The 72,089-nt window shown below is 48.7% G+C and overlaps 1 pseudogene; it reads left to right on the top strand.

Annotated features, from left to right (window-relative positions):
* The first annotated feature begins 26,082 nt into the window (after positions 1-26,082).
* On the top strand, positions 26,083-59,701 carry LOC147747992 (uncharacterized; annotated as a pseudogene).
* The last annotated feature ends 12,388 nt before the right edge of the window (positions 59,702-72,089 follow it).

Raw genomic sequence — 72,089 nt, 5'->3', positions numbered from 1 at the left:
ATCGCCCTCCCCCGCATCGGCCAGAGTTGCGGATGACATCTACTCTCTCGGTTTTCACTGCGTGTCTGCGTTAGGATTAACGGCAGCTTCCATCGCCCTGGATCTGACATCCGATAACTCATGCGACCGCGCAAGAAGTAGTATTTCTTCTAGCGTGATGCAAGGCTGACGCAATATTAGCGTCCTTAGTGGTTTGTTGCGGCACCCCTGGATCAACTGCGCAGTGACTTCCTTCGTCTGGTCGTCCTCCGGGCAAGTGCTGATCAATTCTCTTAGGCGTGCGTGGAACGCGTCCATTGTCTCTCCTTCCCTCTGCCTTGACTGCCTGAACTTAAAACGTTCGTAGTGCGGGTAGAGCTGCGGATCAAAGAGCGCATTTCGTGCTCGCACTGCGGCGTCGTAATCGTTGGTCTCTCCTGTGTTTGGGAGATGTGCAAAGAGCTTATAGATTTCATTGCCACCAAAGTGTAGCAGTAGCGACCTTTTGACTTCGTTATCCTTCTCTCTCGTGGCTACGAAGTAGTTATTTAGTCGTCCAATCCATACTGCCCATCTTGGAGCTGCTGTTGCTGGATCAATAAGCTCACTGAAAGGCGGCAGTGCTTGGATCTGTGAGTGGGCTGACTGCTGTGTTAGGGGTCCTGCTTGTTGTGCTGGGGTGGCCCTTGCTGCAGTCCTCCTGCTGCAACGGCTGGTGGGTTTCCTTGCTGTTGTCCCCCAGCGGCGGCGCCTAGTTGGTTTGACATGGTGGGGTATTAGTTGTGTCCCTTTTGCTCTCGCAGATGCTGGCGTTTTCCTGGGTTGGATGGTTGCCACTACTAGTGTTTGCCTGGCCTCAGTTCTTGGAGGTGTCTGTGCTTGTTGGGTGCACTCCCTTGTCGGTGCCAGTGCTTGTTGGGTTGTTGTGTCTTTTGGTCTTGGAGGTGTCTGTGCTTGTTGGGTGCATTCACTTGTTGGTGCCAATGCTTGTTTGGTTTGTGGTACCCTTCAGGGTGCTTCTCCCTGCCTCAGGTCCCTGTGCACATGATTTTTGGCCCTTTTCTCCACTTCGTCGGTGATTATTACCGCTCCGGCTTACAGGTGCGATTTCTCCGCTTTGGGGTTTCTTCTCTGCATCCCACCCTCGTCGCCAGTGTGGGGGCTGCACGCACTGTGGGGATGCCCTGGGGGACAGGGCCTAAGTCGTTAGTCATGACAGGGGAGCAATGGAATAATTCACACCGACACATGTATTACCTAGTCGGACCGGAAGTCACGAGCGACCCCGGCCCATTTATTTATAGCCTTCTGGCCACACCTGGCCAGAAGTTGATACATAGTATGCAAGTGTTTCTGGTGCTCAGCCAAGACCCTCGGAACACTAGAGCGCTACATGGGAGACGCTAATTTCTGTGGAAGGGGTTTCAACATCCCTGGGAACAGCCAAGCCAAAGAACCAAAGCACTAGCCGAGCCTTTGAAAGATGTAAACTGGGCATCAAATGTCTTGGAAAACATATGATAAAGACTTTAAAATCAACCAACAAAAATGTATTTTTCAACGCTTTTCACTGGCTCAATTAACTTCATATTATGTCACTGAATGAATGAACATTTCTTGAAAGTAATATTTTTTTTCTACACGAAGCTTTTAAGAACACAACATGCCCTAACGACGTTGCAGTAAGTTACCGAAGAGAGACATGTCAGCCTATATTGTTATTAAACATGAAGTAAGATTATTTTGTATTAATAATATAATAGGTTTTTGTAGATTGCAGACCCTAAATTGAATTACTATGATTTTGTCTCAAATTGAAATGTTAAGGAAGTTGATCCATAATGAAATAAAGCGATAGACTGTGAATCACACAATTTAGACAAATGGGGAAACTGAGTTTTGAGTCAAAACTGCATATCATGCAGGTCAGAGATGGTAGGGTTAGATCCTCTCTTCTGGTTAATACCAAAGGTCAGTGCTTTGTGTTCAGCAATTTAATTATTGTTATTCAGCTGGTGGTACAATATTGAGGCATTTTAATTCTTCAGTACTTAAAAGATAATTTCTATATATGTGGTATCCAAGTTAGTTTTCTACATTGGGCTCAGGTTGATCTTTAAAAAAATTGTTATTTTGGATTGAATTATATGTTGTTATTTTAACAATCCCTACTTGAGCTTTGCTGATGATTCTGATTTGAAAGCTTGCAGGCACGTTTATAAGAGTCAAACCATTGAATTCGGCTGTTGTATAACTCCTTGTTAAGAAAGCCTATAGAACTCTGTCAGAATCAATAGCTGATCTCATTAGTATTCCAACAATGTTGTTATTTAAATATAATCAGTGATGTCATTTAACATGTCCTGAGTGGGTGACCAGAATTAACATTTCCAGTCTGTATCCTTGCACCTAAATCTGGCTATTACAAGTTATTCAGTCTGCAATGTGATATAACATGCCAACCCACAGAACACATGCAAATCCCTTTTCTTGATTGGATAACAGGTGCTGTCCTGATCCCATTTCTCAACTCTTGTGACCAGGTGGGAAATAGGAATGGGGAGGTAGCTGCCAGTCAGTGAGTGCCGGGGACATCCAGAGAAAGGAGAGTCTGTTACTTCCAGAGGGGGGCATTCCAGTGTTACCACCATGGAGCAGTCGAAGTCGGGTGGAGAAGGGCTGTGCACTGCCCTTATCCAGACTTACACACCATTTTACCCTGTGCATTTCCACTCCCAACAAAATCAGGCCTGTTATTTTCTCAGCAAACACAAAGAGATGATTGATGGAGAGCTGAAACTTTACAGGCACTCATCCCTAGTCAGAGATCTGGGTTGAATCCATCATCATGCATTAGCTCACTTCACTACCCCAGTTCAGAACCAGCCATATCCAAATCAGTCTTGACCCTGCTCCTCACAGGAACAGTCCAGCACGAACTGCCAAGCCAGGTCTTCCCTGGACCAGAAGCAAACATCCTGGGACTGGTTTCGGGGTAACACCCTGTTAGAAATGGGATTTTGGCAGGCTAGGGCATGTGCCGAAACTAGGCAAAAACCACCACTCTAGTCAAGGTAAGGGAGTTACACTCCTAAAATAACCCCTGCTCACCCCCTTGGTAGCTTGGCACGAGCAGTCAGGCTTATCTTAGAGGCAGTGTGTAAAGTATTTGCACATAACCCTCAGTGATACAGTGTAAGCACTACAAAAGGACACCACACCCATTTAGAAAAATAGCCACTATTTCTATATAAAAGACCAAAACAATAAGAATCCATAATACAGTACTTAAAAATCTACAGTTTTGAAAATACGCTTTAAAAACAGTTCCTTGATGTCGATAGCTCTGTCCGGGGCTATCCCAGCATCATGAGCAAACAAATCCAAACAGTTCAGGCTGGTCTAGGCGTCGCGGACCAGCTACAGTGTTGGGAAGAACTGCAAACAGTACCTGTTAGAGATGCAGGGCGCCAAGGCCCTTGAATTCACTTGCGTTGCAGGTCGAGCTCCTTTCTTTTAAGATCAGTAGCGCTGGCTTCGGCAGGCGTCGGGTGCTGCAGTGCGAGATGCAGCAATGCGGCGTGCGGTGCCTACGGGTTGCGGTGTGAGCAACGGCTCGATGGCAGCATCAGCAGGCGTCGTCGGTGAGACCAGGGTCGCGGTGCGGCATTACAACACTGCCCTCTGCAGTGCCCAGGCTTTGGCATGAAGCGAGGCGGTGCGGAGTGCAGTGCCCACATGTTGCAGTGCGAGCAGCAGCTCAGTGGTGGCATCAGCAGCTGTCGTCAGTGAGACCAGGGTCGTGGTGCGGCGTTGCGGCGGTGCCTTCTGCGGTGCCTTCAGGACACGGAGTCGGCAGCGGGGTTGTGGACGTTGTCGAGTTGCTTTTCTTCTGTCGCTGCACAAAACACACAGTCCCCAGTGCTGAGACAGAAGAGCTTGAAGTCTTTGCTGTTCCTGAGACTTCTTGAGCAGAGGGCAAGCTCTACCTCAAGCCCTTGGAGAAACTCACAAAAGTAGATTGCAGAAAGTTCAGTCCAGTCATTTCACTGCCCGAAACAGAAGCAGCCACTGTAGGCAAACACAGCAAAGCACACAGCAAAGTGGTAGTCCCTCCTCACAGCTTCTCCAGTTCTTCTTCTTGGCAGTCTTCTTGATCCATAAGAGTTCTAAAGTTCAGGGGTCTGGGCCCCAGTATTTGTATCCAAAAATCCTTTGATCCTCTAGGCAGAGGGTTTCTGTGTCCAGCCAGAACCAGTTCTGCTTTCTCTGGTGTGAGTTCCAGGCAGGGGGTGAAGACGGCATTGTTAGAGGCAGACCAGGCCCTTTGAGGTACAAGGAAATCTCCTCCCTCTTCCCCATCACAGCCCAGGTCTATTCAGCCCTTTCCTGACCTACCTAGACTATCAGGAGCTACCCTTGCTTGCCATCTGTTGTCCAAAACCCAGACAGGCAATCCACATTCCAGCAGAGGCACACAGGATGACCGAGCAAGAAAATACCTACTTCCTAAAAGTGGTATTTTCAAATACAGAATGTAAAAATCACCTTTACTAAAAGATGCATCGTTAGATTCTGAGTTCAGGCATACGAAATGTTCTTTTCCCACCTTGTTCCCAGGGGCAGTTGTGTTTATAAGATGTTATAAACAAACTTCTTATACTGTCCTATGGGGAACAGCTGGCCTTGCAATGGTGAAAAACTAAATGGGCTGTAATTCCCTATCAGGACATGCCACACCCACCAGGGCATGTGCTCCCTTTCACAAACACTACACCCTGCCCATAGGGGTACTTTAGCCTACCTTAGGGATGCCTAACATGTAAGAAAAGGGAAGGTTAGAGACTGGCCAGTGTGTGCAGTGGCCAAGTCGACATGGCAGTTAAAAACTGTGCGCAGACTCTGCAATGGCATGTCTGAGTCACCTTTTTAGGGCTACTCATGTGGGGGGCACAATCAGTGCTGCAGGCCCACTAGTAGCATTCGATTTACTAGGGACTAACAAGTAAATCAAACATCCAATCATGGAAACACTAATCCATAACACAATTTACACAGAGAGCATATGCACTCTAGCACTGATTAGCCGTGGTAAAGTGCCCAGAGTCCTAAAACCAACACAAACAGGTCAGGAAAAAATAGGAAGAAGCAAAAAGTTTGGGGATAACCCTGCAAAACGGGCCATTTCCAACACACCCCTTATCAGCCAGGCTAGCTGATATTCAGTGGCAAAGTGAGCAAGGGACCCAAGTCTGGGTATTCCCTGCCAACTTAGGGCAAACAAAGCAAACACAACTAGATGATGGACAGAGTGCTGAAACTTTTCTGACACTCACCCCCAGTCACAATCTGGGTTGACTCCATCATCGTTCTTTAGCTCATTTCATCACCTGAGTTCAGACCCAGCCTTATGCAAATCAGTCTTGACCCTGTTCCTCATGGGTACAGTCCAGCTAGAACTGCCAATCCAGGTCTTCCCTGGACCAGTAACAAGCATCTGGGACCGATTTTGGGGTAACACCCCTCATCAGCCAGACATAGGTCCCTTATTCACTTTGCCACTGGCTTCAAGCTAGCCTGGCTGATGAGCGGTGTTATCCTGAAACTGGTCCCAGGATACTTGTTTCAAGTGAGGGAACAACAGGCCAGCTATGATTGACTCTCTGTGTATACTGGTGTCACACATGTGTCCAAGATTGCCGGATATGCAGCACATTTAACGGGATAAACACTAATGTGAATATCATGTGAGGTCATAAGCAGTGCATGGTGGGGGCACAAGTTAAATAGTTGGTTCACTAAACTATAAGTGGTATATTTCAGTGTTTTTCTAACACTATCTTGTATCTCATTCCAGCAGCCAAATAGAACAGCCGATTGATTTTTTTTAATGAATATATATTTGTGTGTGTTTGTAATGTCACTTGGATTTAAGGTGTGATAATTGTATTTATTGAACTCCTCACAATAAAATGAACTTATTACCTGAACACAAAGCACTAACCTTTGGTGTTAAACCAAAGAAAGTATGATGTAACCTACAATCTTGGAACTACACAATATGCAATGCTGGGCTCAAATCCCACTTCCCCATTTGAGCAAACTGTGCGATCCCTCCCTGTTCTCCTGGCCACCCTACCCCCCTCCTACGTGGCCCTGAGGGCCGACCGGCCAACAGGCAAGGCTGGTGGTGGGGTCGCCCTAATCGCTCGGTCGGAGCTGAACTTTCAACCACTCCCTTTTCCCCCTATTCCCCCTACTGACTTCCTGGTAGTTCGCTCTCTTTCATTTCCCCCCCCCATCACTTGCCTCCTAATGTCCCGCCCCCCTCAGCCCTCGCCCTTATTCTTGCCGGCATTTCAAGACCTGTTGGCTAACCTGGTGGTCAACTACGCCTCGGTCTTGGTGCTGGGGGACTTCAATTACTGGCCCTCAGACCCACATGAGTGCTCAGCCTCAAAAGAATTTACAGATTATCTTTCATCCCTCAACTTCGTGTCACACGTATCCGTCCCCACTCATTCCCATGGGCACACACTGGACCAGGTCTGGTCCCTTAACCTCCCTGTGGCCTCGGCTGCTGTCTCGCCGTGCCCATGGTCCGACCATACCCTCATCTCCTTCTCCATTCTCCGAAACCTGATGTCCAAAACTCCGCACACCAAAAACACCTGGGCGCGGAATTGGAATAGACTGGATTATCCCTCCTTGACCTCCTCACTCCGCAACTCCACTCCCACTCTCGCTGGCTTACCATCTGCCTCTCAAGCCAAGGCCATTAACACCTGGCTGGCTGGAGGCTGCGACTCAGTGGCGCCCTTACGTCGCATTTCCATCCGCCGACCAAAGGACTCCAATAGATGGTTTAATGACCACCTAAAAGATCTCAAACTGAGCGCCCGACGGGCGGAGAGGCAATGGAGGAAAAATTATAGTCCCTCATCAAAAACCCACTTCTTATCAGAACTGGCTAAATATAAAACAGCAATCCTGGCTGCAAAAACCTCCTACTTTTCTTTAAAAATAACTTCCGCAGAAAACAAACCTAGGGAGATCTTTGGCATAGTGAATGACCTGGCACTCTCAGACCCAACCTCGTCCCAAATTCCTCCTTCCCAGCCTCTCTGCGACCAACTTAATATCTACTTCTTAGAGAAAATTGCTACCATCAAGTCCAACATCCCACCACCCTCGTCTGCCTTCGTCGATCCCTCCCCCCCTTCCGTCCACTGCCCTTTTACCTTCATTCCCCCCTTCACTCAAGACTCTTTTCTGGAGATACTTCCTAAAGTGAAGTCAGGGTCTCCCGCGGACGTCTGCCCGGCACGAGTTCTGCAGCATATTTACTCCGGCTGCCCTGACCCCCCCATCGCCTTCCTCAACAGTTCTCTGGCACAGGGCGTAGTGCCCTCTGTGCTAAAGGCAGCTACAATAGTGCCCATCCTGAAAAAACCTGGCGCGGACCCTTCCATCTCGGCCAACTACCGCCCCATTTCCCTGTTGCCCTTTTTGGGCAAGGTGATGGAACGCCACGTCACCTCGGCACTTAGCGCCCATGTTGAGGCAAATGGAGGACTGGCATCCCGTCAAGCCGGGTTCCGTCCCAGGCATTCGACCAAATCAGTCGTGGTCGCAGTCTTAGACAAACTCAGAAAGGGCATGGATGAGAACAAACACCAGGCACTGGTCCTCCTTGATCTCTCCGCCGCCTTTGACACGGTGGACCATACCATCTTACTTACCCGTGTCAAGGCGGCTGGTATCGGGGGATCAGCTCTGGTCTGGCTCTCCTCCTTTCTGAGGGACCGCACTCAGGCGGTTCGGCTAGGCGACATCACGGCCACTCCTCTCCCTGTCACTTGCGGTGTTCCCCAGGGATCCTCTCTCTCCCCTTTGCTTTTCAATCTCTATATCTTTCCTCTCATTTTCGCACTCCAGCAGCTGGAGGTCACCGTTTATAATTACGCGGACGACCTCCAGCTCATCTTTGATCTGTCCCCCTCTCCTCTCTCTGTCTCTAACTTCCAGTCAACTATGACATTCATCAGGGACTGGATGAACCACAACCACCTTAAGCTGAACCCGGACAAAACCGAGCTGGTTCTCACTAGTGGTTCATCCAGCCCCTGGAACTCCTTCTTTTGGCCCCCTCTCTCTTGGTCCCGCACCTACCCCTTCCACCACGGTCAAAACACTTGGTGTTAAAATAAACAACCAGCTCACTCTCCATTCACAAATCGGTTCCGTGGTATCCTCCTGTTTCCTCACTCTCCGCACTATCCGCACTGTTTCCCGTTTCTTTTCCCCCCAGGCACTTAAGATCATCATGGCCGCACTAGTGATATCGCGACTGGACTACGCAAACGCTCTCTACCATGGTATCCCCGCGGATAGCCTGCGTAGACTCCAGATCATCCAGAACCAGGCAGCCCGGCTGGTGTACGGCCTTCCTCGCTATCACCATTCCACCCCCCTTCTCAAGGAGCTTCACTGGCTCCCTGTAAAAGAACGTTCCCTTTTTAAGATCGGCTGCATGGCCTTCCAGGCCCGCCAGGGCACTGCCCCCGCTTTCATCTCTTCATTAATTAACCCTTATGTACCTGCAAGAGAACTTCGGTCTTCCTCCAAGTCCCTTCTTCAGATCCCTCGCTTCACACGCAAAAAGTGGGGCGGGGCCAACTTTTCTACCCTGGCTCCAACATTCTGGAACTCTCTTCCCGACCATCTCCGCTCTGCCACCCAGTACCTCCCCTTTCGTAGAGATCTGAAAACGTTCCTCTTCAGCCAGGCCTTCCCCTCTTAAAACTCTCTTAATGTCTCCTCTTATCTTTTCTTCCGGTCTCCCTCCCTCAGTTGCTGATCCCCCTAGCGCCAAGAAACCGCAAGGTGTACGCTGCGCTTTAGAAATATTTTAAATTAGAAATTAGAATTAGATCCATGGTCCATCGTTTTACTTCACTATGTATCTTGTTCCTAACCATCAGGTTTGAGAGCACATTGAAATAATTCAATACAGTATCTGTACTCTACAAACACCTCACTTACATTGCAAAATATTATTGTTCCACATCAACAGTAATATAAGCTATATAAATAGAGAACCTGACAAACAGACACATTTTCAGTAACTGGTCGCAAAGTCATCAGGGCATGGGGTATTCTTGAATGTTTCAAGGTTGAAAAAAAATACTGTCAATGAATATGACTCAATTCAGTAATATAATCACATGTACTTCAAACACTGAGAAATGTTGAAAAATATATATTCTATGTTAATATGGAAGCCTTTATGATATGTTTAATGGAGTGGGGAAATGATGTCCATTGCCCCTCTTCCAATCGAAAATTTGGTACTTACACCCATGTTTGCATCCCTTTTAATAACTTGCTCCCTCTCCTTAACTCTCTCCAGCCCTATTTCCATACTTTCCACTTTTTCCCATTGTTTCGAGTTACTCTCACTGTACTGCTCTTGCTTGAAAATTATTTTGTATGTCATTGGTGTAAGCCGACTTCCTCATCTCCACACTTGTCCTTTCCTGCCCAGATTAATGACCTTTCCTCTTTCTTGACATTCGAGCCTACTCCATGCACCCTACCTTTAATTATTCATTAGTCTTTTCCTAACAAACGCTCACATTTCTCCTTCCTATTTGTTTCTCCGTATGGCTTCAACACTCATTGGTCCCTTTTTGCTGTATATGTATTATTTTGCAACACTTTTCGGAGGCCCAGGCAAAATCACACTTTACCACTTGGACGCTCCCACTCTTCCTCTCTTCGCTTAAATTTGTTTCCCGTTTATCTCATTCCTTGCACGTAAGCGACCCCTTCATCTGTCTGCTCTGTTTCTTCTTTATGCTCCTTTACCTCCTCGTAACAACCCAGGACGTTGCTATCACGGTGCCTAAAGCGTCAAGATTTTTAGAAAAACATGGCACCCAGCGTCTTTATATATTCTGTGTTAGCAATTACACTGTTTAAAGTAGGTCCAGGAAGGCCAGACTTAACTCAGATTTGATTATCAACAAAACAAATATCCATACAATGAATCTAAATGGAATTTACGTACATAATGAGGGCCTCATTTACTATATTTTGACGCACGGCACCGCAGCAAGCCTTCCTGTTGTGCGTCACTATAAAAGGACAAGAATGCACTGTATCTACAAAATATAGTGCGTTCCTGTTCTTTTCCCCTGCGCACAAACAGCAGCCATGCTTCAACGCAGACACCCTTGTGTCATGGTGCAAAGTCGCCTGTGTTGCAGGGATAATTGTTGTTGTGCAGAAAGGGACACCTTCCTGAACAAAAACAATCATTATAGGCGTTTTTCCTCGTTGTGCCACTCCTACGCCTCGCCTAGGGAGGCTTTGGACTCTCACACATTCCCAGGTTTATGAAACTTTGTAAACCTCTGAATGTGTCAGTTTCCATGGATGTTGCATTGAAAATACCCCTTTCATGCAGAGTAATGCGTAAAAGGGGCCCATATTTACAAGGCCATGAAAAGTCATGCAGGGTGACTTTACGTGGCCTTGTAAATATGGGCCAGTGCATTGCATCACTGGAGCGTAAAAAAAAGCGATGCACCAGCGGCGCAAGGGGCCTCGTAAATGAGGCACAAAGTGTTTATCTCGTTGAATGTGCTGTGCATCTGGCAATCTTGGATACATGTACAACACCAGTATGCACAGAGAGTCGGTCACAGCTGGCCTGGTGTTCCCGCACCTAAACTAACTGGGTGAAAAAACAAAAGGCCTGATTTTACCTGGAGTGGAAATGCACAGGGTACAATGGTGTGTAAGTCTGGATAGGGGCAGTGCACAGCCCTGCTCCACCCGACATCTGCTGCTCCATGGTGGTATCACTGGATGCCCCCCTCTGGAGGTAACAGCCTCTCCTTTCTCTGGATGTCCCAGCACTCACTGATCATTTCTGAGCCTGGTCACGACAGTTGAGAAATAGGAGCAGCAAAGGACCCGTTATCCATTCCAGAAGAGGGATTTGCATGTGGTCTGTGGGTTGGCATGTTATCTCCCATTGAGGACTTAATACCTTGTAATAGCCAGATTTATGTGCAAGGATACTGATTGGAAATGTTAATTCTGACAATCCACTATCCTAAAAACTACACCTGGTCGATTTATAAGTGTGCAACAATTACTGGGGCAGATTTGCTAAAATCTTGAGCAGTGCAGCAAGCAGAAAAGCTGTGCTGTGTTGCGCGAGAAAAGAGCAGGAGAGCACCATATTTACAGTAAGATAGCACTCTCCTCCCCTCGCCCTAGCGCCAGCACCGAAATTAGCTGCTGTGCACCCTGCACACACCTTTCCACCATAGTGCAAGGGTGTCTGCCTGATCCAGTATAGGTTTTGTACTAGAAGGATAGCCTTCCAATACAAAATACTATACTCAGACTAACTTTAAAACGTTCCCACTTTGTATGTGTGCTGTACAGTGCAGCACACATTTGTCGAAAAGGAAGGAGAAATTAAAGCATTTTTTCTTCATAGCGCCTACTTGAAATGGGCGCTATTTTCTGATGCCAAACCCTGTCTACTTTTTTAAGTAAATAGGGCTTAGTGTCAGAAAGCTTTAGTGGTTACATGGGAACACCCATGCCCCACCCATGGTATGCCCACTTGGCGCTAAGTAACGCGAAGCATCAGTAACGCAAAGCAGCGCACAATGCTTTGCGTTACGTTCAAGCGATTTTCCAGTGCTAAACAAGTTTACCTCTGGAAGGTAAATAGGTAAAAAAAGATTTTGCTTCGGCACGGTGTAAAATATTAGTAAATAGCCCCCACTGGGTTAAGTTATGACTATACAGCCTACTGAGTCCAGTCACCCATTCTGATATTACTTAGGTGAGAAAAAAGTCATGAGCAGTAGATAACAGAGACAGGTAAGTCACATGATCAGCCAAAATGTGTATAAGCAAAGGCACTAGAACACAGTCCTGCTTATCTCCAGTAGCCATCTTTAATTTAAATGCCAGTTCAGTCTGTGTGTTATACTTACCAGAACCCTGGATTGGATGTATAACATATAATTAAAGACTAGATGACATTTAGGAGTTCGTGGGGACTTTTTCCCATGATTATTTGTTTTTTTCTGGGTTTTTTCACTGCAGTGTCCGGCTACTTGAAGTCCAATGAAATAAGGTAACATTTAATCCTAGGCCCTTATGAGTTTCCCAGAGAACGTGTTGTGCTATTTATCGCCCCTGAAAAAAAACTGGTATCCTGTGAATTGGAATTGATCATGTATGATAAATAGAATTAATCACACTTTTTCAACAACAATAGGAAATAAGATTTGGATTTTGGTGCACAAAGCACTAAAATCCCCATGTCCCAGTATTTACTGGGACTTTTTTAGATGTTAAATTTCAGCACGTTTGACCTCTGATATTACAGACTTTATTGCACCACGTAATAGTAGATTGCAGTAAACTTTGCCTCAATTGTGAGTTCTATCCCTATCCAAATTAATGTTCATGGATTGTAGTAACAAGCTACTCATAATGGAGGACGAAGTGAGCTACTTACCTCTTCAGACATGTCAATGAATGGTGCAGAACCTGCAAGGCAGAAGTGCTCCCAAAGAACGCGATGCCCTTCCTTGTTGGTACCCAGAAGTATTCATTTCAGATCAGGAGAACAGGAGGGCTTTTCTGAACAGCCCTGGCACGGTATACTGGAGACCTTTACAAATGGGACTGGGTAGGGAGAGGGGAGGGAAGGGAAGGGAAGAGAAGGGAAGGGAAGGGAGGAAGGGAGGAAGGAAAGAAACATCAGAGGGGGCACTGACAATCGAAGGAAGTGTATGGTAAAGTTCGGGATAACGTTCAAAAGGTACTTTCAGCTACACTTGATTTGATAGGTCGCTGAAAATAAGTCATTACAGTCCCATGAAAAGGAAGCATAGGCAAAATCCGTCACCCTCCATGCCCTGCGACTTCACAACCATAACAATATAATGAATCTACCGTGCGGCTCCTTCCTCTCACTCCAAAGCCATTGGCACATTGTCTTACAGTGACCTTGTCACTCTCAGCTCACTTGCCCTTGTTGTTCACTTCCCATTGCTTAATTTCTGGTGTTAAAGGTTTTTCCTAGCACCACACAAAGTGATATATTGATACTTGAGTGCTCCTTATCCATTAGCAATAGAGACATTTTGATGCAAGTTGATATAATCTGGCAGCTGTTATGGCCATTTGGGGTTATGCTATAAACCAGCTGCTTGCAATGGTCCAAATGCATCACCAGATTTGTTTCCTGCATGCCTGCCCGACTAAAAGCCCCTCTCCTCATTCACCCTTGCTCATCATTATGATTTCCTGACTCTCGATTATCCCTCTGGCTATTCTTCAAAGTTGAGTGACCACCCTCCTCGCCTCTTGATCAGCCATCACTTTTTGCTGTTCGTCCCACATTTTTTTGTCATTCTAACCTACCAGGACCTCTGTGAGACACCAACTTGCTTGTCATTGGCGCAGGACATAAGCCACGACTTGACGTCACAATCGCTTCTTCTGCTCATCCTTATGTGTGCCCCAGCAGACACGTCACATTGCCCCCCATGGCAACGGGCTCCATGACAACAGTCTCAAGCGCTCTATCTGCTTGACGTGTGGCACAGAGCTCGGGAGGCCAGACCCACCTCAACCGTGCGCGAGGCAGCAGGAACCAGGGCGGTGACCTCACATCGCCTCATGGGAGTCATGCCGGAAACTCACCAAGGTACATGGGAAGGAAGGGAACAAGAAAGACAGTCCCATTGTCAGGACAAAATCAGCCGAAGGACTACGGCAAGATCCTACGAAAAGTCCCCCAGCCTGGACTGCACTAAATATGCCAGAGGCCTCAAAGCTAACAAATTAAGTCATTACCCACACAGAAGCCTAACCTAGACACTATGGAACAACCCCAACATAGGAAAACGCACAAAAAAATCACAAAATCATGGCCCAGAGAAGTGGACAGGCCCTCAGGCAGGTAGCAACCATATTGATAACTGTTAGAGACATCTGGTGGTCTGTGCAGGCTTTAATTGTTATGTAGGCCCAGAAGGCAGCATAGGGCACGAGAAGAATAGAAAAGTAAGATTTCACTGGCCAAACTGATGATTAATTTAGACGTGCTTCACCCAGAATACTATAGGCAGTAGGAACATCCACGCAGGCTCCCCAGGAGGTTCTGACACACCTTTCACTTTTGTTTTTGTTTTTTAGCAATCCCTCCTAAAGTCAACTCTGAAGTGAATAGGAGCTGGTGGAGACCACGACCATAAAATACAGAGAGACTAATCAAAATCATATTGAAAACTCGATTTAATGTGCCATACCCAGTGTTAGACCTGACACCCTTGGCGGAACTTTCCCCCATCTTTTTGCCTCTGCCTCCTGTATTTTTATGATGCTGTGCTGGATTTCGTTTTTGCTGGTTTAGATGCTTTGGACACTCTGCCACTGCTGATCAGTGCCAGAGTGTAAGTGCTCCCTATGTAAATTGTCATATTGAGTGGGTGTACCTGATTGGCATATTTGTATCACCATAAAGTCCCTAGTAAAGTGCACTGTGTGTGCCAGGGCTGGTGATGACAGATGCTACTAGTGGACCTGCAGCGCAGAGTGCGCCACCCACATAAGTAGCCCTAAAATGGTGTCTCAGGCCTGCCAGCGCAGTCCCTGTGTGTGCAGTCAGTGGACTGCCATGTCCGCCTAGCCAGTGTCCCCACTGGCTGGGCCTAACCCTTCCCTGTCTGTGCACATCAGTCACCCCTATGGAAGGCTCAAGGTACCCCCCTGGGCAGGGTGCAGTGTATGGGTAAGGTAGAGCATGTACTAGTGCAGGTAACATGCTCTGGTAGTGAGCAGCAGCCATTTTGTGTGCTCACTGCTGCAAGGTGTTCTTGCTCCATAGATTAACATGGGGGAGGCTGGTCCCAATGAATACCAGCCTATCTTCCCATAGGAACAAGATGGGACATAAGTGATTGATACCCCTGAACTCAGAATTTAATAACACATCTTTTAGGAAAGGTTGTTTTTAAATTCTGTGTTTGAGAATAGTACTTTTAGAAAGTGGCTGTTCTCTTGTCTAACCTTCCTGTGTGCCTGGGACTGTTTGTGGATTGACTGTCTGGTTTGAGGGTGACAGGGGCTGCAGAGCCCCCAGGAGGTTGTCTGAGTCAGCCCGTGGATGAAAGGCTGCATCTGCTGCCAAGGAAATGGGAGGAGATAGCACCTGGGAGTGACTAGGGCTGTGCCTGCCTGACCACAATGCTGGCTCCACCTCCCGCTTGGCGACTGTCACCTCTGTCCCTGATACTGAAAGAAAGAAGGAAGCCAGGAAACCCCCAGTGCCCCAGCAACACCCATAACTGGTTTAGACCGGGCTCAGGGCCCACTTGCACAAAGACTTCAAAGAACTTAAAAGACTTTTTGGGGTATAAGAGAAGGACCCCTGACAACAGAAGATCAGATTTTACAATCAAGAGGAACCTCTGCTGGAAGAAGGTCTGCTGAAGAACTGAAGGAAGATTGCCTTGCTGTGTGCTCCAAGGGCTGACCTGTTCTGCTGACCAACTGCAGCTGAGGAGAAGAGGGACTTTTCTGTGTGCTATGACCCTGCTTACTTGAACTCTAAGAGACTTTGCTGTGTGCTGTGTCTCCTAAACTGAATCTCCAGGGGCCTGAGAAGAGCTGGCCTCCTGTTTGGTAACTCAGGAACAGAAAGGTTACCGAAGACTACAAAGCCCTGCTGTGTGCTGCAGAGATCGTGAGCTGTTTATTTAGACTATCGATCATCTGCCCGTGTGAAGCGCTGGCTGCCCTCTGTGTGGCTTGAGAGCGCCGCGCTGTGTATTGCCTGCCCATCCGCTGCGGTGCCGGGATATCGACGTGCTTGTGGGAAGTTGGCCTGGTATATGATGCTCACTAGTTCTAGTGATCACCTTGTATCATGCCAAGCAACCCTTATGATGATTGGTTGTAAGTCAACCTTATAGACCAGCTATCCTAGTAGCGTGGACAAAGCAGTCTTAGGCTAAACTCTGTAAAGGCATGTGAAGCTAGCTGTTTTTCCATACACAATCCCCTTGAATACCAAATTAAAGGACACCACACAGATATATATTGAAAATGTATATAAATTTATTTACTACAAATTCCCCTATACTCTTTATGAGCACAGAAGCAAATGCGTTAAAACAAAACACAGTTTAAATATACAAAAGTTGCACAATATGGATGAGCCCTAGGGGCCACCTAAACCATATACTAAAATAGTGGTATAAGAACAACCAGGCTGAAAGGAAGTAGGCCTGGGGCCTGGGGAATCGCTGGAGCTGTTCGGGACTAACAGTGATGAAGTCGGGAAAGGCCCGCGGGACTCGGGTGCAATGCGGAAAGTGCACGCATACCAATGTTAAGTCAATGGTGCGTAAAAGTTACAAAGTTAGTTATTAACGAACCTTCCGAGTGACCTAAAGGAATGAAACTTTAGACACAGACACTAGAGGTGTGTACCAGTGTAGGAACACCGGCGTTGCTGAGTTACCTCATCCACAGGAAGCAGGTGCACAGGTGCAAAGTAGTGTCGGGTTTCGTCACGCAGGTCGATGGTGCTTTGAGCTGAAGATGCTGCAGGCGGCTCGATGTGAAGAGTTCCGGTGGATCCAAGGGTGGATCTGAAGTGGTGAAGACCTGAAAGCAGAGGGGACAATATTCAAAGTCACTAGCCAGTGACTACCGTGGAACCAGGATGGAACCAGGCGATGTCGGGTGCAAACAGGCGATGAGGTGTAGCTTCTCTCTGCAGCCACGAGGACACAAAGAGGTCAAGGACGTCCAGGCGTCGGTCACGAGCTGTCCCACAAAGGTTCTAGCTGCTGGCGCTGTCAGCATCTTGATCGGAGCAAACAGGCCTTGGCTAATGCAAGCCACGCAGGAAGTGAAAAAGGCTTATCACTCAGACCAGCAAGGTCAGAGCAGGTGCTCCTTTTTACAGGAGTGAGGGCAAGTCTGGAGCAACCAGACCCGCAGTGTAGCTTGTAGGTTTCGTTGCCAAGATGGCCGCTGACCACGTGGCAAGTGGCCGGGATGGCGCGTCGAGTGGCACAATGGAAAAGGGTCCCACGCAGATCGTGGAGATGCTGGGGGGCTGATCTTCGGTGCAAAGGCTGCTCGGTTGTGTGGCTTCTCAATCACCAAAGCACAGCATCGAGGTTGCCTTGGGTGCTGCGCCGTCAGCTTTTCGGGGGTCTTCCGAGATGTCCGGTCCCACGTCTCTCGGTGCCTCCACGGGTCCCTTCTTTGCAAGGACTGTGGGTCCAGCAGTGAGAAGTCTGGGTCTTGTCAGGCTCTGGGCTCGGGCTCCGGCGGGAGGCGGCGGCAAAGCAGATGTCGAGTTGCTGGATGGTGCCTGTGTTCACAGGGTGGCCACTCCTAGGCCACAAGGGAGATGCTCTTCAGTCTTCTGTGCAGCAGAATGTCGAAGTCCGGCGTCTTCTTAGTTTTAAGTTGATTTCAGGATGATCTGAGGTGCTATGGCACTGCTCCCACTCTTATTCCCAATCTGAGGGGTGGATCACCTGCTAGGTCCCTCCTCTGGGTGGGACCAGGAAGGGGGGCGGTTACACCCCCTTTCCTTTGTCCAGTTCCTCGCCAGGCCTGGGTCTGGAAAGTCCCAGGACCGGTTTGGACTGGCTTATGCACGAGGACACCTTGTGTGCCCCGGGCATGTCTGATTCTATTCAGCCCTGTCCTACCCAATACACAAAATCCTGCCTGGGGTGGTGCTCGCACCTCCCAAGGCAGGAAACCCTTTGTCCAAGCCTCCCTCGCTGGAAGGACTCCCAGCAGCAGGAGGTCAGACTTGTGTCTGTGGTGGCAGCATCCATTTTGTGATGCTGAGGCTCTGGTTAACTTTAACCGGGGTTAAGGCTATGTACATGTCGTGTCCCTCTAGAAGGGTGGAATGCTATCCCTGTCGACAGAACTGTCGAGGGGATAGTATTCCAAATCGTATGACACCTTACTCGAAATGTTTTGATAAAGCCAAACCAAAGTTAGCATATAACCGCGAGGATTATAATGCACTTAAGAGTATATGGTATGGCAATATCCCGGAACAGCTAAGGGAGTTGTTCCCGACAGCTGCAGACAGGCTCAGCTCATGCTAGAGCACCATCTCACATGAAACCACGCACTCTGCCCCCAGGATTGCAGGGGCCTTCCATAGGAATGGCTTATAGGTTAACATGTGTCCAATTAAGGTTAGATATAGGGATACTATATCTAAGCAAGAGGTGATTACACCAACTTACCCCAGCTGAGTGATCAGCCAGTTGTGTCAAAATATGGAGGCCAGGCCAGGGGTGACACAATACATGCTGCAGCCCCTGGTAGGCCTTGGCTACACCTATGCCCTGGGTACCTATGGTACACTGTTACAGGGGCCTATAAGGTGAACCAATTCCAATTGGGTATGCACCTAATGTACATGGAGTCCATTTTAAGGAGAGAGCAATCAGCCTGGGCCCTGAATAGCAGGATCCCAGGCCAACTATGTCAAAAACCAGCTAAACACTAGACAAAAAGTTTGGGGGTAACCATAGTCAGATATCCACCTTCCTACACAACCCCCCCCCCCCCCAAACGAAAGGAGATAAGGCTATCCTTGACCAGGTAAGCCTGTATTGCCTAATGGCCATATAAGGAAGTACCAGCTCTGGCTTGGTTACCCCCTGTCTCATGGTCCACTAAGCAATCCCTCACCCTAAGGGTATCTGAGGGTCTCCACCATAGGGAATCTCTAACTGTGGTGTGTCTTTGCAAAGTTAAAGGTTGGTGTTGGGATGGAGTACTGAAGTGAGATTCCTCTGTAGGACTCAACTTCCTCCAATCAATCTCCACCATGTGTGCCTTTCTTTCTTTGACTGAGTCGCACTGTGCTCTCAGGGTCAACCTCTGGCTACCTAAAGCTGGAGGCTGGGTCCCTTTGTTTGGCTTACTGGAGGGACAGTTCAGGTTTGGGCCCTTATGGTCCCAGGTTTGGCTGTGCCCAACAGAATCCATCTGTGGGAGATCCCTAACTACTTTTAAGGGGGCTCCCTCAGGAGTTTTTAAAGTTTTAATCTCACTAGGGCTACTCATTTTGGTGCCCCTAATCTGTTGATGGGTGTGCTTTATTTGACAGGGGGCCCTTTGGGTCTCACTGTCCTTCTTGTCCTCTGCAGCCCTGGGCGGACTAAGCCAAGGTAGAGAGGGGCAGGTTACCTGCTCCAGACTGGGTCCCACCCGAGAAGGGTCCATTGTCATCAGAGGCTCTGTCAGGCTAGGCCTAACAACCTCTGGGACAGTTCCTTCATCAGGGGTAAGATCAGTTCCCTGAGGAGGCTGATCCTCTCCTAATGTCTGGTGAGGGGGAGATTTCTCTTCCTCCTTCATGCTCTCAGTTTGGGTGGAGTGATCCATCATTTCAGGCTTCACAACACACATATCTGTGTGAGTTTGGGCTGTGGCCATCACAGCCCCACCAACCTTTTCAGGAGGAGACTCAGTTTGGGTATGAGCTGTTATCATAACAGCTCAGCTACTCTTTTCAGGAGGGAAGTTAGCTAAAGATGGGGCTGAGGTTTGCTCAGCCCTCCCAACCTTTTCAGGAAGGACATCTTAGATTGGGGCTGTAGCCATTACAGCCCCACTAACCTTTCCATGGAGATTTACCATTATAGAATGGGTTTTCTGTTCAACCTCAGCCCAGGCTGAGATTTCCAAATCATTACCAAGTAGGCAATCTACAGGCAAGTTTGCTGACACTGCCACTCTCTTTGGGCCAGTGACACCTCCCCAGCTAAGATTGACTACTGCCATGGGATGTTTGGTTTCTATTCCATCAATGTTTGTCACCTGATATATGGCATCAGGTAAAAGTTGTCTTGAGGGACTAGACATTCAGCCACCATGGTGATGCTAGCCCCTGTGTCTCTGAAGGCCTCAACTTTCAAGCCATTGATGAGGGGCTCCTGTCTATACTTGCTCAAAGTGTTTGGGCAAGAAGTGAAATTGGCAAACCCCATGCCAGTTTCATAGACAAGAGTATCTGAGGTAGGAGACCTGGTTAGGCCAGAATCCACCTGAGCTCCGAAAGTAAACCCACCCAAATTCTTGGGGGTGCTCCCACCACCTGGGGGACCACTGCTGACAGTGACAGGAGGTGTTGGAGCTTTACCTGGTGGCATATTTTCCTTATTACCATTCTTTGGACAACAGCTGTCTGATTTCCAATGTCCAACCTGTTTACAGGCATGGCAGTAAGGCTTTTTCTCTGTAGAGGAAGTGTTCTGAGGCCCACCCTTTCCATTGGAGTTTTGGGGCCATGGGGAAGTCTTCTCTTTGGATTTATCCCCACCTTTCTCTTGAGGCTTGGTAGTCTCTTTCTTTTGGTCACCACCCTGGTTCTTAGGCCTGACCCTGGTTCTGACCCATTTGTCTGCCCTCTTACCCAATTCACGTGGAGAGGTCAGATCAGAGTCAACCAGGTGCTGATGTAGAAGCTGATTTTGACAATTACTTAAGATTTGCTTGCTCATAATTAAATTATACGATCCTGTATAGTCAGTAACCTTACTTCCCAGCAACCAGCCCTCCAGAGCCTTAGTGGCACATTCAACAAATTCAGACCAGTCCTGAGTCTGTCTCTTCTGGGTATCTCTGAACATTAACCTGTACTGTTCAGTGGTTAAGCCTAACCCATCAATCAGAGCACTCTTCAGGACCAGGTAGTTTCTAGAATCCACATCACTAACTGTGAGGAGTCTGTCTCGGCCTCTACCTTCAAAGGAGAGCCACAAGATTGCTGCTCACTGCTCCTGAGGGATCTGCTGTACTCTGCAGGCTCTCTCAAGTGCAGTCATCCATTTGTGGATACCATCCCCAGCTTTGTAGGGGGGCACAATCTTACTCAGGTTTCTGGTATCAAAAGACCTGTCTTTATCCTTAGGGGTAGTGCTGCCACCAGTGGATCCTAATCCACTCTCTCTAGGCTGTCTTGCTCTAGCAAGCTTCTCTTGGGCCAGGGCAACTTCTAATTCTTGCTTCTGGATCCTAAGCTCAGCCTCTCTCATTTTGGCCTCATGTTCCCTTCTCTGAGGGCTAGTCATCCCTCTTCCGGAGTGACCATGAGAATCTCTAGAAGCCTGGGAAGTATTGGATTCACCTGAGTGATTCCTCCTCCTCCTATGCTCCTGGTTAAATCCACTTGGGTGTCTGGGTAAGGGCATCCTCACTTCAGTCCCAAATACACTTAAGTTAGCCTGGGTAAGCCGGCTGGCTGGCACCTGACTATTTCTACCATCGTCAGAGTCACTGCTCCCCCCTTCTGTCTCCTCTTCTTCTTCCTCCTCATCAGGCTGAATATCTCCAGTGACTTGGTCACCCTCATCTACCTGGACTATGGGTACAGGGGTATCAGTATTGTCATCTTCAGTGAGAGAGCCTCCTTCAGCATTCCCTGTGGGGTCTGCTTTAGAGGTCTTTAGAGCTTCAGACTGGTCTAAAAGCTCTCTAAGGTGGTCTGTAGTAGGGGTTGGCCCTGTCCTAAGACCTCTTAAGGCACAAAGCTGCCTTAGTTCCTTAAAGGAGAATATAGCAAATTTGGATGGTGCCCTTGGAGGGTCACTCTCAACAGAGACATTCCCAGCGGAACCCTCTGCTCCAGACATTGCTCTAGTGTGGGTGGATATGTTGCAATCTACCTACACTGGTGTTTACCTACTAAACCTATCTAGTAGTTGTAGTCAGGGTGTGCTACTCCCTATCCTCTATAACAACTAAGTTCAGTATACTAGAACTTAAGTATACTAGTCTTGTTTTATATGTACCTAGCAGGTACCTGTATGATCTTTCAAATGATAATCTCAAAGATTGTAATGGTAAAACAACAGCAAGCTCAAATCCCACCGCTGCCATCAATGTGAGAAGTTGGCCTGGTATATGATGCACACTAGTTCTAGTGATCACCTTGTACCATGCCCAGCAACCCTTATGATGATTGGTTGTAAGTCAACCTTATAGACCAGCTATCCTAGTAGCGTGGACAAAGCAGTCTTAGGCTAAACTCTGTAAAGGCATGTGAAGCGAGCTGTTTTACCATACACAATCCCCTTGAATACCAAATGAAAGGACACCACACAGATATATATTGAAAATATATATAGATTTATTTACTACAAATTCCCCTATACTCTTTATGAGCACAGAAGCAAATGCGTTAAAACAAAACACAGTTTAAATATACAAAAGTTGCACAATATGGATGAGCCCTAGGGGCCACCTAAACCATATACTAAAATAGTGGTATAAGAACCACCTAGCTGAAATGAAGTAGGCCTAGGGCCTGGGGAATCACTGGAGCTGTTGGGGACTAACAGTGATGAAGTCGGGAAAGGCCCGCGGGACTCGGGTGCAGTGCGGAAAGTGCACGCATATACCAATGTTAAGTCAATGGTGCGTAAAAGTTGCAAAGTTAGTTAATAAGGAACCTTCCGAGTGACCTAGAGGAATGAAACTTTAGACACAGACACTAGAGGTGTGTACCAGTGTAGGAAGACCGGCGTTGCTGAGTTACCTCACCCACAGGAAGCGGGTACACAGGTGCGAAGTAGTGTCGGGTTTCGTCACGCAGGTCGATGGTGCTTGGAGCTGAAGATGCTGCAGGCGGCTCGATGTGAAGAGTTCTGGTGGATCCAAGGGTGGATCTGAAGTAGTGAAGACCTGAAAGCAGAGGGGACAATGTTCAAAGTGACTAGCCAGTGACTACGGCGGAACCAGGATGGAACCAGGCGATGTCGGGTGCAAACAGGCGATGAGGTGTAGATTATCTCTGCAGCCACGTGGACACGAAGAGGTCGAGGACGTCTAGGCGTCGGTCACGAGCTGTATTTCAAAGGCTCTAGCTGCTGGCAATGTCGGCTTCTTGATCGAAGCAAACAGGCCTTGGCTAATGCAAGCCACGCAGGAAGTGAAAAAGACTTATCACTCGGACCGGCAAGGTCAGAGCGGGTGCTCCTTTTTACAGGAGCGAGGGCAAGTCTGGAGCAATCAGACCCGCAGTATAGATTGTAGGTTTTGTTGCCAAGATGGCCGCTGACCACGTGGCAATTGGCCGGGATGGTGCGTCGAGTGGCACAATGCAAAAGGGCCCCACGCAGATCGTGGAGATGCTGGGGGGCTGATCTTTGGTGCAAGGGCTGCTCGGTTGTGGGGCTTCTCAATCCCCAAAGCACAGTGTTGAGGGTGCCTCGGGTACTGTGCAGTCATCTTTTCGGGAGTCTTCAGAGATGTCCGGTCCCACGTCTCTCGGTGCCTCCACGGGTCCCTTCTTTGCAAGGACTGTGGGTCGAGTGGTGAGAAGTCTGGAAGTCTGGGTCTCAGCAGGCTCTGGGCTAGGGCTCTAGCGGGAGGCGGCGGCAAAGCAGAGGTCGAGTTGCTGGATGGTGCCTGTGTTCACAGGGTGGCCCCTCCTAGGCCACAAGGGAGATGCTCTTCAGTCTTCTGTGCAGCAGAATGTCGAAGTCTGGTGTCTTCTTAGTTTTAAGTTGATTTCAGGATGATCTGAGGTGCTATGGCACTGCTCCCACTCTTATTCCCAATCTAAGGGGTGGATCACCTGCTAGATCCCTCCTCTGGGTGGGACCAGGAAGGGGGGCGGTTACACCCCCTTTCCTTTGTCCAGCTCATCGCCAGGCCTGGGTCTGGAAAGTCTCAGGACCGGTTTGGACTGGCTTATGCACGAGGACACCTTGTGTGCCCCGGGCATGTCTGATTCTATTCAGCCCTGTCCTACCCAATACACAAAATCCTGTCTGGGGTGGTGCTCGCACCTCCCAAGGCAGGAAACCCTTTGTCCAAGCCTCCCTCGCTGGAAGGACTCCCAGCAGCAGGAGGTCAGACTTGTGTCTGTGGTGGCAGCATCCATTTTGTGATGCTGAGGCTCTGGTTAACTTTAACTGGGGTTAAGGCTATGTACATGTCGTGTCCCTCTAGAAGGGTGGAATGCTATCCCTGTTGACAGAACTGTCGAGGGGATAGTATTCCAAATCGTATGACACCTTACTCGACATGTTTTGATAAAGCCAAACCAAAGTTAGCATATAACCGCGAGGATTATAATGCACTTAAGAGTATATGGTATGGCAATATCCCGGAACAGCTAAGGGAGTTGTTCCCGACAGCTGCAGACAGGCTCAGCTCATGCTAGAGCACCATCTCACATGAAACCACGCACTCTGCCCCCAGGATTGCAGGGGCCTTCCATAGGAATGGCTTATAGGTTAACATGTGTCCAGATAAGGTTAGATATATGGATACTATATCTAAGCAAGAGGTGATTACACCAACTTACCCCAGCTGAGTGATCAGCCAGTTGTGTCAAAATATGGAGGCCAGGCCAGGGGTGGCACAATACATGCTGCAGCCCCTGGTAGGCCTTGGCTACACCTATGCCGAGGGTACATATGGTACACTGTTACAGGGGCCTATAAGGTGAACCAGTTCCAATTGGGTATGCACCTAAGGTACATGGAGTCCATTTTAAGGAGAGAGCAATCAGCCTGGGGCCCTGAATAGCAGGATCCCATGCCAACTATGTCGAAAACCAGCTAAACACCAGGCAAAAAGTTTGGGGGTAACCATAGTCAGATATCCACCTTCCTACAGTGCTCATCGGCACGTGGGAAGTGGTGGTAGTGCGCCCGAAAGCATTTCCAGGACGAAGGAATCCTTGTGGGGGATTCGCGATATTCAGATCGCCCTACTGTCCTTGGGCGCATTAAAGTCATCTGCCCGCAATACACCGCTGCGGCCCGGGGGCCTGAAACTGACCCGAATGTTCCCGGAGCTACAGAGACAACCACGAAGAGGCCGCGACCTGATTGGCCGAGCCACGAGGAGAGCCGCGCTCTGATTGGCCCTTTGCCGTAGGCCTTCCCCCGAGAGCCGCGCTCCGATTGGTCGAGTCACCCCGCGTCATAGGGGCCTGTTCCAGGAGCCGCGCTGCGAGTGGCTGACTCCTGGAAGCTGCATGACGTCATCCGGAGGCTCCTCTGTGGAGCCGCGACAGGATTGGTTGGCGGGACCGGGACCTTCAGGAAGCCACCATGAAGCCGGGGAAGACTGACCCGACCTCGCCGAGGGATCCCGTGTGTGTGATCTCTGCCCCCGGCCTGCGTCCCTGCGCTGGAGCGCCGAGTCAGCTCCCCGCCGCTTCCCGAGGACCTGAGAGCGGGCGGAGGGCTGCTGGGACCGGCCGGGGCAGAGAGAAAGTCTGCATTGCTGTCGCGAAGGTGCGAAGATCCACGGTGAGACGCGCTGAGAGTGCCTGGGGCTGAAGCAAGTCTGTTCTGATCGGCGCGGTGCGCCCGAACCCCCTGGTGAGGCACGCTCGCATTGTGTGGGCGCAATAGAAGTGAAGGTAGGATTTCAGAAGTAAATCACACGCGGGCATTATTTGAACATTGCATATTAAGGGCATTTTAGGAGCATTAGCATTATTACTGATGCTAGAGACTTGAGACTATTTTTCTTTAATGATAAGAACTTCCTAATTACGAGCAACCATTAAGATTAAGTGCAACATTTTCCTAAGAAAGTGATTATCGTATATTGTTGATTTTTACTGCTGCAAATAGATAAAGATATATTTTTATAAATATACTTACCTGTGCGGTCTTAGTTTGTGGTGGATTGGGGATTATTGTTGTGTTAAGTGCATTTATTACACACATTGCCTGGGGGATAAGCCTGCCTGCTCGCGCCAAGCTACCTAGAGGGGGAGCAGGGGTTATCTACTGTGTGTACTCCTTCACCCTGACTAGAAGCAAGGGTCCCTACTTGGTCTAAGGTACTTACCTCTGCCAATTAGAGACCCCCAGATCTAACATTGTTGGACAGCGGTGTGGATTTTGAACTAATATTTGCACTTGGCCTGCAGTGATTTCTTGTACATCACTAGTCTAGTTTAGCAGCACAGGTTGCACAATATTTTTCTTTTTGGTGAAACCTATTTTTGAAAGTCTAGGAAGCATCATGTCTCAGAAAGCTGTGAGCGAAGTAGCAGAAGTGGAATTTGAAATTCAGGAGTTGCTCATCTACAGAAAGGAGCAGCTAAAGCAATTCTGCAAGCAGCTTGGATGCCCAGTGAAGGGCAGTTCTAACAAGGAAGAGTTTCGGAAAGCTCTAAGGGCCTGGTGGGAGGCCAAACATGTTGACTCAGAAGATGTTACTGGAGAGGGAGGAACACAGGAGAATGCTTTGGTATCCTGTGATTAAGCATGGGCGGAAAATCCGTTCCGCTCGCGGATTTTCAGTAAATTCGCAATCTGCGAACGCTCGCGAATTTACCGAAAATCCGCAAATTTGCACGCAGCGGATTTTTTTTTCTTGGTGATACAATTTTGCGGCGCGCGGCGTTCACTTACCGTCATTCAGCGTATGCCGAGTTGTTTTTCTTGATATTTTGCGAGTGCTGCGCCATTTTGGATCTTGCTGCGGGATCCCGCGGGAGTTTGGCGAGCGCGATTACGTCATCGCGGCTTGCCACCTTGCACAGCGAGAGTTTGTCAACGCGAGTACGCCGTGATCACGTATCGCGGGAGTTCGCAATTGCGAACTTGTAGATGCGGCGGGCAGCAACAATCTCGCACTCACGAAAATACAAAATTTGCAATTCTGCACAAGAAATCCACCAGCAAGCAGCATAAACCTTCTGGAAATGATGATTTTTTTCAGAATAACTTCTCAGGTTGACATTTGCCTGCACTTTTTTTTGCAAGGAGTCAATTTTTGGGGGGGGAGGAAGGAAGTGCCCCACAGTCTCCAACTTCCTGTTCCTGTCCAGCAGGCTCCTCCCAGTGCTTTCTTCATGTGCTGTCGAAAAAAAAAAAACTATGATGCCAGGGGATCAATACTCACTCTATTTATAGCAGGAAAAACATAAATTAGTCCTACCGTCAATAACTCATACAGAAAAATAAATGTATCTATTTTTCAAAAACTGCCTATAACCAAGTGTCGTCCAGCACACTTAATCACACAATTATTTTTCAAAGCATATATCAAATTTATTTTTTCATTTTTCCTATGCTTTAAGTACTGTCTTTTTTGTCCATCTACAAACAAATATACAAAAAATTACATAAATATATACACAAAATACATACTATACATACACACATATTATACATTGTTGGTCAAATCACTTGTTGGACCTTTTTTGCCCTATACATTTACAAGGAAAGGATGCTTTGTCAGATTATAAATGGCATTCCTTCAAACACAGATCACCCTTAAAACAATGGAGTGCACAAGGTACAATACTTCTCCCTCAATATTTTTGTGTACTCTCTTTTGTTTATTTTACCAACACTTTTTATAATTTCATATGGGGTGTCCTTGTAGAACTGTCGACGCGTTTCAGCCCTCTGACTATGGGCCTCATCAGGACATGGGCTTTCCATGGTCCATCTACAATTAGGAAATTATATTTACATTATGTACAATCAAAGCAAAATAATAAAAAAATAAAAATAAAAATATCAGGGATTCATGAAATAAATATCAAAGATATATATTTCCTTTTCTTCGCACGTTCCTTCTATACTCTTTCATATCTTACTGTTCCACCATGTATCAATACATATACATTGCAATTATTCCAATCTTTTAGAGTATACAGGCATCCTGTGATCAATTACACTAAACACCCATATGTGGTTCACTAAATGAAAAATGTGTTCAAGTGACCCATAACACATGCAGTCCTTTAAAAATGGTTGTGAATAGAAACTATTATATAGACCAATATAATGGAAGTTTACTAATTACCATCAAACTTATTTTCACAGCGGGGCATGAAGAATGGCCGGGTAAGCACCTAGAAAGGGTGCGCTGTTAACAAAAACAATGCCAAACATTACTAACTGTATTCTCTCGAGATAAAAATAGTGTGATACCAAGTAGATCAAGGATTTACCTAATGTTGTCTCCAGACTAATCTTGGACTTAGTTGTCCTTCGAGTACAACTACTTTCACAACCGGACTTTAGGTTCGAACTCTACAAAAGAAATGCAGTATATATTCAAAGACCCGATGGATAGAATCTAAAAGCTCGCCCCTTAGTTGCAAAATTTACCTTCAGTTTTTTGTGTTTTAAACGTTGGGGCACTCTATATCCTCCACAACGACCACCGTTCTGTGAAAAGGAACATATCTAGAGTCAGGGTCTCTAAAGAAAAGGTGGTGGAAAACTATTCTCTTACTTATCCTCAACCGAGTTAGATTGCCGGCGTGGGTTACACATACCTGTATAGCATTACTTTTAGCCGTGTCCCCTCTCTTCTCTCGTTTTGAGGTTATCGTTCAACCATGTCGGTCGGCAGATCACGTGGTACGGAACTAGAGTTAAAAAAGCCTACTTTCATCGAAACTGAGAAAGGACTTCTCTGTCTTCTCACTCTCTCGTCTTTAGGCACATAAGGCGGGCTTCCCACTCTCTCGTCTCTAGACATAAAAAGCGGACTACAAAGCGTGTTTTCTCCATAATATTGCTGAAGTATGTTTCATCCCAAATTAGAGGCAGTACTATATGTTGTCTCACTCGTTTTTACAGGGACACAAAAAGAGGACTATATAGCTAATTCCCTTTATATAAAATTTATTAGCCTATCTATATAGATATATAAAGGTGAACCACCATGTTGCTCTCACGCCTTCATCTCAGTGCCATAATAATTGACCAAAGATAGTAAATATAGAAATTATAGAACCTGATTTCTGTTTAAATAATATAAATACAAAAATATGTATATATAACCATATGTTTATACCTTATAGGCCGTACAGGATGCCTCCACTCTTTACAGTTTATACACATGCAGTCTTTTCTTCTTTATATTTACAAAATATTTACAACAGATATATCATGTCAACATCAGCCTTCATTGTAACAATGCCCATATCTCATCTCTGTCATTCAACCCATTAGACGCTGTGTGGTATTTCTCAATAAATCTTGCCTCCAATCTATTCAATTTCATCTCTATTTCTTCTGTACTCGTACCTTCCACTACTCCTAGTACTGTCCATCGTATATCCTTTTCAGTGTGGTTCATGTCCTGAAAGTGTTGTACTAAGGGGGCACCTTGTATTTTGCATTTAACCCGTGATTTATGTTGTAGGATACGTTTTTTTATTTGTTGTGTAGATTGCCCAATGTAGATCTTATTGCATGGTCACTTTCATTCGGATTCTTCACCTGGAAGGATTACTTTTTGTGGATGCTGCTGGATATTTGGATTTGAGGCCTTTTTGACTTTCTTTGGATCACTTTTGGATTAGAAATTTCACAAGTAAGTTTGTTTGGGCCATTACAGTTGCTGCAACTACAATTTTGGAATTTTCGATTTTTGGGCTGTTTTGGGGCCTTTTGCCCAGGGGTACTCAGTGGTGGGTGGACTGAGTCTTTCTGTGGGGTGTCTTGAATTTAAACATCATGGAGGGCCTGGATGGCTTGGGATTGTGCTGATTTTTCTGTGATTTTCGTTTTTTTGGGCTGTTGTTGTGGCCTTTTCACCAGGGGTAGTGAGTGGTGCATGAGCCTAGTCTTTCTGTGGGGTGTCTTGAATTTATACATCATGGAGGGCATGGATGGCATGGGATTGTGCTGATTTTTCTGTGTTTTTCGATTTTTTGGGGTTTTTATGGGGACAGGCCATGTGGGTGGGGGCCATTTTGAGTGCTGCTACAGGCAGGCCCTGGCCATGTGCTGGGAGGCAGGGGGCCATTTTGAATGCAGGCAGTGTTCTTTGGTCTGCTACCATTTTGCCTAGCTTTCAACCTTTATGCCCAGGGGTAGTGAGTGATGCATGGGCCTAGTCTTTCTGTGGGGTGTCTTGAATTTAAACATCATGGAGGGCCTGGATGGCTTGGGATTGTGCTGATTTTTCTGTGATTTTCGTTTTTTTTGGGCTGCTGTTGTGGCCTTTTCACCAGGGGTAGTGAGTGGTGCATGAGCCTAGTCTTTCTGTGGGGTGTCTTGTATTTAAACATCATGGAGGGCATGGATGGCATGGGATTGTGCTGATTTTTCTGTGTTTTTCGATTTTTTAGGGTGTTCATGGGGACAGGCCATGTGGGTGGGGGCCATTTTGAGTGCTGCTACAGACAGGCCCTGGTCATGTGCTGGGAGGCAGGGGGCCATTTTGAATGCAGGCAGTGTTCTTAGGTCTGCAACCATTTTCCCTAGCTTTCAACCTTTATGCCCAGGGGTAGTGAGTGATGCATGGGCCTAGTCTTTCTGTGGGGTGTCTTGAATTTAAACATCATGGAGGGCCTGGATGGCTTGGGATTGTGCTGATTTTTCTGTGATTTTCGTTTTTTTGGGCTGTTGTTGTGGCCTTTTCACCAGGGGTAGTGAGTGGTGCATGAGCCTAGTCTTTCTGTGGGGTGTCTTGAATTTAAACATCATGGAGGGCATGGATGGCATGGGATTGTGCTGATTTTTCTGTTTTTTTCGATTTTTTGGGGTGTTCATGGGGACAGGCCATGTGGGTGGGGGCCATTTTGAGTGCTGCTACAGGCAGGCCCTGGCCATGTGCTGGGAGGCAGGGGACCATTTTGAATGCAGGCAGTGTTCTTAGGTCTGCAACCATTTTGCCTAGCTTTCAACCTTTATGCCCAGGGGTAGTGAGTGATGCATGGGCCTAGTCCTTCTGTGGGGTGTCTTGAATTTAAACATCATGGAGGGCCTGGATGGCTTAGGATTGTGCTGATTTTTCTGTGATTTTCGTTTTTTTGGGCTGTTGTTGTGGCCTTTTCACCAGGGGTAGTGAGTGGTGCTCTGCCTAGTCTTTCTGTGGGGTGTCTTGAATTTATACATCATGGAGGGCATGGATGGCATGGGATTGTGCTGATTTTTCAGTGTTTTTCGATTTTTTGGGGTGTTCATGGGGACAGGCCATGTGGGTGGGGGCCATTTTGAGTGCTGCTACAGGCAGGCCCTGGCCATGTGCTGGGAGGCAGGGGGCCATTTTGAATGCAGGCAGTGTTCTTAGGTCTGCAACCATTTTGCCTAGCTTTCAACCTTTATGCCCAGGGGTAGTGAGTGATGCATGGGCATAGTCTTTCTGTGGGGTGTCTTGAATTTAAACATCATGGAGGGCCTGGAATGGCGCTGATATTTCTGTGATTTTCGTTTTTTTGGGGTGTATAACTGAACTGATGTTCCTCTGTCTTCTATTGCTTTTAGGTGCACAAGACTCAAGAGAACCACCAGTGCCAGGAAGAAGTCCTGCAGCGGTGTGTGTGTGCAGCATAACGTCACGCGACGTCACGTCTGGCCACAGACAACTCTGCAACTCGTGCAACTGCGGCCTGCTGTTCTGACCTGCTCTGAAGAAGATGGCCCCAAAAAAAGTTCCCCGTAGCTCCTCTAGCAAGAAAGTTGCCAGTAAGGAGCAGAAGAAGCAAGTTACCAAGGAGACTGGTGTGCCGCCCGCCAAATTTTTGGGGAGTAAAAAAAAAGTACGCCAGCAGCAGCAGCGGGATCTGCTGGGGACCAAGCTGGGAGCAGCATCCCCGCTCCATTGGGCTCAGTGCCACCACCACCACCACGCCAAGTTCGCCAACTTAAGTCCAAGCCCTTGAGTGCTGCAGAGGCAGCCAGTGTACTTGTTCAATCACCATCGACCAGTGATGTTGGCTCATCGCAAGAAAGTAGCAGCAATGTCCCTCAAACAACACAGGTTGTTGTAACTCATCTGACGAGTGTTGAACAACCACAGCCGCAACAACAACCACATGTGCAAGTACAAGCCCAAGTACATGTGGAAGGAGAGGCAGCGCAAGGAGATGCGCAAGCAGAGGTGCATGGAGGGTCACAAGTGCCCACAATAGTTGTTCCTCCCAAAGTAGGGGCACATCAGGAAATCGACAATCAAGCCGAGGTATCATTTGAGGAAGCCACTCCTCCTGATGATCATTCATTGTCTTCCACATCCCTAGCAAGAAAAAGATCAAGGGTGGTGTCTACATCTTCTTCAAACCCACCTCCTTCTGATGATACGGATCTAAATTGGGAACCATCACTGCCGTCTGAGAGTAAGGCACACCATGATCTGACAAAGGTAGTTAAGCGTAAAAGGAAGGTCGTCGAAAAACTCATAGTTATGGAGTGTGATGAGGCTCAACAAGAAGTGGCGGATACTGCTGCTGATGAAGACTGTCACGACGACGACCCAGTCATCATAAAGGTCACTGCAGCCCCAGCGGGCATGCAGCAAACAGACATTTTGACCCTAGCCCGAGAAGCTGCTGAGCGTGATGATGTTGTCGAGGAGGCAATGGAAGAAACACCACAATCATTGGAGTTAACTAGTACACCAACACGTACCGCTTCCATATTTCTTCCTCGCCAGAAGGGACCTCCATCCACCTCGACCTCAATTAGTGGGGGTGAAAGTGCAAAACGTACTAAAGTTTGGCAATCCACATCCTCCACTTCATCTGGCATTAGCAGCAGGACCACCACCACCAGTATCGCCGCCTCCTCCGGCCCCCAAAGACATTTGAAGTCCGCAGTTTGGGACTTCTTTAGTGTTTGCCCAAAAAAGGAAAACCTCGCCATTTGTAGCATTTGTAAGCATGCAGTTAGTCGTGGTAAGTTTGGTACCAACTATGGTACCGGAGGCCAGAGAGGTCATCTTGAGAGACAGCACACTGTCCAATGGTTTGCGCACCTAAAGGAGATCAAGGAAGCCCGATTTGCAAGTCAAGAAAACGTTGATGTTTCATCTGATGATGACGAGGAGGAAGAAGACGTGTCAAACACTTCACTTACACCCAGAACCCCTGTCAGCAGCACACCCCATGTGAGCCACACTAAGAGTGTGGGAGAGAGTGAGACACCAATGCGAAAAAGTTCATCAGCGAGCGTAACTGGGTCAAAGAAATCATCATCATCATCCCGTAAATGCTTGGTCCAGGGCAACATTAGAAACATGCTTTTTTCAGACGCGCCATATGAACGCAACCACCCACTGACGCGTCTGTATAACACTAAGATGGCTAAAATGCTAGCTCTGGACCTTCTCCCTTTTTCTTTTGTAGAAGGGGTTGGTTTTCTAGAATTAGTGGCAGCGCTCTGCCCTAAATGGAAGGTTCCTAGCCGGTTCTATTTTGCCAGAGTTGCTGTTCCAGCACTACATGAAGATGTGCTGGAGGTGATTGGGGCAGCTTTGCAGAAGACTGCTGTTCACACTATACATCTGACAACAGACATGTGGACCAGTGGCGCAGGCGCTGATTACATGTGCATCACTGCACACTGGGTCTCTTTTTCAGGGGTTAAAGCAAAGCTAAACACAGGTGTTGACCCGGACCAAGTTTTTAAAGCTGCTCGGAAACATGCAACACTAGCCATGTTTGGCTTGGAGAAACGTCACACAGCACAAAACATTTTGGATGAGTTTAACACAAAGGTCTTTCACTGGCTGTCCCCAAAAAAACGCCAGATTGGTGATGTTTCCACGGATAATGGCGCCAATGTAGTTAAGGCCATGGAGCTGGGTGACTATTTCAGAGTGCCGTGTTTGGCGCACTGTATAAACCTGGTTGTTAAAAAATTCTTGAGTGATGAAGACAGTCCAGCGTGCGAGGTAGTGGCCACCTGCCGAAAAATGTGCAACCATTTCAACCATTCTTTTAAGGCCCGGAAGCATCTGAGGAGCCTGCTACATGAACGTCGAATGCCAGTGAAAGCACTCATCCAGGAGGTGCCAACACGTTGGAACTCAACCTTCTACATGCTTGAGCGTCTGTATGAGCAGTATACGGTACTCGATCACTATTTCTTAAAACAGGGTACAGCTCACAAGGACCTGAGGATGGATGCGGCGCAATGGGACCTAGTTAAAAGCCTGACAGACATGCTTCGTCCTTTTGAGATCTTCACGCGTGCAGTCAGCAAGGAGGACTGTAATTTGGGAAAAGCTATCCCATTGTTGTGCATGCTGGAGCACCAACTGAAGGCGGTGTCTTCTGTGTTTCAAAAAGATGAAAAAAACCAAGACCCTTTTGTTTTGGCGGAGAAATTATTAGAGCGCCTACGTGGTGATGAACGTCTTAAAATGATCCACTCAGAACAGCATTACATTTGTGCTACTTTTCTGGATCCACGCTACAAAAAGGCGCTGGCAGGCCGAGCATTCTTTCTTTTTGCTGATGAAGATGTTACAAAGTACAAACGTTGGCTAGCCTTGTCAGCCAAGAGGTTTGAAAGAGAACGGCAGCTCATTGAAGGAAAAGGCAGTACATCAGCATCAGCATCAGCAGGCCATCCCCAGTCAAAACAATCCACTTCTGCACCTGTGGCTGTGGCACAAGTGACCTCTCAGCTGTTAAAGACACCGGCAACCGGATCATCTGCACCAGACACAACAGTAACATTGGATGCTGAAGAGGATTGGCTAACTTGGCTTGGGTTTGGTTCTCAAAAGGTCACAGCAAAAAGTAAGCAAAGTGGAGGAACCTTGGAGGACCTTGAGTCGATGGTGCAGGACTATCTGAATGACTCAACAGAGGTCTATGTTAATGCTGACCCATTGGCGTATTGGCATGGGAAAAAAGAATTGTGGCCACAGCTCTCCAACCTGGCTATAAACTACTTGTCTTGGCCACTCGCAAGCGTGTCTTCTGAACGTGTTTTCAGTGCTGCTGGTGGCATTGTAACTCCCAAGCGGAGCCTCCTCTCGCCCAAAAATGTGGAGAGGTTAACAATGATCAAGATGAATCAGCACCTCATACCACCAGATTACAAAGTACGAGAAAGCACGCCGCATGAAGACGAGGAGGACAGCAACGTAGATGAGGAAATTTGTTCTTTGTTCGGTGACACTGACTTCACCCTGCCTGAATACGCAGAGTATGATGACAAACTCTTATTCTTATTCCCTGACACCGAGCCCTGAAAATGAGACAATGAATCAATAACTTTCTTTTTCGTCCTTATTCACTTTTATTCCTGTGTGTCTGTCTTTCTTTGTTTTGCACAGTTAATTTACTTCAAACTTTAATCACCTAATCACAAAAACAAGCCCATCAGCAGAACTGTCTTCACTTGTTTGCTTATTGATTTGAAGGTGCCGCAGTCTGCATTCCTCAGGTTCACAAGTTCAGAAGAACATGCTCCTCTATCCTCCTCCTCCAGACTCCTATTTCCCTCAAAGCAGAGGGCTGGATTACGCCCAATGAAGGAAGGCTCAGCACTTGTGGGGGTGTTCTACTTCTTTGCGGGTGAGTTGACGGCTCTGGGGCCATTGCTGGGAAGCTCTAATACCGGATAAAAGTGGTTTGGACCAAATCTGAGGCGGAATTTTTTTTGCATTTTTGCTGACTTGCTTAGCTTTGAGGTGCTCTTTGGGGGGGTTCCGGGTGTTTGTGGGTGAGTTTTGGGGTCTGGGAGCACTGCTGGGACAGTCTAATCTTGATTGCATTTGCTTTTCAGGAAATCCGTGGTGGAAAACAGGAGTTATGACCTAGCTGCACAGCGCGTTTGGACCGAAGGCCGAGAAATATTGTAAGTATGACATTTTCCTTTTTGGCTGTTTGGGGGTGTGGTGCTTTTTTGCGGGTGGGTTGGTGGGTCTTGGGGCATTCCTGGGAAGGTCTAATACCGGATAGAAGTTGTTTGGACAAAATCCATGCAGATTTTTTGTTGTTGCTATTTCTGACATTTTGCTCAATGTAGCGTTTTCGGGGGCCTGTTTGGGGGGCTTCCTGGTGTTTGTGGGTGGGTTTCGGGGTCTGGGAGCACTGCTGGCTATGGATACTTTAGTTTGCAAGAGGTTTGAAGCAAACCCATGGTGGCAGAGGGGAGTTAGGGCCTAGCTGCCGACCGCGCGCGGAGTGATTTTGGAAATTGGCACGGAAATGGCTAAGTCCCCATTTTTGTACTTTTGCTTTTTGGCTGTTTGGGGGTCTTCTACTAGTTTTCGCCTGGGTTGACGGCTCTGGGGCCATTGCTGGGAAGCTCTAATACCGGATAAAAGTGGTTTGGACCAAATCGGAGGTGGAAATGTTTTTGTGTTTTTGCTGACTTGCTTGCCTTTGAGGTGCTCTTTGGGGGGGTTCCGGGTCTTTGTGGGTGACGTTTGGGTTCTGGGAGCACTGCTGGGACAGTCTAATCTTGATTGCATTTGCTTTTCAGGAAATCCGTGGTGGAAAATGGGAGTTATGACCTAGCTGCACAGCGCGTTTGGACCGAAGGCCGAGAAATATTGTAAGTATGACATTTTCCTTTTTGGCTGTTTGGGGGTGTTGTGCTTTTTTGCGGGTGGGTTGGTGGGTCTTGGGGCATTCCTGGGAAGGTCTAATACCGGATAGAAGTTGTTTGGACAAAATCCATGCAGATTTTTTGTTGTTGCTATTTCTGACATTTTGCTCAATGTAGCGTTTTTGGGGGCCTGTTTGGGGAGCTTCCTGGTGTTTGTGGGTGGGTTTCGGGGTCTGGGAGCACTGCTGGCTATGGATACTTTAGTTTGCAAGAGGTTTGAAGCAAACCCATGGTGGCAGAGGGGAGTTAGGGCCTAGCTGCCGACCGCGCGCGGAGTGATTTTGGAAATTGGCACGGAAATGGCTAAGTCCCCATTTTTATACTTTTGCTTTTTGGCTGTTTGGGGGTCTTCTACGAGTTTTCTCCTGGGTTGACGTCTCTGGGGCCATTGCTGGGAAGCTCTAATACCGGATAAAAGTGGTTTGGACCAAATCGGAGGCGGAATTTTTTTTGTGTTTTTGCTGACTTGCTTGCCCTTGAGGTGCTCTTTGGGGGGGTTCCGGGTGTTTGTGGGTAAGTTTTGGGGTCTGGGAGCACTGCTGGGACAGTCTAATCTTGATTGCATTTGCTTTTCAGGAAATCCGTGGTGGAAAACGGGAGTTATGACCTAGCTGCACAGCGCGTTTGGACCGAAGGCCGAGAAATATTGTAAGTATGACATTTTCCTTTTTGGCTGTTTGGGGGTGTTGTGCTTTTTGCGGGTGGGTTGGTGGGTCTTGGGGCATTCCTGGGAAGGTCTAATACCGGATAGAAGTTGTTTGGACAAAATCCATGCAGATTTTTTGTTGTTGCTATTTCTGACATTTTGCTCAATGTAGCGTTTTTGGGGGCCTGTTTGGGGAGCTTCCTGGTGTTTGTGGGTGGGTTTCGGGGTCTGGGAGCACTGCTGGCTATGGATACTTTAGTTTGCAAGAGGTTTGAAGCAAACCCATGGTGGCAGAGGGGAGTTAGGGCCTAGCTGCCGACCGCGCGCGGAGTGATTTTGGAAATTGGCACGGAAATGGCTAGGTCCCCATTTTTGTACTTTTGCTTTTTGGCTGTTTGGGGGTCTTCTACGAGTTTTCTCCTGGGTTGACGTCTCTGGGGCCATTGCTGGGAAGCTCTAATACCGGATAAAAGTGGTTTGGACCAAATCGGAGGCGGAATTTTTTGTGTGTTTTTGCTGACTTGCTTGCCCTTGAGGTGCTCTTTGGGGGGGTTCCGGGTATTTGTGGGTAAGTTTTGGGGTCTGGGAGCACTGCTGAGAGAGTCTAATCTTGATTGCATTTGCTTTTCAGGAAATCCGTGGTGGAAAACGGGAGTTATGACCTAGCTGCACAGCGTGTTTGGACCGAAGGCCGAGAAATATTGTAAGTATGAGATTTTCCTTTTTGGCTGTTTGGGAGTGTTGTGTTGTGCTTTTTTGCGGGTGGGTTGGCGGGTCTTGGGGCATTCCTGGGAAGGTCTAATACCGGATAGAAGTGGTTTGGACAACATCCATAAGGAAAAGCCTTTTGGCACTTTTTGTAACTTAGGGTTCGTTAGGGTTAGCCCTAGCAGCAGGATTGCATGTGTTTCGGGGTGTTCTAGATTTTTGCAACTGAGTTCTGGGGTCTTAGAGCACTCGTGAGAATGTGTAATTTTGGTTGCAAGTCATTTGAAGAAAATCCATGGTGAGAAAGGGGGGATTTGGCATAGTTAAAGAAAGCCTTTGCCACTATTCTTAACTTAGGGCTCGTTAGGGTTAGCAGTATTTCTATTGCATGTGTTTGGGTGGGGGGTTTTCGAGTCCTGGAGCGATGCTGGCTATGGATACTTTTGCTTGCTTGCAAGTGGTTTGAATACAATCCACGGTGGGTAAGGGGGTATTAGGGCCTACTTTTACTTTCAAAGTACGTTTTGTCACCAGTTTTCTGCTAGGCCTTGTTTTTTGAGATATGATTGGGGGTCTTCTACATTTTTGCGACTGGCTTTAGTAAGGGTCTGGGTGGGAGCACTGCTGGGAAGGTCTAATTTTGTTCTAAAACACAGTTTACAGTACACCTAGCTTGAGGGGAAAGATCCGATAAATTAATTTGCCCATACTTATTTATCCTTCAAAAGGTGACTCAGACAGAGTACGCACTTTCAAAAATATTGTACTGTCTATTAGGAAAATCAAAGTGTGACTTTTTGCACTACACAGCGTACATACCTTATATTTATTTATCAGTGTTGTTGTAATATCACGTCCTGTTTTTCGTTCAATAATTACAGGCCGGGTTTCAGTCTGTCCAATGGGAAAAAAAGGATGGAGTCAGGCTTCACATTAGCGAGCCGCAATTCAGCATCCACCAGGCAGGCAGTGGACAGGGTGTCTTCTGGTCACCAACATTGATGGACGAAGCGTCAGCTGGAATGGAGGAGTGCCGCTAATAAGAGGAATTGTTTGCTGCATGCAACTTACTTACTAAATTCAACATGACAACTACAACAACATACAGATACAGTATCCACTGTTTTCTTCTATGAGTGTGACTGCATTTCTTGGATCTCTCTCTGCTTCTAAATTGATCCCTACAGCCATTCTATAGGTTTTACTTCGGCTATTTTTTAAACCAAATTTAATGTAAGAAGTGTTTCTCTGAGTGCAGAGATAGGCAAGTGAAAACGCTGCAGCCCTGTACTGTCGCATTCTAGTACTACTTACTTTTCAGTAACAATGCATGCAGTAGTGCATGCACTTCCTTTATGTCACTTAAAAGATTTATGGTTAGCTTTGTACCCAAAGATTTCTTTATCTTCAATTATTGCTTGTCCATGCTGTGCTTTTTTTTTCTTCTCTCAACAAAACCTACCCAAAAAGAACCCCCCATTCCCATCCATTTTCCAAACCCTAACCCTCTTCCCCCGGGCTGTGTGGTTTTGCTTGATGTGTGACTAAATGACATCAATAATTCCACACACTTGCTGGGGAGGATAAGGTCATAGCAACAGGATGGTGAAGGAATCCGAGGATATATTCTAGACTTACTCAGCTTCAGTACTATTTCTTGTAGTAGTAGCCAATGTCAAAGAAATCCAACACAAGTACAAGTTATACTTTCAATACTTTACCATTTGTTAGGCTACATTGTGGCACTGTTCTAGTGTACTGTCACCTGCTATATTCTCTATCGTACCGTTGTAATGCTACAGTAAGGACAAACCAGGTTTCATTTTCTTTTTTTCCATAGGCATGCAACTGCCACTGTGTCACACCACTAGTACCACCGCAATGAGGAGGACATTTCATCCGCCCAGGATTGCCATTCTTAATCGCCATTTCCCGTGGAGCCAGCCCTGGGCCTAGCCCTACTTTCAAACACAAATTACAGGTAAGATAAGCGTTTGGTTGGAGGTAGCATAATGGAGTATTAGGAGAGACGAGAGATTGACGGTAGTACTACTAAAGTCCTAGGACTCTTCAGGAAAACAAACTTACTGTTAAACCCCCACCCACCAGACTCAAAAGCAGTAAAAAACAGGTATGGTCAGATAAAGTTTCAAAAAGTATATTTTTGTAGCCCTAACAAAATAATCTCCCACAAGACCCTCCCTAACCCCAACGATTGTCCTTCAAAAGTCCCCAAAACAACCCAACTCCCAATTCCCACCCCCCAAAAGTCTCTAAAAAAGGGGCAAGGGACACTACGGCAGGGTGCTATTGACTTTAGCGGCCAGGGCATCATACTCCTTGCGGAGGGTGGCATGGTCGAAGCGGAGGCCCTCCACCAAGTTCTTATAGGTTAGGACCTCCTGCTCCAGGTAGGACACTGTGAGGCATAAGCGGCGCTGGCGTGCCTTGCAACTCCTGTGCGGGGCAGCTGCTGTCTTTGCTGCTCGGCGGTGGCGGTTGGCTTTGGTAGCCCGGCTCCGTTCCGCTGGAGCACTGTGCTGGCTGGCAGCCCGTGGGGGCACGGAGGAGGATGCAGCTGTCCCAGTGGATGTTGTTGTTGTACCGGTGTCCTCCTCCTCCAGGGCCACCAGCCGCCGATATTCGGCGACAGTGGCATCCGGCCTCCATTGCCGGGCCATTCGAGCCAGCTCCCTCCTTGATGGTCTGTTTGATTTGGAAGGAGCAACTATATGAAGAAAGAAAGACATAGTCTGTAACCAATGCTCCTTAAGATTAACACAAAATGATTGAGCAGAAAGTTGTGTCACAGTACAAGTAGCAAATTGAAAGCACAGTACATAACTATTGAGGAAAGTATCTATCTAACCTCCGACTTCTTCATCCTTGCTCTAACATTAGTGGGAGTTTAAGGAACAAATTCTACGAGCACTATGGACTTCCATTACAGTCGACTATGACAGTACACCAGTCTTATTCTTCTTCTTCTCTCTTGTTTAGGAAAATTGGTACATTATCTTATGCAAGCCGGCATAATGCCAGCGCAGTGAACTTGCACCCGAGAAATACAGACGCACACCATGATGAGTGAGACAGACTTGCGTTACTGTACCGGTCCAGTACATGCAGGTGGTGAAGCTCTTACTTTTCTATTATGGGTGGCACTGAGAATACTCTGTTAAAAGGGCTACTGCTTAATTAATTTAGCTTTCACCCTACAGTGCAAATGAGTACTAGAAAAGGAAAATGAAGAAGCTAAATAATCTGATTATCTATCACTTCACATGGGATGTATTTGATGACATATGGGATACTTTAGGTGCTTTGCTTATTATTGAGTGAACAGTGATACACCCACACATGAATGACGTACTACTACTAAACTAAAGTTATTAAGAGAGGTAAGGAGTGTCCACCGTAATAACCGGATATATGCTGTGCTTGCAGTTGCAATACAAACTACTGCTACTATTCATGGTAGTATTTGGACAAAATTACAACTTCTTTTCCTTGCCTTTCCTACACTGGAACGGACGTGCGGGTGCGGTGTTACATGCGCTTCAAAGTAACACTTAGTTCATCCAGTGACCGTCTACTCTCTCTAGATACACATATGCTATCTAAGAGTCAGATAGTACCATGATCCAGGCATCCATCCATTCAAAGTATATTCACACATACAGTTTCTGTTTCACCCACCCAGGCTGTTCTCCTTCCACCCATCCTTGCTTCATCATTCACCCAGCCATGCACCATACCATATTCTTTCCTTCCCAGCCACCTCGGGGACCAAGCAAACACATATCATTCTTCTTTGCCAGTCATCATTAAATTTCTCGTCCTTCCACACTTACTTACACCCTTCTTTCGCTTTTCGTTCATCCCATCCATCAAGTTCATCTCAGATCTGATTGGTATTCTTCTCGCCAAAAACTTCACAGCTAAGTCGAAGTACATTTAGAGGAGGCTACTACCTGGTTGATTTATAATACACCCGTGCAGAAAGCACACTCTGCAGTCTTCAATCTCAATAAGTAAGGAATATATAGCTTACCTCGGCCCGCCACCACCGTGTTAACCCTCACAGGCACGTCCAGCACTTGCACCGCCTCCTCCCCAGAGTTGTTCCCCTCGTCCAATACCACCACCTCCGCGCTGGCCCCGCCACCAGATGTTCCATCTACAAAGTACATTTAAGAATGTTAGAATACACCACTCACTACTATATAATATTTGGTCTAGGAGGAATAAAGAAATGTGAAAAAAACAGAATACAATGTAATAATTTGTGACTGTCTACTCTAAAGTAAAAATGTCCCTTTTTCCTGGGAAGGCTGTTGTCTTGCTGCACTTTTTGGCACAACTGATGAATGCTTTCTTTTTATTTTTAACACACACCACTTTTTCTCCTAACAGACAGAAGCTTGACTTCTAAGAACACGAGCAGGATCAAGTTCAAACCAGGTGAGAGCTCGGCTCGACCACACGAAATGTGTCCAATTAATCATCAGCACTAAGCACTTTTCCATTTTCAGTTAAACGTTTAGTTTTATCACAAACTTGATTTTAATAAATGTGTTTACTTTTAATAAAGCTTTTAAACTTAAATAGACTCTGTGGTTTTTGGTCCTCGAGACTAGAGTGGATGAGCTAAAGGTTTTGGAATTTTTGCAAGCATGAGTCCGTGCCTCTGACACTTCTTGACTCTGACTCCGTACTCTTGTCCTGCGTTGGATAATCTAATCATCATTGGGGATCAATCATCGGTGACTTTGGGAGCTAAATGACTCTGCCACACTATCTAGTCAGTAAGGAGATTGGGGGTTCAACTACAAAGTCTGTTATCACTGAGGTATGTGGAAAGTCTAACAGCACCTATTATAATTGATAAGCTAAGCAATGCATTATTTAGTGTCCATAGTTCTGTTTGTGCAGATTTGTCCCTGCAACAGTAGTAGAATGGATTGTCCTACTATCCAAACCAAAAGTAAAGTAGTATCTTATTCTTTCTTGGTGGTCATTCACCTTTTTATTGTTGGCAATTGTCAAAGCATAAACATTTAGAAGACTTGAAAAGACATTATGGACAATCCCAGAGGACTGCACTCAGTGCATAGAGCTATTGCTGACTAGAATGGGAGTCCAATGGAATTGCCAAATGTGCAATCTTAGTTAGCTACACAGACAGACTAATAAGAATAATCTAGTAATACCACAGGGAGTCATAGTCGAGGCAGGATAAGAATTTAGATCCAGTCTACAAGAAGATCAAAGACGATTTAGAAAAAATCGAATGAGAAACGCTAGGAAAAAATAGGTACTCTATATTCAAATTAAAACTTACTGGGGCCAGCAAAGGAGCCCTCGCCTGCCCGATCCTGGCCTGCATCCTGAACAGCACCCTCCTCCTCCTCCTGTGTCCTCTTGCCCCTGGGGGGAGCTGATGTACAACATGAAAGAAAGAAAGACCAGAAAACATGGATGATATTTGTCAACCAAATCAAACATTTGAAAAGAACAATAACAAAATATTTTGGCGAAATAGCAAATAGACAACTATTCCACTGGATATATTGACCGATCTCATGTGGTTTACTACGTTATTAGTATTGCTTGATTTGCGGACCGTCAAATTGGAGTGCTCTGCTGCAACTCACTAAACAAAGTACTAAAAAGGTTTGCCTAGGATTGGCAGGCAGCAGTCCGCAGCACGCGAAGTGACAGACAAAGTCCATAGTGATTGCAGATCAGCGACAACACTAAAGTTTCCTACTACATTAACCAGTCATTAAAATACTCAAACTATCAATCCACCACCACTATTTCTTCTTGTCTCCCCATGTGTACAAAGGAAGGACTGGACTTGAGTCTGTAGGGGCTGATTTAGAAGCCCCTTGCGGCTCTTTTGCTCCATTGTTGCGTGACTTTTGTGACGCAGCGGCAGAACAAAAGAGGCGCAATGGTGTGGCGTATATTAACAACGTGACGCATATGGGAGATGCATCACGTTGTAAAGCCCTGCGCCATCAGGGGGCGTTCCGGCGCAAGGGAGGGCGTTCCTGCGCAGGAACGTATCCTAAAAGTGGCTGAGGGAAATCTACAAGATTTCAATCAGTCACTTTAAGGACAATGATGCGTGACTCAAACCCTGCGCCTGCTTGAAGTAGACGTACGGCTTGACGCAGCATTGGGGAGATAGGGCATCCCAGAGCATCCATGGAGCTGCGCCATCGTTGCGACGCAACTCCAGCAATGCGCCGCCTTTACGGCACAGATGCGTAACGCTTTGGTGACGTTTTGGGCCCATGGTGCGCCGCATTCTAAATACGGCGCACCATGGGTGGTGGTGGCGTGGCGCACAATTACTGGCGCATCCCTGCTACTTTGCAGGGATGCGCCGGTAATTAAAAATCTGAACCTTAGTGTCTAGCATTACGCAGTTCTTTAAACTACACTCATACATAATTTCACAGGCCAATGAAATGAACACAACATCGAAAACAAATAAGCATAGTAGCAACACTACTGAGAAGGAGAGCAGTGCCCCTGAAATGCACAGAAGATTTTGAAATATAATTTACCTACAATGTAATCAGCAGCATTATTGCTCTTGGTAAAAAACAAAAATTTGCAATATAATAACACACAGAGCAGGAGAAAACAGAGTAGAAAAGAAATAGCTACTACTACTCACCAAGCCCGGGGATCTCAAGGCCAAGCAGGTCGAGCAGATCGCGTTCACGGTCCAGGACATCCGTCCAGCGGTGGGTGGCCTGGTTGTAGGTGCGCCGGACCCGAGAGTGGTGGTACATGGCCCGGCACACCTTCTCCCACCGCTTCCGGCGCTCCCGGATCCCGTACCCGCTACCGATCCTGCCGCCTGCCATGATGGTCCTGGGGAGGCGGCGCTGAACATAAAAAATTAGTGCGGCCACCTCCTCCGGGCTGAAGATCTCCCGGGGTGCGACCTGCTCCCCCCTCAAACGCTCGCACGGGAGCCGGGCACGGGGTGCGGGACCCTTCCCCTTCTCGGGATGCTTCCCGGCTCCCTTCACCATGGTCTGGGCGGAAAGGAAGCTAAATAATAAAGAAAATAGAATAGGGAAGAGAAGAAAAGAAAAGAGTTTAAAAAAGTAGTTTAAAATTAACCAAAAATAGCAGAAAACACAAAAATATAGGGCTAGAAAAATAGAGGGATAGATAATAAGTAAAATAGATTAAAAAAAACTTCAAACAAGCAAAGGATGGCAGAGATTTAGAGAGGATACAAAAAGCATGCCCAGAATCATAGCAATGAATGAGAAACAAGATGGCCGCGCCCGTTCACGACCGCGTGGGTAAGTTCGCGCGAGATTTTCCTCGCGATCACACGCGAAATTGTACTAGCGAGCCGCACACTTTGCGAGATTACACATCGCGCCCGGAAACGGAAATACGTCATGCAAACAAGATGGCCGCGCCCGTGAACGACCGCAAGGGTAACTTCGCGCCGTTGCGCTACAAGCGGCTCGCTAAAACGCACAAAACCTTGCGAACTAACACGCCGCAAGAAAACAAATCGCATATTCGCACGAATTCGCGGCTTCCGAATTCGATCTCGCGCAAGTTCGCGCCCCGCGAATTCCGCGAAATTGCAGAAAAACGAGTTTTGCAAAACTGAAAGCAATCAGCAGGTGCAAAAGTTCAAACTCATCATTAGTAACCATTCCCTGTAGTGCTTCCTGACTGGGGCCCCTCCAGAGTTCAGTTGCTAGTTGCAACAATTGTATGACCCTGCTCTGACCCTCACAGCAGCCTCATAGAATAGCTACAAGTAGGCCACAAAGGTCCTGGAAAAAAAAATTGCACTGCAACATATAGCAAATTACAGATAAGGAAGCAGGTGCCAGACTGGAATTTTAAAACAGTGACACATTAATAAACCAACCCCAAATTAATTCATGTCAGTTGATGCAGGGCAGGTGTGCTTGCTTTCCCCCCCCCCATAATATACAGTGATGATGAACCAGAGGGTGGCATTTATGTACCAGAGGGTGGCATAGGTGAAACAGAGGGTGGCAGTGGTGAAACAGAGGGTGCTGGGAACCTGTGATGATGAACTAGACGTAGAAACAACATAGTCGCGACCGTTGCGAGCCGACAAGTAAGTGCGCAATTGCGAACTGGTACAAAACACTCGCGAACTGGCAGAAACCCTTGCGAACCCCCAAAAAATAAAAAATCCGCAAATTCGCAAGAATTCGCGGATTTTGCGGATTGCGAGTTCGCAAATACGCAAATTCGCGAACGCCAGATTCGCAAAATTCGCCCATGCTTACCAGTGATTTGCCAGTGAGGCCAGCGTCTAGGGCTGGTAGCAGCCACTCCAGTAGGGTTATTTATCCAGAGGAGCTGAAGGATAATCAGAGAGCTAGGGCCCATGAGATTGAGCTTTTTAAACTCAAAGCCCAAGCAGAAGAGAGGAGACTGCGCCTTGAAAGAGAAAAGAAGGCGGAGGAGAGGAGGAATGCTCTTGCTTTTGGAGAGAAGAAACTCCAATTGGCTCATGAGTTGAGCATGAGGGAGCTGGACATTAAAGCTAAACAGGTGGAGTCCAGTATTATTGGTGGCAGCGCACAACCAATACAGGCGGGTAAAGTATGCATACCAAAGGATCTGGTACAGAATTATCAGAGGGGTGAGGATATTTATGCGTGGTTTAGATCGTATGAACTTGCCCTAAAGATGAATGAAGTGCCTGAGAAGAATTGGGGGGCAGGTTTGTGGAAGCACTTTGAGGCCTCTGGGAGGGATGTCTTGGCACCCTTAGAAGCAGCAGGTACTTTATCCTACCCCGCTATGAAGGAGGCTTTATGCCTCAGGTATGGGCTCACTCCAGAACAGTACCGCCAGAAGTTTAGGAACTTCAAGAAGCTTGATTCAAGTACTTGGGTGGAGTGTGTGAGTATGTACACGCGTGCACTGGAAGGTTGGATAAAGGGCAGCAAAGTTACTGATTATGTGGGGTTGTGTCACTTGATTAGTTGGGAGCACTTGCGTAGTCTATGTGTTCCAGAGCTGCGCCAGCATCTTTTAGACAGCAAGTTAACTGATCCCAGTGAGCTTGCTAAGGAGGCGGACTGCTGGACTAGCACCAGGGTCCACAAGGGGGTGGTAAGTACCCCAGCCAAAGGTGGACAGGGTCCCCAGCAGAAGAATGGGGGGGGCAAGGGTAATCAAAAGGAGTCTTCTAAAGGGCCCCAAAATAATTCCCAGGAGAAAGAGTCTCAACCCCCCAAGCCTAAAAAGTCCTGGCCCCATAAGGGCAAGCAGGACAGCAGGTCCCCGCCTACTTGCTATTCATGTAGGGAGGTGGGGCACATTGCCCCCAAATGTCCAAACAAACCTCCAGCACCCACTGGTGCTCCAACACCGGGGTTAGCCACTGTAGCTTTGGGAGGGGATTTGATTTCTAGTGGGGAGGAGGGGTTAGCAGTGATGACCCTTGTCTCTTTAGGAGATCAAGAGATGGCCCAGGGAACCTTGCTGGCCTTAAACACTAAGAAATATGGGCAGAAGGTGACCATCAATGGAAAAGAGATAGAAGCTCTGAGAGACACAGGGGCCAGTGTGACATCTGTCAGGTGTCAATGGGTGTCTGAAGAGCAGATCATTCCCAATGTACTCCGTCCTGTGGTGGCAGCTGACAGTTCAGTGTGCCTCTGCAAGTTGGCATGTGTTCCATTTGAATGGGGAGGAGTCTCCGGTATATTGGAAGTTGTTGTAAGTGATGTCTTGCCTGTAGATTGTCTATTAGGTAATGGCCTGGAGAGCTCTCCATGGAAAGATGTGGAGCACAGGACTCACTTGGAAATGTTGGGCTTGCCTGCGTGGATCTGTGTGACCACACGTGCAATGGCAGCCAGTAAGGGTGGATTAGCAGAACTGGAGCCTGGAACAATGGCCCAGGGACCTGCCAAGAGAGGAAGGGGTAGAGGGCGCGGGAAACCAGCCCCCACCGTTCCCACGGTCCAGGAGGAAGCAGAACCTGAGGGGTATGCCCTGGAACCTACAGGGGAGCAGGTAGCCGAACTGGGGGAATTGCCTGAGCTGTGTCAGTGGCAGCAAGATGGTGGTCCCTCCAGGGAGGAATTCTGCCAGGCTCAGAAAGAGTGCCCTTCTCTCATTGGTGTGCGGCAGCAGGCTGCAGACCAGGCAGCAGGCCTGGGGTCCATGGAACATTTGATCTACTCGGAGGATGACTTACTTTATAGTGAGCCTAAGTTCGCTGAGCCCGGTGCAGCCCGTGTGCTGGTGGTACCTGAGCGCTTCAGGAACTTCCTACTGGGTCTGGCTCATGACGTGCCTGTCGCAGGACATCTGGGGCAAGACAAGACCTATCACAGGCTTGTCATCCACTTCTACTGGCCCCAGATGAAGAAGCACATCGCTGCCTTTTGTAAGTCTTGTCAAACTTGTCAGGCCAGTGGCAAGAGCGGAGGGAAGTGTGTGGCACCCCTCCAACCCTTCCCCGTGATGAGCACCCCTTTTGAGCGGGTGGGCATTGACATCGTGGGGCCCCTGGACCCCAAGACAGCCCTAGGCAACAGGTTTATCCTGGTCTTGGTGGACCATGCCACCCGGTTCCCGGAAGCAGTCCCTCTCAGGACAGTCACAGCCCCTGTGGTGGGCTGTGCCTTAATGGGGATCTTTTCCCGTGTGGGGTTCCCCAGAGAGGTGGTTTCTGACAGGGGTACAAACTTCATCTCTAGGTACATGAAGTCTCTGTGGGAGGAGTGTGGTGTGACATATAAGTTCACCACTCCTTACCACCCTCAAGGAAATGGGTTGGTTGAAAGAATCAACCGCACCCTGAAGGGCATGATTATGGGCCTAGAGGAGCCCATGAGGTGGAAGTGGGACGTCTTGTTACCATGCCTGTTGTTTGCATACAGGGAGGTGCCTCAGAAATCCTTAGGGTTCAGTCCTTTTGAGTTGCTGTAGGGCCACCCTGTCAGAGGGCCTCTCACTCTGGTAATGAAGGGGTGGGAGAAATCCCGTGGGAAAACCCCTCAGGATGTGTTAAGCTATGTGCTGGCCATCCGCAACCAGACCAAGCGCTTCAGGAAGCTCGCTCAAGAGAACCTGGAGGCTAGCCAGGAGGAAATGAAGAGATGGTATGATCAGAACACCTCTCTGGTTGAGTTCCACCCTGGTCAGAAAGTGTGGGTGATGGCGCCGGTGGAGCCTTGTGCGCTCCGTGACAAGTGGTCCGGGCCATATGAGGTGGTGGAGTGCAAGAGCAAGGTTACCTACTTGGTTAACCTGAAGACTCCCAGGCAGCCCCTGAGAGTGTTGCATGTGAACCGCCTCAAACCCCACTTTGAGGGGTCAGAAGTGACTATGCTCATTGCGACAGATGCTGGAGGGGAGGAGGATAGTGATCCTCTCCCTGACCTCCTGGCAACCAAGGAGCAAGATGGGTCAGTGGATGGTGTGATACTCTCACCCACCCTGAACCCAGAGCAACAGAAGGACTGTCGCCAGGTCTTGGGTCAGTTCGCCCCCCTGTTCTCCCTGACCCCAGGTGTCACCAACTGGTGCGTCCACAATGTGGACACTGGAGATAGTCTGCCTGTGAAACAGAAGTTTTACAGGGTGGCTGACAAGGTCAGAGCTAGCATCAAAGAAGAAGTTTCGAAGATGTTAGCGCTAGGGGTAATTGAGCCCTCCAGCAGCCCCTGGGCTAGCCCAGTGGTCTTAGTGCCTAAGAAAGCTGCTACACCTGGTGGCCCCCCAGAAATCCGCTTCTGCGTGGACTACCGTGGGCTCAATGCGGTCACCAAGACTGACGCGCACCCCAAGAGCTGATGAGCTTGTGGATCAGTTGGGAGCTGCCCGGTACCTGAGCACTTTTGATTTGACTTCAGGGTACTGGCAGATGGCCTTAACTGAGGGGGCCAAGGAAAGATCAGCATTTTCAACGCCAGAGGGGCACTTCCAGTTTCGTGTCATGCCCTTTGGGTTGAAAAATGCCCCTGCCACATTCCAGAGACTGGTCAACCAGGTATTAGCAGGGCTGGAGGAATTCAGCGCAGCATACCTGGATGACATTGCTGTGTTCAGCTCCACTTGGGAGGAACACTTGCAACACCTCTGCGCAGTGTTGAAGGCTCTGCAGAAGGCAGGCCTCACTATCAAGGCCAGTAAGTGCCAGATAGGGCAGGGATCAGTGGTGTACTTGGGACACCCGGTGGGGAGAGGCCAGGTGGCGCCCCTACAGGCGAAAAATGATACCATTCTGGCTTGGGAACCCCCCAAGTCCCAGACTGAGGTGAGAGCGTTTCTAGGTCTCACCGGGTATTACAGACGGTTTGTCAAAGGTTATGGCACCATTGTAGCCCCTTTGACAGAGCTGACATCTAGAAATCAGCCCAGGAAAGTGAATTGGACCGAGGCCTGTCAAACTGCTTTTGACGCCCTCAAAACTGCCATGTGCACAGCACCGGTGCTTAAGGCACCTGACTTTTCCAGTGAGTTCATTGTGCAAACTGACGCTTCAGAGCAAGGCGTGGGAGCAGTACTCTCACAGATCAACGATGAAGGTGGAGACCAACCGGTGGCTTTCATTAGTAGGAGGCTACTCCCCAGGGAACAGAGATGGAGTGCGATTGAAAGGGAAGCTTTCGCTGTGGTCTCGGCCCTGAAGAAGCTGAGGCCCTACCTGTTTGGGACTCACTTCCATGTTCAGGCCGACCACAGGCTCCTCAGATGGTTAATGCAGATGAGGGGTGAGAATCCAAAACTGTTGAGGTGGTCCATTTCCCTACAGGGGATGGACTTTACGGTGGAGCACCGCCCTGGTACAGAACACGCCAATGCTGATGGTCTGTCCAGATTCTTCCGCCTTAGTGATGAGGACTCCCAAGAGGTTGGGTAGTTCTCCCCACTTTCAGCTGGAGGGGACACGTGTTAGACCTGACACCCTTGGCGTGGTTTTCTCCCATCTTTTTGCCTCTGCCTCCTGTATTTTTATGATGCTGTGCTGTATTTCGTTTTTGCTGGTTTAGATGCTTTGGACACTCTGCCACTGCTGATCAGTGCCAGAGTGTAAGTGCTCCCTATGTAAATTGTCATATTGATTGGGTGTACCTGATTGGCATATTTGTATCACCATGAAGTCCCTAGTAAAGTGCACTGTGTGTGCCAGAGCTGGTGATGACAGATGCTACTAGTGGGCCTGCAGCGCAGATTGCGCCACCCACATAAGTAGCTCTAAAATGGTGTCTCAGGCCTGCCAGCGCAGTGCCTGTGTGCAGTCAGTGGACTGCCATGTCTGCCTAGCCAGTGTCCCCACTGGCTGGGCCTAACCCTTCCCTGTCTGTGAACATCAGTCACCCCTATGGAAGGCTCAAGGTACCCCCCTGGGCAGGGTGCAGTGTATGGGTAAGGTAGAGCATGTACTAGTGCAGGTAACATGCTCTGGTAGTGAGCAGCAGCCATTTTGTGTGCTCACTGCTGCAAGGTTATCTTGCTCCATAGATTAACATGGGGGAGGCTGGTCCCAATGGATACCAGCCTATCTTCCCATAGGAACAAGATGGGACATAAGTGATTGATATCCCTGAACTCAGAATTTAATAACACATCTTTTAGGAAAGGTTGTTTTTAAATTCTGTGTTTGAGAATAGTACTTTTAGAAAGTGGCTGTTCTCTTGTCTAACCTTCCTGTGTGCCTGGGACTGTTTGTGGATTGACTGTCTGGTTTGAGGGTGACTGGAGCTGCAGAGCCCCCAGGAGGTTGTCTGAGTCAGCCAGTCGATGAAAGGCTGCATCTGCTGCCAAGGAAGTGGCAGGAGATAGCACCTGGGAGTGACTAGGGCTGTGCCTGCCTGACTACAATTCTGGCTCCACCTCCCGCTGGGCAACTGTCACCTCTGTCCCTGATACTGAAAGAAAGAAGGAAGCCAGGAAACCCCCAGTGCCCCAGCAACACCCAGAACTGGTTTAGACCGGGCTCAGGGCCCACTTGCACAAAGACTTCAAAGAACTTCAAAGACTTTTTGGGGTATAAGAGAAGGACCCCTGACAACAGAAGATCAGATTCTACAATCAAGAGGAACCTCTGCTGGAAGGACTGCTGAAGAACTGAAGGAAGATTGCCTTGCTGTGTGCTCTAAGGGCTGACCTGTTCTGCTGACCAACTGAAGCTGAGGAGAAGAGGGACTTTGCTGTGTGCTGTGACCCTGCTTACTTGAACTCCAAGAGAGTTTGCTGTGTGCTGTGTCTCCTAAACTGAATCTCCAAGGGCCTGAGAAGAGCTGGCCTCCTGTTTGGTAACTCAGGCACAGAAAGGTTACTGAAGACTACAAAGCCCTGCTGTGTGCTGCAGAGATCGTGAGCTGTTTTTTTAGACTATCGATCATCTGCCCATGTGAAGCTCTGGCTGCCCTCTGTCTGGCTTGAGAGCACCGCGCTGTGTATTGCCTGCCCATCCGCTGCGGTGCCGGGATATCGACGTGCTCATCGGCACGTGGGAAGTGGTGGTAGTGCGCCCAAAAGCATTTCCAGGACGAAGGAATCCTTGTGGGGGATTCGCGATATTCAGATCGCCCTACTGTCCTTGGGCGCATTAAATTCATCTGCCCACAATACACCGCCTCGGCCCGCGGGCCTGAAACTGACCCGAGTGTTCCCGGAGCTACATAGACAACCACGAAGAGGCCTCGACCTGATTGGCCGAGCCACGAGGAGAGCCGCGCCCTGATTGGCCCTTTGACGTAGGCCTGCCCCTAGAGCCGCGCTCCGATTGGTCGAGTCGCCCCGCGTCATAGGGGGCTATTCCAGGAGCCGCGCTGCGAGTGGCTGACTCCTGGAAGCTGCGTGACATCATCCGGAGGCTCGTCTGTGGAGCCGCGACAGGATTGGTTGGCGGGACCGGGACCTTCAGGAAGCCACCTTGCCGAGGGATCCCGTGTGTGTGATCTCTGCCCCTGGCCTGCGTCCCTGCGCTGGAGCGCCGAGTCAGCTCCCCGCCCCTCCCCGAGGACCTGAGAGCGGGCGGAGGGCTGCTGGGGCCGGCCGGGGCAGAGAGAAAGTCTGCATTGCTGGCGCGAAGATCCACGGTGAGGCGCGCTGAGAGTGCCTGGGGCTGAAGCAAGTCTGTTCTGATCGGCACAGTACGCCCGAAGCCCCTGGTGAGGCGCGCTCGCATTGTGTGGGCGCAATAGAAGTGAAGGTAGGATTTCAGAAGTAAATCACACGCGGGCATTATTTGAACATTGCATATTAAGGGCATTTTAGGAGCATTAGCATTATTACTGATGCTAGAGACTTGAGACTATTTTTCTTTAATGATAAGAACTTCCTAATTACGAGCAACCATTAAGATTAAGTGCAACATTTTCCTAAGAAAGTAATTATCGTATATTGTTGATTTTTACTGCTGCAAATAGATAAAGATATATTTTTATAAATATACTTACCTGTGTGGTCTCAGTTTGTGGTGGATTGGGGATTATTGTGTTAACTGCATTTATTACACACATTGCCTGGGGGATAAGCCTGCCTGCTCGCGCCAAGCTACCTAGAGGGGGAGCAGGGGTTATCTACTGTGTGTACTCCTTCACCCTGACTAGAAGCAAGGGTCCCTACTTGGTCTAAGGTACTTACCTCTGCCAATTAGAGACCCCCAGATCTAACATTGTTGGACAGCGGTGTGGATTTTGAACTAATATTTGCACTTGACCTGCAGTGATTTCTTGTACATCACTAGTCTAGTTTAGCAGCACAGGTTGCACAAGATTTTTCTTTTTGGTGAAACCTATTTTTGAAAGTCTAGAAAGCATCATGTCTCAGAAAGCTGTGAGCGAAGTAGCAGAAGTGGAATTTGAAATTCAGGAGTTGCAGAAAGGAGCAGCTAAAGCAATTCTGCAAGCAGCTTGGATACCCAGTGAAGGGCAGTTCTAGCAAGGAAGAGTTTCGGAAAGCTCTAAGGGCCTGGTGGGAGGCCAAACATGTTGACTCAGAAGATGTTACTGGAGAGGGAGGCACACAGGAGAATGCTTTTGTATCCAGTGATTTGCCAGTGAGGCCAGCGTCTAGGGCTGGCAGCAACCACTCCAGTAGGGTTATTTCTCCAGAGGAGCTGGAGGATAATCAGAGAGCTAGGGCCCATGAGATTGAGCTTTTTAAACTCAAAGCCCAAGCAGAAGAGAGGAGACTGCGCCTTCAAAGTAAAAAGAAGGCGGAGGAGAGGAGGAATGCTCTTGCTTTTCAAGAGAAGAAACTCCAATTGGCTCATGAGTTGAGCATGAGGGAGCTGGACATTAAAGTTTAACAGGTGGAGTCCAGTCCTAATGGTGGCAGCGCACAAACAGTACAGGCGGGTAAAGTATACATACCAAAGGATCTGGTACAGAATTATCAGAGGGGTGAGGATATTTATGCGTGGTTTAGATCGTATGAACTTGCCCTAAAGATGAATGAAGTAGCTGAGAAGAATTGGGGGACAGGTTTGTGGAAGCACTTTGAGGCCTCTGGGAGGGATGTCTTGGCACCCTTAGAAGCAGCAGGTACTTTATCCTACCCCGCTATGAAGGAGGCTTTATGCCTCAGGTATGGGCTCACTCCAGAACAGTACCGCCAGAAGTTTAGGAACTTCAAGAAGCTTGATTCAAGTACTTGGGTGGAGTGTGTGAGTATGTACATGTTGGACTTGGCCCTTAAGGCAGGTTCAACCCTAATCTTTTTGCTTTTAATCTGTGATATGCGTGGATGATTTTCTGGTCTGTGCGCACTTTTTCCCTGTGTCCCAGAGTAAAGTGCATGCATGTAGTTAGACTGGCCTGCTCTCCCATAGGAATGCATGGGGAATGTCTGTCCCTAGTAGTTCCTGATGCGTTGGGAGTGCATGCTCGAATTTGGTATGTGCGAGCTCGTGGGAATGCATGCTTCGCAATGGTGTATGTGGCATGTGTGTGTAATGTGTAGAAATGCCACTTCTAGGACTTGGCATATTAATGTAAAATATGCCTGCCGTGTGATTGGCTGGAGCTGGCTGGTGAGCCTGGCTCCAGGAAGGCTGGATGGGTCTGCCCGGTGGTGAGTGTGAGATTAACATGTTGATGGCTTGGGAGGAGTGCACCTGGTCCCTGATGGGCCTGGACTTTCCCCACACAATGCTGGCTCCACCCCCTGTAGTGCGACTGATTTCCCTAGCCCTGCCAGTGAATGAAATGGGTGGTTGAGCTATCAAGGGTACTTCAAAACCAGCTGCAACTGGTTTTCCCCCCCACCCTGCACCTACAGACAAAGCGATTTTACAGTATAAGAAGGGGCTGTGTCCCCATACAATTTGTCCTTGGTTCTGTTTTGGATCTTTGCCAGAGGGGGCTGCTGTTGCTGCTTGGGCCAGAAGGACCGCCACTTGGCTTGTCTCCCTGCCTGGAGACCCAGTGTGCTGGCTCTGGCCCTGCCTTGCCCCTCTGCCTGCCTCCAGACCTTGCTGGAGCTTTGTTGTGCCTGGAAGCGCTCTTATTTTGACTTATAGCGCTAGGAGCGCTTTATCTTCCTTTTAGCGCTGAGCGCGCTTCTCTTGTCGCTTGAGAGCGCTTTACTTTGTCCCCGAGCGCTGGGGAGCGCTCTTTGTGCAGCCGGTGCCCACCCGGCATCTGCCCGTTTTCTTTTGCCGATTTTCGGCGTGGCGAGTGCCTGCCTCACTTCGTCTTTTGCTTGAAGGCCGGAGCCTGCCTGGCATTGCCCCGTGGTGTTTTATTATTTAAAAGCTGGTGCCCACCCGGCATTGCCCCGTGATCACCGCCGCAGCCCAGGAGCCTTGAAAACTGTTGCCGGGCCGCTGCCTACTGCGACCCGGAAGTCCCGCCTCCTGACCCCCAGGGCCGCGCTGCCATTGGCGGCCCAAGAGGAAGTCAGGCGGAGTACAGCGAGACAAGGCCAGGCGGGAGACGGAGGAAGCAGCCGGCCGTGTCCTCGAGGCTCCCCGTGTGAAGAGGAGCCCCGCGCTGCTGCTGCTAGGAGGCTCCCGTGTGAGGAGGAGAGCTCCGCCCGCCACGAGACAGCCGGTGAGTGCCTGGAAAAGGGAGAGGGGCGTCGGGACACATTGTCGGTGTCCGCCCCTCCCCCGTAGCGCGACCTCGCGCCTGTGAATATTTAGAGCCCGAGAGGCTCTGGGGCACATTTGTTTGTGAGCCATAGAGGCTCCACCCGCCCGCATTGGTTCTTGCGAGCCCCGAGAGGCTCAGGGCACTTTCTGTTGTCGAGCCCAAGAGGCTCGAGGGGACAGTTGTTCTTAGAGCCTGAGAGAAGGCTCCCGCCCCAGCCCACATTGTCTTTGAGCCCACGAGGCTCCCGGCCACATTGATTTAGAGCCCTGAGAGAGGCTCTGGGGGCATTTCATTGTTTAGAGCGCTGAAGCTCTTAGGTGCCAGTCACCTGTGTTCTTGAGCCCACGAGGCTCCAACGGTGCCCTAACTTTCCCTGCACCAGTTGCCCAGCACTTTGTGGGCAACTGCTACGTTTAGGCTTGTGGTTTGTGCTGCCTGCGCAGACCCCCTGACATTGAGACTCAGGGCATTCAGCCCCTTGCGAGGCCAGTTGGCCTGAGGGACAATTCTAGTGTTGTGCTATATGCACCCTGCGCATTGTAATTTACTGATGTATGTGATTCTTGCGCAAATGTTCTAACCTGCACCTCTGAATGTGTTTAATGCCTCATGTGCAATTGTTTATGTCCCATTACCTTTGCTAAAAGTGACCTGCTTAGGTATTTTATGTTTATCCCCTTTGCTAAATGTGACCTGCTTAGAGGATTGTTGATGTCCCATTACCTTTGCTAAAAGTGACCTGCTTAGGTATTTTATGTTTATCCCCTTTGCTAAATGTGACCTGCTTAGAGGATTGTTGATGTCCCATTACCTTTGCTAAAAGTGACCTGCTTAGGTATTTTATGTTTATCTCCTTTGCTAAATGTGACCTGCTTAGGTGATTGTTTAGGTTTCCTTCCCTTTGTTAAAAGTGACCTGGTTAGGTGATGGTATTCCTTCCTTAGGTCCTGATGATAAGGTCCTAGTTCCCTGCGTGATTTTCCTACAGTGTTTAGGGTTGCGTAGGAGGTATTTACTCTTTACCAGTGTTTACTGGTTGTGTGCTACATGTACTATTTTGGTGCTAATCATTATATGTTATGTGCTAAGTGTATACCTACAAGTATTATTTCTAAAAAGTGCCTACCCCTGACAGTGGTCCATGTGGCCCTGTCCTGTACATAATCCCTTGTAAATTCTGCCCGTGCCTCTGGCACATTGTAAAGTTTGTGTGTTATCTAATGTGTTTTTACTATAATACAAAGGCTATTTTTTATATAACCTTGTGTGGAGTTTCCTTTGTGGTGGGCCTTGGGTGTTGTTGCTGGGGTGCGTGCGCAAATACTTAACTCATACCGCCTCCAAGTTTAGCCTTGCTGCTCGCGCCACGTTACCTAGAGGGTGAGCAGGGGTTATCTTGGCGTGTAACTCCCTTGCCCTGACTTAGGAGTGGTGGTCTCTGACTGACTTTGGCGTGAGCCCTGGCCAGCCAGGGACCCCGTTTCTAACATTGGCGGCAAGCGGTGAGGATAAGGATTTGTGTTTGCGCTGTACCACAGTGGCGACAGGCCGCACTTCAAAACTCTACATTTTTAGATAACCACATTTTGGGGATTATTGTTTTTTAGGTGAAGATCAGTATTGCTTCTCCTGAAAGGTGTCATTTTGTGATTGTGTCCAGTACCTTGTTCCCCGCCCTGCTCCCAGAGTTTGGTACCTGTGTTGCTTGTGGTCAGGTTGAGAAAATCAGGGGTGGTAGAAACTGCCTTACCAGTCCGAGGGGAGGGTTGTGTGTGAATGAGTGTGTGTTACACTGGACAGAGGAGTGCAAGTTCTCTGAGATAGGAATCTTGCTGAATTGTGTTAATTGTATTCTCCTGTTGAGCTCAGACCCCCAGGTTCCCTGTGTCAAACTTTTCTTGAGAACGTCCGCCAAAATGGAGCCAGTTTTTGATCTCTGTGGTCTTTTTAGATACAGTAGGTTAGAGCTGGCCAGATTCTGTGAAAAGGGAGGCATAGAGGTGAGTGAGTTGGTTACTCAGTCCCAGCTTAGGGACAGCCTGATCCTGTGGCAAAAGGATCAGTGGGATCTTGAGCACAGTGAGAGAGATAGGGCCCGGGCCGCACGCCATGAGGGTGGTGAGTCTGTGGGGAGCCCTGAAGATTCTGATGAAAAATGTGAGTTGGATGGTGATGACAGTGGATGGATGTCAGCAGATAGTGAGGACCCCATAGATAGGGAGTCCCTTGCTGGGTCCAGTGTCAGTACCAGCGCCCCATCCCTTTCCCTGTCCCCAGAGGAGTGGTTGGATAGGAAGGAAGAGAGGGAGCATCAGCTAGCGATGGAACAGCTCAGGTTGGAGCATGCCAAGCTAGAGGCTGAGAGGGCCTTGTTCAGGGAGAAGGTAGCCCTAGAGAGTAGGTTACCCCCTGAGTGCTGTTGTAATTGTCTGGATTCCCCAGGGAGGGTGGAGTCCAGTGGTGGCAGCTTTTTAAATGTCAGTGTAGACAGTCCCACTCCCAGTTCCCCAAGTCTAGTGCCTGTTTCCCTAGAAGAGGAGTATAGGTTGCAGTTCAGGGACAGTAAGAAGCTGTCTCACCAGTCTTGGGAGGACTTTACAGAGGACTGTCAGTGTGCACTGATTGAGTGGTCAGAGGTTCCCACGGAACATAATTATGACAAACTGTTTTGTCTTATTCTCAAGGAACAGGTGCTTAGTCATTGTCGGCCAGAGTTGCGGCAACACCTGATGAGGTTGACCCTTGATCCTTGGGAGCTGGCCAAGGAAGCAGACCGATGGGAAAGTGCAAGAGGTTCCTTAGCGTCGCTAGTGAGTGATTCCAACAATAGTGGGTCAGGTTTTCTCCAACCCAGCGTGGTGGAGGAGGGTGAGAGTAGCCCAGCTAGGTCCCAGTATAGTGAGGAGGGTGTAGGGGCTTGCTGTCTGTCTCAGTGGAGCGGAAGTGAGTGTGAGACCGAGAGTCCCCAGATGCCCGAAGCCCTGCCTCAGAGCCTGGATGGTTTCTTTAGGGAACACCAGGGTGGGGACCTAAGCTTACCTGTTAGTCCGCTTGAGGGAGATCTCCTAGTGTGTGGAGGACCTGGAGCATCTGTAAGCGGAGCTTCTATGGTTGTAGAGTCTGGCAGTACTGCTCCAGTAGGGAGAGTACAGAAGTCCAGTGAAAGGAGTGATTGGGGGATAGGATGTGAGTCCCCAGAAGTCCTGGAGTGCCAGGCAGTGATTCCACCAAAGGTTCTAGACAGGAGGTTGGAGGTCCAGGTTTAGGGTTTGCCTGACCTGAAGGTTGGGAATACTGTAATCAGTGTCCTGACCAGTTCTTTCTCCAGAGGTACCGCCCCCGTTGGGAGGGAGCAGGACTCTGGAAGGGGGTGCAGAGGGTGGGAAAGCCCACCTCTGACCCCGGTACCACCTGAGGGGTTAAACCCTAGGTTGGGAGAATGGTGTTTAGAGGGTACCCCTCGCAGGAGGAGGAGGAACCCTAGGAGAAGAAGTAAGGGGAGAAGAGCCTTCCCTGAGACTCCTGGTCCACCTAAGGTTGTAGACCCTAGGCTGGAGAACCAGTGGCAGTCTAGCCCTGTCTTGCAGGCAGGAAGAGTGGAAAATGGCTATTATGTGCCAGGGGTTACTACCCCCCACTTTGTGAGTAGGCAGGAACCAGTGGCACCTGGGTGGCCTAGGGCCTGGTCCTGGCCGAGGGCAGCTGGAGAGTACCAGTGGGGTAGTCCAGTTAGTCCCTACCATAGTTTTAGAAAGAACCCCAGGGGTTCACTGTGGCGTAAAACAGGAGGGTGTCCCTGCAGTTGTGGGCCCGCGTCCGTGTTTTATCGCCCCAAGCAGGGAAGCCCATCACGGTGGTGATTGGTCTGCCCTGCGTTTTCGCTGGAAGGGGGTTGTGTTGGACTTGGCCCTTAAGGCAGGTTCACCCCTAAACTTTTTGCTTTTAATCTTTGATATGCGTGGATGATTTTCTGGTCTGTGCGCACTTTTTCCCTGTGTCCCAGAGTAAAGTGCGTGCATGTAGTTAGACTGGCCTGCTCTCCCATAGGAATGCATGGGGAATGTCTGTGTCCCTAGTAGTTCCTGATGCGTGGGGAGTGCATGTTCGAGTTTGGTATGTGCGAGCTCGTGGGAATGCATGCTTCGCAATGGTGTATGTGGCATGTGTGTGTCATGTGTAGAAATGCCACTTCTAGGACTTGGCATATTAATGTAAAATATGCCTGCCGTGTGATTGGCTGGAGCTGGCTGGTGAGCCTGGCTCCAGGAAGGCTGGATGGGTCTGCCCGGTGGTGAGTGTGAGATTAGCATGTTGATGGCTTGGGAGGAGTGCACCTGGTCCCTGATGGGCCTGGACTTTCCCCACACAATGCTGGCTCCACCCCCTGTAGTGCGACTGATGTCCTTAGCCCTGCCAGTGAATGAAATGGGTGGTTGAGCTATCAAGGGTACTTCAAAACCAGCTGCAACTGGTTTCCCCCCCCACCCTGCACCTACAGACAAAGGGATTTTACAGTATAAGAAGGGGCTGTGTCCCCATACAATTTGTCCTTGGTTCTGTTTTGGATCCTTGCCAGAGGGGGCTGCTGTTGCTGCTTGGGCCAGAAGGACCGCCACTTGGCTTGTCTCCCTGCCTGGAGACCCAGTGTGCTGGCTCTGGCCCTGCCTTGCCCCTCTGCCTGCCTCCAGACCTTGCTGGAGCTTTGTTGTGCCTGGAAGCGCTCTTATTTTGACTTATAGCGCTAGGAGCGCTTTATCTTCCTTTTAGCGCTGAGCGCGCTTCTCTTGGCGCTTGAGAGCGCTTTACTTTGTCCCCGAGCGCTGGGGAGCGCTCTTTGTGCAGTCGGTGCCCACCCCGCATCTGCCCGTTTTCTTTTGCCGATTTTCGGCGTGGCGAGTGCCTGCCTCGCTTCGTCTTTTGCTTGAAGGCCGGAGCCTACCCGGAATTGCCCCGTGGTGTTTTATTATTTAAAAGCCGGTGCCCACCCGGCATTGCCCCGTGATCACCGCCGCAGCCCAGGAGCCTTGAAAACTGTTGCCGGGCCGCTGCCTACTGCGACCCGGAAGTCCCGCCTCCTGACCCCCAGGGCCGCGCTGCCATTGGCTGCCCCAGCGGAAGTCAGGCGGAGTACAGCGAGACAAGGCCAGGCGGGAGACGGAGGACGCTGCCGGCCGTGTCCTCGAGGCTCCCCGTGTGAAGAGGAGCCCCGCGCTGCTGCTGCTAGGAGGCTCCCGTGTGAGGAGGAGAGCCCCGCCCGCCACGAGACAGCCGGTGAGTGCCTGGAAAAGGGAGAGGGGCGTCGGGACACATTGTCGGTGTCCGCCCCTCCCCCGTAGCGCGACCTCGCGCCCGTGAATATTTAGAGCCCGAGAGTAAGTATGAGCGGAAAATCCGCTCCGCTCGCGGATTTTGCGAATTTTCAGTAAATTCGCGATCCGCGAACTCCCGCAAATTTACCGAGAATTCGCAAATCCGCGAGCGGCGGATTTTTCCGGGGGCAAAAGTTGAAGCCTGGCCTGTTGTAACTATTTTACGATGGCGCCGGCAAGCTGCCAGCGCCATCCTAAAATAGTTACTAAGTTAGCTTCAACAGGAAGCTCTAATAGATAAAATAAAGCAGGTGCTCGATTTTATCTATTAGATCTTCCTGTTGAAGCTAATTTAGTAAGTATTTTAGGATGGCGCTGGCAGCTTGCCGGCGCCATCCTAAAATATTTACCATGCCCTTCCTGTGACTCATTCATCAGCCCAAAAACAATTATGAGCGTCGTCGAGGCAGGTGTGCCTTCTTCACAAATCTACCGTGGAAAATCAGCTGTGATGCTGGATAGAGGCTTTTGCATCCGTGACTTTCACGAGCGCAATACCCGTGCTGTTTCTGTGACCAGGAGCTTATTTCTCTTCATCTGCTGAACTGATCTTTCTCTGACCTTTTATACACACTAGAAGCATGTGTGAACTCGCATGGTAGCCCTGCCCGTTTGGCCCCGCCCACACACTCGCGGTTTGCACCGTCTTCCCGCCATTCACCCACTATGATGGACAGCTCACTCAAGGGACCCCTGCGCCCTTCGGGGCGATTGCATAGTAACACACACATGGTCGCTCGAACTAGTTGATGCTCAAATTCAGTGACTCATTCATTAGCCCAAAAACAATCGTGAGCGTCGTCGAGGCTGGACAGGTGTGCCTTCTTCCCAAATCTACAGTGGAAAAGCAGCTGTGATGCTGGATAGGCTTTGCATCCTTGACTTTCACGAGCGCAATACCCGTGCTGTTCCTGTGACCAGGAGCTTCTTTCTCTTCATCTGCTGAACTGATCTTTCTCTGACCTTTTATTCACACAAGAGGCACATACTGGGCACATTGTGTTCGCACGGGTTTCTGCAAGTTCGGGAGACGGAGGAAGCAGCCGGCCGTGTCCTCGAGGCTCCCCGTGTGAAGAGGAGCCCCGCGCTGCTGCTGCTAGGAGGCTCCCGTGTGAGGAGGAGAGCCCCGCCCGCCACGAGACAGCCGGTGAGTGCCTGGAAAAGGGAGAGGGGCGTCGGGACACATTGTCGGTGTCCGCCCCTCCCCTGTAGCGCGACCTCGCGCACGTGAATATTTAGAGCCCGAGAGGCTCAGGGGCACATTTGTTTGTGAGCCATAGAGGCTCCACCCGCCCGCATTGGTTCTTGCGAGCCCCGAGAGGCTCAGGGCACTTTCTGTTGTCGAGCCCAAGAGGCTCGAGGGGGCAGTTGTTCTTAGAGCCTGAGAGAAGGCTCCCGCCCCAGCCCACATTGTCTTTGAGCCCACGAGGCTCCCGGCCACATTGATTTAGAGCCCTGAGAGAGGCTCTGGGGCATTTCACTGTTTAGAGCGCTGAAGCTCTTAGGTACCAGTCACCTGTGTTCTTGAGCCCATGAGGCTCCAACGTTGCCCTAACTTTCCCTGCACCAGTTGCCCAGCACTTTGTGGGCAACTGCTACGTTTAGGCTTGTGGTTTGTGCTGCCTGCGCAGACCCCCTGACATTGAGACTCAGGGCATTCAGCCCCTTGCGAGGCCAGTTGGCCTGAGGGACAATTCTAGTGTTGTGCTATATGCACCCTGCGCATTGTAAATTACTGATGTATGTGATTCTTGCGCAAATATTCTAACCTGCACCTCTGAATGTGTTTAATGCCTCATGTGCAATTGTTTATGTCCCATTACCTTTGCTAAAAGTGACCTGCTTAGGTATTTTATGTTTATCCCCTTTGCTAAATGTGACCTGCTTAGAGGATTGTTGATGTCCCATTACCTTTGCTAAAAGTGACCTGCTTAGGTATTTTATGTTTATCCCCTTTGCTAAATGTGACCTGCTTAGAGGATTGTTGATGTCCCATTACCTTTGCTAAAAGTGACCTGCTTAGGTATTTTATGTTTATCTCCTTTGCTAAATGTGACCTGCTTAGGTGATTGTTTAGGTTTCCTTCCCTTTGTTAAAAGTGACCTGCTTAGGTGATGGTATTCCTTCCTTAGGTCCTGATGATAAGGTCCTAGTTCCCTGTGTGATTTTCCTACAGTGTTTAGGGTTGCGTAGGAGGTATTTACTCTTTACCAGTGTTTACTGGTTGTGTGCTACATGTACTATTTTGGTGCTAATCATTATATGTTATATGCTAAGTGTATACCTACAAGTATTATTTCTAACAAGTGCCTACCCCTGACAGTGGTCCATGTGGCCCTGTCCTGTACATAATACCTTGTAAATTCTGCCCGTGCCTCTGGCACATTGTAAAGTTTGTGTGTTATCTAATGTGTTTTTACTATAATACAAAGGCTATTTTTTATATAACCTTGTGTGGAGTTTCCTTTGTGGTGGGCCTTGGGTGTTGTTGCTGGGGTGCGTGCGCAAATACTTAACTCATACCGCCTCCAAGTTTAGCCTTGCTGCTCGCGCCACGTTACCTAGAGGGTGAGCAGGGGTTATCTTGGCGTGTAACTTCCTTGCCCTGACTTAGGAGTGGTGGTCTCTGACTGACTTTGGCGTGAGCCCTGGCCAGCCAGGGACCCCGTTTCTAACAGTACACGTGTGCACTGGAAGGTTGGATAAAGGGCAGCAAAGTTACTGATTATGTCGGGTTGTGTCACTTTATTAGTTGGGAACACTTGAGTAGTCTATGTGTTCCAGAGCTGCGCCAGCATCTTTTAGACAGCAAGTTAACTGATCCCAGTGAGCTTGCTAAGGAGGCGGACCGCTGGACTAGCACCAGGGTCCACAAGGGGGTGGTAAGTACCCCAGCCAAAGGTGGACAGGGTCCCCAGCAGAAGAGTGGGGGGGGGACAAGGGTAATCAAAAGGAGTCTTCTAAAGGGCCCCAAAATATTTCCCAGGAGAAGGAGTCTCAACCCCCCCAAGCCTAAGAAGTCCTGGCCCCATAAGGACAAGCAGGACAACAGGTCCCCGCCTACTTGCTATTCATGTAGGGAGGTGGGGCACATTGCCCCAAAATGTCAAAACAAACCTCCAGCACCCACTGGTGCTCCAACACCGGGATTAGCCAGTGTAGCTTTGGGAGGGGATTTGATTTCTAGTGGGGAGGAGGGGTTAGCAGTGATGACTCTTGTCTCTTTAGGAGACCAAGAGATGGCCCAGGAAACCTTGCTGCCCTTAAACACTAAGAAATATGGGCAGACGGTGACCATCAATGGAAAAGAGATAGAAGCTCTGAGAGACACAGGGGCCAGTGTGACATCTGTCAGGTGTCAATGGGTGTCTGAAGAGCAGATCATTCCCAATGTACTCCGTCCTGTGGTGGCAGCTGACAGTTCAGTGCGCCTCTGCAAGTTGGCACGTGTTCCATTCGAATGGGGAGGAGTCTCCGGTATATTGAAAGTTGTTGTAAGTGATGCCTTGCCTGTAGATTGTCTATTAGGTAATGACCTGGAGAGCTCTCCGTGGAAAGATGTGGAACACAGGACTCACTTGGAAATGTTGGGCTTGCCTGCGTGGATCTGTGTGACCACACGTGCAATGGCAGCCAGTAAGGGTGGATTAGCAGAACTGGAGCCTGGAACAATGGCCCAGGGACCTGCCAAGAGAGGAAGGGGTAGAGGGCGCGGGAAACCAGCCCCCACCGTTCCCACGGTCCAGGAGGAAGCAGAACCTGAGGGGGATGCCCTGGAACCTACAGGGGAGCAGGTGGCCGAACTGGGGGATATGCCTGAGCTGTCCCAGTGGCAGCAAGATGGTGGTCCCTCCAGGGAGGAATTCTGCCAGGCTCAGAAGGAGTGCCCTTCTCTCATTGGTGTGCGGCAGCAGGCTGCAGACCAGGCAGCAGGCCTGGGGTCCAAGGACCATTTGATCTACTGGGAGGATGGGTAATAGATTGGGCCAGCAAGGGATTTCGTTTACTATGGTTGGGGACCAGTAAGTGCAGAACTCAATTTGATTGTGTGCTTACACTGATCTTTTGGTTGTAACTGGAAAGTTAAATTATCACTATAAATCAACAATGTTACCACACTAACATTATATGAAATAAAACAGTAATAATACGAAAACCAGGATATTGTTATCAAAAATATTTCTTTATATTTTATTATCAGAGAGAGACTTTATCTCTTGTGCATAATCAAGGGTACATAAAAATGCGAGTTGGATATACTAAAGCAGTGTTGTTCATTCACATGGTATATCTGGAAAAAAGTCTAAACTGCTGATAAATTATCATGTGAATGGTGGGCTGTGCCTTACTGGGGATCTTTTCCCGTGTGGGGTTCCCCAGAGAGGTTGTTTCTGACAGGGGTACAAACTTCATCTCTAGGTACATGAAGTCTCTGTGGGAGGAGTGTGGGGTGACATATAAGTTCACCACTCCTTACCACCCTCAAGGAAATGGGTTGGTTGAAAGATTCAACCGCACCCTGAAGGGCATGATTATGGGCCTAGAGGAGCCCATGAGGCGGAAGTGGGACGTCTTGTTACCATGCCTGTTGTTTGCATACAGGGAAGTGCCTCAGAAATCCTTAGGGTTCAGTCCCTTTGAGTTGCTGTATGGCCACCCTGTCAGAGGGCCTCTCACTCTGGTGAAGGAGGGGTGGGAGAAATCCCGTGGGAAAACCCCTCAGGATGTGTTCAGCTATGTGCTGGCCATCCGCAACCAGACCAAGCGCTTCAGGAAGCTCGCTCAAGAGAACCTGGAGGCTAGCCAGGAGGAAAGGAAGAGATGGTATGATCAGAACACCTCTCTGGTTGAGTTCCACCCTGGTCAGAAAGTGTGGGTGATGGCGCCGGTGGAGCCTTGTGTGCTCCGTGACAAGTGGTCCGGGCCATATGAGGTGGTGGAGTGCAAGAGCGAGGTTACCTACTTGGTTAACCTGAAGACTTCCAGGCAGCCCCTGAGAGTGTTGCATGTGAACCGCCTCAAACCCCACTTTGAGAAGTCAGAAGTTACTATGCTCATGGCTACAGATGCTGGAGGGGAGGAAGATAGTGATCCTCTCCCTGACCTCCTGGCAACCAAGGAGCAAGATGGGTCAGTGGATGGTGTGATACTCTCACCCACCCTGACCCCAGAGCAACAGAAGGACTGTCACCAGGTCTTGGGTCAGTTCGCCCCCCTGTTCTCCCTGACCCCAGGTGTCACCAACTGGTGCGTCCACGATGTGGACACTGGAGACAGTCTGCCTGTAAAACAGAAGTTTTACAGGGTGGCTGACAAGGTCAGAGCTAGCATCAAAGAAGAAGTTTCCAAGATGTTAGCGCTAGGGGTAATTGAGCCCTCCAGCAGCCCCTGTGCTAGCCCAGTGGTCTTAGTGCCTAAGAAAGCTGCTACACCTGGTGGCCCCCCAGAATTCCGCTTCTGCGTGGACTACCGTGGGCTCAATGCGGTCACTAAGACTAACGCGCACCCCATCCCCAGAGCTGATGAGCTTGTGGATCGGTTGGGAGCTGCCCGGTACCTGAGCACTTTTGATTTGACTTCAGGGTACTGGCAGATTGCCTTAACTGAGGGGGCCAAGGAAAGATCAGCATTTTCAACGCCAGAGGGGCACTTCCAGTTTCGTGTCATGCCCTTTGGGTTGAAAAATGCCCCTGCCACATTCCAGAGACTGGTCAACCAGGTATTAGCAGGGCTGGAGGAATTCAGCGCAGCATACCTGGATGACATTGCTATGTTCAGCTCCACTTGGGAGGAACACTTGCAACACCTCTGCGCAGTGTTGAAGGCTCTGCAGAAGGCAGGCCTCACTATCAAGGCCAGTAAGTGCCAGATAGGGCAGGGATCAGTGGTGTACTTGGGACACCAGGTGGGGAGCGGCTAGGTGGCGCCCCTACAGGCGAAAATTGATACCATTCTGGCTTGGGAACCCCCCAAGACCCAGACTGAGGTGAGAGCCTTTCTAGGTCTCGCCGGGTATTACAGACGGTTTGTCAAAGGTTATGGCACCATTGTAGCCCCTTTGACTGAGCTGACTTCTAGAAATCAGCCCAGGAAAGTGAATTGGACCGAGGCCTGTCAAACTGCTTTTGACGCCCTCAAAACTGCCATGTGCACAGCACCGGTGCTTAAGGCACCTGACTTTTCCAGTGAGTTCATTGTGCAAACTGACGCTTCAGAGCAAGGCGTGGGAGCAGTACTCTCACAGATCAACGATGAAGGTGGAGACCAACCGGTGGCTTTCATTAGTAGGAGGCTACTCCCCAGGGAACAGAGATGGAGTGCGATTGAAAGGGAAGCTTTCGCTGTGGTCTGGGCCCTGAAGAAGCTGAGGCCCTACCTGTTTGGGACTCACTTCCGTGTTCAGACCGACCACATGCCCCTCAGATGGTTAATGCAGATGAGGGGTGAGAATCCAAAACTGTTGAGGTGGTCCATTTCCCTACAGGGGATGGACTTTACGGAGGAGCACCGCCCTGGTACAGAACACGCCAATGCTGATGGTCTGTCCAGATTCTTCCGCCTTAGTGATGAGGACTCCCGAGAGGTTGGGTAGGTCTCCCCACTTTCAGCTGGAGGGGACATGTGTTAGACCTGACACCCTTGGCGTGGTTTTCCCCCATCTTTTTGCCTCTGCCTCCTGCATTTTTATGATGCTGTGCTGGATTTCGTTTTTGCTGGTTTAGATGCTTTGGACACTCTGCCACTGCTGATCAGTGCCAGAGTGTAAGGGCTCCCTATGTAAATTGTCATATTGATTGGGTGTACCTGATTGGCATATTTGTATCACCATGAAGTCCCTAGTAAAGTGCACTGTGTGTGCCAGGGCTGGTGATGACAGATGCTACTAGTGGGCCTGCAGCGCAGATTGCGCCACCCACATAAGTAGCCCTAAAATGGTGTCTCAGGCCTGCCAGCACAGTGCCTGTGTGCAGTCAGTGGACTGCCATGTCCGCCTAGCCAGTGTCCCCACTGGCTGGGCCTAACCCTTCCCTGTCTGTGCACATCAGTAACCCCTATGGAATGCTCAAGGTACCCCCCTGGGCAGGGTGCAGTGTATGGGTGAGGTAGAGCATGTACTGGTGCAGGTAACATTCTCTGGTAGTGAGCAGCTAGCCATTTTGTGTGCTCACTGCTGCAAGGTTATCTTGCTCCATAGATTAACATGGGGGAGGCTGGTCCCAATGGATACCAGCCTATCTTCCCATAGGAACAAGGTGGAACATAAGTGATTGATATCCCTGAACTCGGAATTTAATAACACATCTTTTAGAAAAGGTTGTTTTTAAATTCTGTGTTTGAGAATAGTACTTTTAGAAAGTGGCTGTTCTCTTGTCTAACCTTCCTGTGTGCCTGGGACTGTTTGTGGATTGACTGTCTGGTTTGAGGGTGACAGGGGCTGCAGAGCCCCAAGGAGGTTGTCTGAGTCAGCCCGTGGATGAAAGGCTGCATCTGCTGCCAAGGAAGTGGGAGGAGATAGCACCTGGGAGTGACTAGGGCTGTGCCTGCCTGACCACAATGCTGGCTCCACCTCCCGCTAGGCGACTGTCACCTCTGTCTCTGATACTGAAAGAAAGAAGGAAGCTAGGAAACCCCCAGTGCCCCAGCAACACCTCGAACTGGTTTAGACTGGGCTCAGGGCCCACTTGCACAAAGACTTCAAAGAACTTCAAAGACTTTTTGGGGGATAAGAGAAGGACCCCTGACAACAGAAGATCAGATTCTACAATCAAGAGGAACCTCTGCTGGAAGAAGGACTGCTGAAGAACTGAAGGAAGATTGCCTTGCTGTGTGCTCTGAGGGCTGACCTGTTCTGCTGACCAACTGAAGCTGAGGAGAAGAGGGACTTTGCTGTGTGCTGTGACCCTGCTTACTTGAACTCTAAGAGACTTTGCTGTGTGCTGTGTCTCCTAAACTGAACCTCCAAGGGCCTGAGAAGAGCTGGCCTCCTGTTTGGTAACTCAGGAACAGAAAGGTTACCGAAGACTACAAAGCCCTGCTGTGTGCTGCAGAGATCGTGAGCTGTTTATTTAGACTATCGATCATCTGCCCGTGTGAAGCGCTGGCTGCCCTCTGTCTGGCTTGAGAGCGCCGCGCTGTGTATTGCCTGCCCATCCGCTGCGGTGCTGGGACATCGACGTGCTCATCGGCACGTGGGAAGTGGTGGTAGTGCGCCCGAAAACATTTCCAGGACGAAGGAATCCTTGTGGGGGATTCCGATATTCAGATCGCCCTACTGTCCTTGGGCGCATTAAACTCATCTTCCCGCAATACACCGCCGCGGCCCGGGGGCCTGAAACTGACCCGAGTGTTCCCGGAGCTACAGAGACAACCACGAAGAGGCCCCGACCTGATTGGCCGTGCCACGAGGAGAGCTGCGCTCTGATTGGCCCTTTGCCGTAGGCCTGCCCCGAGAGCCGCGCTCCGATTGGTTGAGTCGCCCCACGTCATAGGGGCCTGTTCCAGGAGCCGCGCTGCGAGTGGCTGACTCCTGGAAGCTGCGTGACGTCATCCGGAGACTGGTCTGTGGAGCCGCGACAGGATTGGTTGGCGGGACCGGGACCTTCAGGAAGCCACCGCGAAGACTGACCCGACCTCGCCGAGGGATCCCGTGTGTGTGATCTCTGCCCCTGGCCTGCGCCCCTGCGCTGGAGCGCCGAGTCAGCTCCCCGCCGCTCCCCGAGGACCTGAGAGCGGGCGGAGGGCTGCTGGAACCGGCCGGGGCAGAGAGAAAGTCTGCATTGCTGGTGCGAAGGCGCGAAGATCCACGGTGAGGCGTGCTGAGAGTGCCTGGGGCTGAAGCAAGTCTGTTCTGATCGGCGCGGTGCGCCCGAAGCCCCTGGTGAGGCGCGCTCGCATTGTGTGGGCGCAATAGAAGTGAAGGTGGGATTTCAGAAGTAAATCACACGCGGGCATTATTTGAACATTGCATATTAAGGGCATTTTAGGAGCATTAGCATTATTACTGATGCTAGAGACTTGAGACTATTTTTCTTTAATGATAAGAAATTCCTAATTACGAGCAACCATTAAGATTAAGTGCAACATTTTCCTAAGAAAGTAATTATCGTATATTGTTGATTTTTACTGCTGCAAATAGATAAAGATATATTTTTATAAATATACTTACCTGTGTGGTCTCAGTTTGTGGTGGATTGGGGATTATTGATGTGTTACGTGCATTTATTACACACATTGCCTGGGGGATAAGCCTGCCTGCTGGCGCCAAGCTACCTAGAGGGGGAGCAGGGGTTATCTACTGTGTGTACTCCTTCACCCTGACTAGAAGCAAGGGTCCCTACTTGGTCTAAGGTACTTACCTCTGCCAATTAGAGACCCCCAGATCTAACACCCGGTATGAAATACCTTTCTCACGAAACAATATCTGTTTAAACTCACCCGCCTCAACAGAGAGACTCACAAAGGCAGCAACTACCTTCCGAGCCCTGTAAAGCTCAGAGGCTGAAAGTAATCGTGTAGGTACGTTTATGAAACATTTCAATCACTCAGATCTTTCATGCATCAGAAGTTTACATAGTATTAACAACAGTATTTTTTCCCCAGAAAATTTAGAAAAGTAGAAAACTGTACAAACATGCTAACATCATAAATGTAATAAAAGAATTATCAACATTAACTATGGCAGTTCGGGGCAATATCAACCACTACAGCAGTGAAAATAATGCCAAGTTCCACAGTCATGTAGCCAGCCGCGGCCCGTGAAGGGAGTTGCGATTGGGCAGAAAGGCGAGGCAGGGGAGGGGCAGGGTGGAGGGTACTAAAAACCGGAATATGGATAACTGGAGGTAAGTAAACAATGTAATTAATAAAACGAATTTAGTAGCGCATGCTGCCTCGCATTTAGTGATGCAGGGGGCGCTACGAAATTCGTTTTATTAATTAAATTGTTTACTTACCTCCAATTATCCATATTCCGGTTTTAGCACCCCCACCCTGCCCCTCCCCCGCCCCGCCTTTCTGCAGCCATCCAACTCCCTCCATGGGCCGTGGCTGCATGTAGCAATTCACTCTTCACACTGCCCTACTAACCAGCATTGCTCTCTGTCCCCTTTCTTTTCCTGCCTAGGTCATTGGGCTAGTGCTGAAATTTTACTACTTTAGGCCAGACTAAAATTCTATTGCCTACCAACCAAGAGCAGGCATCCGGATAGCTTCAGACACAATACCTGAAGATGGCAAGTAGGGAGTACACAATGCAGGATATTTGGATATAATTTCGAGTTATTAATATCGTGATACATTAATATTGTGATGCTGAAACATCGTGGGCATAAATATTGATTTTAAGTACGTAATATTGTTTGCAATAATATCCTTTTTTAATGATTTGTATGGATTTTATTTCATATTTTATTTGTACATGTTATAAAATGTTTGTATAATTGTTGGTAATAATTTAAAATTATATTTTTACATTTTAAGTTATTTATAATTTTGTATTTAATTTTTAATAGTAATTTATACTGTCAGCAGGCTGTGAGGTTTGCAGGGGTACATGGAGGGAAGGTAAGTATAAATAATTAATAATTTTTTAATTTATATTAATTATTTAATTGATAATTAGTTATTGAAATTGTGTAATTATTATATTTTTAAGTGATGTTTTAGGATTGGGTTGTTTTGTTTAAAGGGGTATAGAGTGGGAAGTTAAGTAATACTTTATTAATTAATTATGCATTATTAACTAGTTTTTTGATAATTATGCAAATTGTGTAATTATTACATTTTTTAAGTGATATGTTATGGTGAACCCCAGACCCTGCTGTTGCCGCCCCCGCTGACTACCCTGCCAAGAACACCTTGCCACCTTGACACGCCACGA

This window comes from Lissotriton vulgaris, chromosome 1_1, assembly GCF_964263255.1.
Source record: "Lissotriton vulgaris chromosome 1_1, aLisVul1.2, whole genome shotgun sequence".
Classification (NCBI taxonomy): Eukaryota; Metazoa; Chordata; class Amphibia; order Caudata; family Salamandridae; genus Lissotriton; species Lissotriton vulgaris.
This window is presented reverse-complemented; position numbering and strand designations above follow the sequence as displayed.